The following is a 72,089-nucleotide window of genomic DNA, read 5'->3' on the forward strand; positions in this document are numbered from 1 at the left end:
TTCAAATAGTAGTGGGAATGAGCGGGTTACAATATGTTTTAACGTGATAAGAGTGTTAATGGAAACCAAGTACTTGTGGTGCTACCTTTCTGTTCACGGAAGAAACAAGATTGGTGAGTTCCGGGATGAACGAGTATGCTAGCCATGGTTGGAGACCGTAACCCGAGCAGGATGAACTGATAACTGTTTTTGAGGCCGTGGAGGAGTAAGAGAATGGGACCTTCCCTCCGATGTCGAGTTCATATGCGATAAGATGAGTATCTATTCAATTTATTTTTGGGAATTCGAAACATATCCATCTAAGGGAAGTTTAATAATAATGGTAATATTGAACCCTTGACTTACCATTCCATCGTTGGTCGGCCACAGCTTCTACAGTAGAGCAATATTGAACTCTTAAATGTTGGGGTCGTTGCGGGAATTATTCGGTCACGATCTTAACCAAACGATGGGGTAAACGGCTTAAGAAAAGTATCGCTTTAGGAAGTGTTTAAGAAAACACAAGCACACGCACTTCTTCAACGGTGTGTTTCAGATGTGTTTTTAGTTTAATTGTTAATTAAGTAATTTTATCTCAGATTCAATAATTTTACTCATCAAGTTGTTTTATGTGTGTTAAAGCAAATTATCGACCCACTCACCATTGTATAGGAATCATAGTAGTGGTTAATCCTCTAGGTGCGTAATCAAGCATGGTTAGGATCGCCCCATGATGTTATATGAAGATGGGATGGAATACGATATAACTTAGAATAATCATCAACTCGCCAGTTATCTGAATATTTTATCACTTGCACAATATTTATTAGAGTTCAGTGTACCTGCCTTAGACAAATAATTATTTTTGTGTTAAACGTGTCTGCCCGAGTTTATTTTTCACCTAGCTGTTTTCTCGTGCATTTTAATACATGTTCTCCAACTTAGCCAAGTCCATTCTACTTCTGAAGTGAACACGCCTGATTTCTGAGATAGACCAGAGCATTAGCAAGTTTTCGGGGACACAATATTAAGGTAATAATTCGACAGAAAGGTCCCCCCCCCTCATAATTACTGACTGCAGTGGGGGAAACTGCTACAGCAAGCTACTCCATTAGATAAGGTATATGTGACATAAGAGTTGACAAATGTGAAAACTACCAAACAGTTAATGTTTTGTATTTCGTATGTATAAAATTTTAACACAAATTATTTGGATAGGAATTGTAAGACAAGTGGAAGCCGAATTTTGAGATCAGTTAGGCTTTGGAAGAAAGGTAGGAAAACCCAATTTTCAAAAACAAAAAAAGAAGGACGTCCTATGTCTCTGGCAGTTATAGACCTGGAAAAGGCGTTTGACAGCGCCTTTTGGTCCAAGAACTTTGAGATTCGGGTGATCGGGATCAAGTACAGATAGAAAAGTGTTACCTGCAATGTGTCAAATAAAATAATATGAAGAACAGTCGAGGGATATAATAGAGGAGCACTTATATAGGAAGGTGTGAGGAGGGCTGCAGCTTTTCCCTCCTCCGTTTCAATGTTTATGTAGAACAGGCGGTAAAAAATATCAAGGAATGTTTGTAAATAACGAAACAGTTCTTGTATAGGAAACCAAAATTCCGAGATTTGGAGATGACTTTGTTACAGTCTGGTAATAACAATATTGTCAGCTCAGAAGATTTCTGGTATCGTATGTGACGTTAGACGGCACTACCTGCAACTGTCTGGCCGAGGGTTGGGTGGCCAATAACCAAACCTCACACACCATGAGAGAACCAACGGCTTCGGGCGGAGGAGTTCCTTCATGGGAGGCTTAATGAAGCCTTTGTGGAGGAAATGCCTCATAAATTCATTAAAAAGACCTCAGCAAAGGCGGAGAAGATGGACTTTGGTACGGTGGAGCTGGCGAAGGAGGCAATCTATTGCCCATGATTATAATGGGCAGAGGGCAGATGGTTACACATTTCAGTGACGGTACCCCGGCAGCGTCTTTTCCACATGTTAGTGGCGCCTGGTAAAATATACCTCAGAACTAAAAACTTTGAGAGTTAACCGTTACCCACTAGGATGACCCTACATACATACTCGTTGGACTCAACATTAAGAGAAATATCAACTAAAATATTACCCCAGGTGGTAACAACCCACTCCCAGTCATGATGGGCAAGCAGGTCATCGGATTCTGGGGAGCCTGCACCCTTATGTACTCTACCACTACTGCCCTCTCATAAACAGTAACAGAAAAAGGAAATGAACGTTACATACATAGGTGCAGTAAACACAAACTCAGTGTTAAAGGTAGGTAAACCCCAACACACCCTTGAAGTGTTGGACAATTATAACTTCAAGATAGCAGCATTACAAGAGACTTGGTTCACAGATGAATACGCAATGGATCCCAAGGATACCGGATCTAAAAAGGGAAACCGGGTAAGAGAGTGATTAAAACAATTCCACACCAGGGCACTAGCTTTGCTGTACACTATAGAATGGTCGACCATATATTTTAATTCATCTCCCAATGGCAGAACCTCCTCACCATTCTTTACGGACCACAACAGAGCGTACACCATAGTGAACTTACAAACGACACCAATAGGAAAGATCTGGAACCAGTACTATTGGAACACCATTAAAGAGAACTTAGACAAGCTCCAAAACCACCACACCACCATATGCATGGGCAACTTCATCGCAAAAGTCGGCAAGGAGAAGAAATGCCGCAGTTAGTAGGCAGTTACTCAGCTCACAGAAGGACCAAGAGAAATGGTGAGCTATTCATAGAATTTTGTGACAAATACAACCTGGTCCTAAAATCAAGCGCGTTCAAGTGATTGATTAGGAAGACCATGCCCAAATAAGATGCTGGGCGAATTTCAGACAGGCCATGTGGCTATTGACAGGAGATGCCACAGGGAAATACAGAACGTCAAGCTCTTGAGAGGAGCCAACCCAGACCCTGACCACTATTCCTCCCTGGTAAAGACAACCTACAACCCTTGAGGAGAGCATAAGAAACACCAGAGATCTCGAGGATACCCAGGGTCAACACCCAACGGGTGAGCGATGAGGATTGTGACTTCCAGACCACTCTTGTAAAGGATGCACAGAAACAAGGGTGGCCTACTCTACAAAAGGCTCTACTGGATGCCGCTCAAGAAACCATCCCTGCTTCATCCATTAAAAACAAGCACCCCTGGTGGACCACAGAGATCGATAAGGCTACAGAGGAAAGGCGCTGAGCCTATATCAAGTGTAATCAGCGTAAGGATGAACCCTAACATCAGACTTTCGTTGCTCAAAGGAAAACAACAGCAAGCATCATCCATAAAACTAAGAGGAACTGCAACAGGTCTCGAATACAACTGGCATAAGAAGACTTCAAGATAAACAATTCGACAGATCACCACAAGGGACTCAAGAAACAGTCTACCTCATACACAGCCCCCACTCTACATCTCCGAGGGCCAGATGAGAAGCTCCAAATGAACAACAAAGTCTGCACCAATACCTTTGCAGAGTACTTCCTGAAACTCCTCAAGGCATAAGAATCTAATGAGAGACTGACCTTCACCTAGCCCACTGTCAGGAACCAGTACTCTGTACCACCAAACAGGGAAGAAATAGAGAAGATTATCAATGGCCTCAAGAATAACAAGGCCCCAGGTGAATATGGTATAATTGCAGAGAAGCGGAAGCATGTAGATGACACTCCGTTCACATTATCACCCAGATCATCCAAGACATATGGAGAACAGAGGTCTTGCCTGAGGGATGGACATCAGCCGTGGTCCATCCACTACATAAGAACGGAAGTAAGACCAACCTCAACAATTACAGAGACATCTGTCCGTTGCTTGTAACCTACAATATCTTCTCTACAGCCCTGATAACTAGTCACCGAAGAGATGGACTCCCAACTACATGAATACCAGGCTTGTTTCCGCGTCAGTAGGTCCTGCACAGAGCAGATACAAAACCTCAAGATCATCCTCACATGCAGGAGCCGAGACGGACACCCCTGGTGGGCCATTACGGTGGATTTCCAAAAGGAATACGATTCAGTACACAGACAGAACGTCTTTTCTACCCCGACTAGAACAAGGCCTAGATGAGAAGACCATCAACCTGCTCCAAGCTACTTTGACGGACACCACGTCCAATATCCATTTCAGGGGCGAGCTCTCTGAGAGCTTTCCCATCCACACAAGATTCAGACAGGGAGGTGGTACCTCTTGCATCCTCTTTAACCGTGTACTAGAGAAAATAATATGGGAATGGACTGCCACATTGCCATCAGAAGCAGGACTGAAGCATGGGTACAAGAAAGACAACCTCGGTGTACCTGTCTAGCCTTTCCTGATGATCTCACCCTAATGGCCAACAGCGTGGAGGACGCTACTCACCAACTGCAGAGCCTCTACATTATTGCAATAAAAACCGGCTTGAGGGTTAACATACAGAATACGAAGTTTATCACTAATATAAATCAAGCTCCTTCAACAATCCCACTAGGAAATAACACCATAAGTAAAGTTCCTGCAGTCAAATACTTGGGAGACACCAGGTGCACCAGTTAGGAAGGACCTATCATTCCTGTAAAAGCATCTACACTTCCAAGTACCTCTCCAAGAAACTATAGCTGAAACACTACAACTCAGTGTAAAACCGTCTGTATTCTATTCCTCTGAATGCCTCTTAATGAATCGAAAGGGCCCATGCAGGAAACTAGAACTTAAGGAATGGGAGATCTTGAGGAGGATGTTAGGACCCATAAGAGAGGAGACTGGCACCTACAGGATCAGGCGAAAAACGAGCTCTATGAACATCAGGAAGACATAGAAACTACAGATACCATTAGAGACCATAGATAACCTGTCTCACTACCGACAGTCCTTCCTACAGGCAGTCTTCCCACTGTCCCTCACAAGCAAACAGAGTACAGGGACCACCAGACCAAAGTGGACGGCTGGAAGGAAGCAGACACACAGCCAGAAAAGGAAAGCGTACTTGGCCAAGGAAAAGTAGAAGACTATAGATGAGAGTTAAGAAGAGTCTTGTGGTCCCTAGTAGGCCAAAACGAACCAAATAATAATAATAATAATAATAATAATAATAATAATAATAATAATAATAATAATAATAATAATAATAATAATAACTGTCTTTAACACCTCTTCAATTACTTTGTGTTATATGAGACCTCAACTGCCTGAACATTGCTTTGCAAATAGTCTCTCTACTGACGCGCGATTATCGTAATTGAATATTCTAAAAGTGTTCATCTGCTGTTCAGGATTTGAACCTGTAACTCTAAGCACAATATTTGAGTCCACGTTGAACTGTTGAACAACAATAACAACTACTTCTACTACTACAACAAGTACTAAAACATCAGCATGACTTCTACCATCTCACTGATTACAACGAATTGCAATCTAACATTTCATATATAATTCCATCAAGTAGAATCCACACTCATAAAGATAGCCCTCAATTAGGCAACAGTGTGGGGAAAAGGTGGAGAAACATCTCGGCATTTCATTAGCTCCTGTCCAAATATTTATATGAAGGTATTACTTTTAGGCTGATAGCTCTCTAAGGATCAATTTAGATAATGTGTTTCACGTGTCTTTGAACAGATAACTACCGTACTTTTGTGATTTGTTGGCCGTAACATATATCTTTTTAGCGCAAATAAATTATACTGTCGGAACAAAAGAACAACATACCAAATTACATGGGGATAAAAATTATTTTTATTATTATTATTATTATTATGTATGTTGGATATTCAGCCCGAAAGCTGGTTTGATCCTGTGCAGCTCCGCCAACAGCTGTCATAAGTAACCTAGGTATCACTGAAGAGGCGAACTAGGGAAATGAGGAGAGGTAGTTTCCGTTGCTTTCCTCACCGAGACAGCCGTTGCTGTTACATATCAGTCTGCCAATCCCACTAAAATGCATGCACCAACCGACCCTATGAGCGATATTTTCACACCATTCATAACAGGGACTGGCTACATAAGCAATGGTATTACAGTACTAGCATCACTCATACCTCAGTCACTTTCACATTGTCAAAGCCAAGGATGAGACTGAGACAGGACAACGAAAGCAACAAATTTGATATAGCCCATACCAGAAGACATAGTGCACTGTAAACACTACATCTCGCCAAAATGCACTGTAAGAACTACGTCTCGCCAGCAAAAGCAGTATTATTATTAAAATTACACTGGACAGTAGGGGTGAATGAAATCAGATAGAAAATTTACTGGCATTATTTTGAGAGCTAAGATTTATCTATCTTAATTGGTTTACCCTCCAGGGATGGCTTTACCCTCGGACTCAGCGAGGGATCCCACCTCTACCGCCTCAAGGGCAATGTCCTGGAGCGTGAGACATTGGGTCGGGGATACAACTGGGGAGGATGACAAGTGCTCCGCCCAGGCGGTCTCACATGCTATGCTGAACAGGGGCCTTGATGGGGTATGGGAAGACTGGAAGGGATAGACAAGGAAGAGGGAAGGAAGCGGCCGTGTCATTAAGGTAGGTACCATCCCGGCATTTGCCTGGAGGAGAAGTGGGAAACCACGGAAAACCACTTCCAGGATGGCTGAGGTGGGAATCGAACCCACCTCTACTCAGTTGACCTCCATAGGCTGAGTGGACCCCGTTCCATACCTCATACCACTTTTCAAATTTCGTGGCAGAGCCGAGAATCGAACCCGGGCCTCCGGGGGTGGCATCTAATCACACTAACCACTACACCACTGAGGCGGACGAGAGCTAAGGTATGTAACAAAATAATCTCCAGTTGTAAATTTTTCGTGCAGATAGTCGGTCAATAATTGCGTGTACATACTGTGCACACAAATTCATACGTAGTCCATTTTGATTCACGACTGGTGAAAATATTACCCCACCACCAACCCCGAAGGCTGATGACGTATTTCTCAGGTCACATCAATAACATGAATAATTTGAAGTTCATGGTTCCGCCTTGTCGTACATTGATTATCCGCCAACCTCACCGGATATACACTGACTGACAGAGCAAATGCAACACCAAGAAGGAGTGGTTCGAAAGGGATGAAAGTTGGGGAAAAAACAGAGACGGCACGGACGAATAATTGATGTTTATTTCAAACCGATATGCAGGTTACACAATGCGCACGGCATCGACTCAGTAGGATGTAGGACCACCGCGAGCGGCGATGCACGCAGAAACACGTCGAGGTACAGAGTCAATAAGAGTGCGGATGGTGTCCTGAGGGATGGTTCTCCATTCTCTGCCAACCATTTGCCACAGTTGGTCGTCCGTACGAGGCTGGGGCAGAGTTTGCAAACGGCGTCCAATGAGATCCCACACGTGTTCCATTGGTGAGAGATCCGGAGAGTACGCTGGCCACGGAAGCATCTGTACACCTCGTAGAGCCTGTTGGGAGATGCGAGCAGTGTGTGGGCGGGCATTATCCTGCTGAAACAGAGCATTGGGCAGCCCCTGAAGGTACGGGAGTGCCACCGGCCGCAGCACATGCTGCACGTAGCGGTGGGCATTTAACGTGCCTTGAATACGCACTAGAGGTGACGTGGAATCATACGCTATAGCGCCCCAAACCATGATGCCGCGTTGTCTAGCGGTAGGGCGCTCCACAGTTACTGCCGGATTTGACCTTTCTCCACGCCGACGCCACACTCGTCTGCGGTGACTATCACTGACAGAACAGAAGCGTGACTCATCGGAGAACACGACGTTCCGCCATTCCCTCATCCAAGTCGCTCTAGCCCGGCACCATGCCAGGTGTGCACGTCTATGCTGTGGAGTCAATGGTAGTCTTCTGAGTGGACGCCGGGAGTGCAGACCTCCTTCAACCAATCGACAGGAAATTGTTCTGGTCGATATTGGAACAGCCAGGGTGTCTTGCACATGCTGAAGAATGGCGGTTGACGTGGCGTGCGGGGCTGCCACCGCTTGGCGGCGGATGCGCCGATCCTCGCGTGCTGACGTCACTCGGGCTGCGCCTGGACCCCTCGCACGTGCCACATGTCCCTGCGCCAACCATCTTCGCCACAGGCGCTGCACCGTGGACACATCCCTATGGGTATCGGCTGCGATTTGACGAAGCGACCAACCTGCCCTTCTCAGCCCGATCACCATACCCCTCGTAAAGTCGTCTGTCTGCTGGAAATGCCTCCGTTGACAGCGGCCTGGCATTCTTAGCTATACACGTGTCCTGTGGCACACGACAACACGTTCTACAATGACTGTCGGCTGAGAAATCACGGTACGAAGTGGGCCATTCGCCAACGCCGTGTCCCATTTATCGTTCGCTACGTGCGCAGCACAGCGGCGCATTTCACATCATGAGCATACCTCAGTGACGTCAGTCTACCCTGCAATTGGCATAAAGTTCTGACCACTCCTTCTTGGTATTGCATTTGCTCTGTCAGTCAGTGTATATATATATAGTTTTTGCTATTTGTTCGATCTTTTGCCCCTACTGGCACCATATTGTATGAACCTGCATGTAATTGCAACGGCGGTGGTATGGAGTGTTGTGTGTGAGGAAAGGAAAATTAGGGACGTCATAAACACCCAGTTCCCAGACCAGGGATATTAATCATTACAATTAAAAAACCCTGAACCGGCCGGGAATCGAAGCCGGGGCCGCCGGGAGACAGGCGGACGCGTTGGCCCCTACACCGCGGGGTTGGACTCCCCGGATATTAGTCTTATACGTGTGAGACGTTTACAAATGCATGACAAAATTCTAGAAACGAGTATATACCCCACTTCATATACGTATTAAATAATCAACATTTAAAGTTGATCATTTCAATATGGTTCACTTTTACGATTGGACTTACTAAAATACGTGTAATTACTAGCGTTACTCGCGGCTTCGCACGAGTGGAACTCTTTCGTCCGTTGGTTCGTTCGTTCGTTCGTAATCTGTTTACCCTCCAGGGTCGGGTTTCCCTCGGACTCAGCGAGGGATCCCGCCTCTACCGCCTCAAGGGTAGTGTCCACGAGCTTCAGACTGTGGGTGGGGGGATACAACTGGGGAGAATGACCAGTACCTCGCCCAGGCGGCCTCACCTGCTATGCTGATCAGGGGCCTTGTGGGGGGGATGGGAAGTTTGTAAGGGATAGACAAGGAAGAGGGAAGGAAGCGGCCGTGATCATAAGTTAGGTACCATCCCAGCATTTGCCTGGAGAAGTGGGGAAACAACGAAAACCACTTCCAGGATGGCTGAGGAGGGAATCGAACCCCCCTCTACTCATTTGACCTCCCGAGGCTGAGTGGACCCCGTTCCAGCCCTCATACCACTTTTTCAAATTTCGTGGCAGAGCCAGGAATCGAACCCAAGCCTCTGGGGGTGGCAGCTAATCACACTAACTACTACACTACAGAGGCGGACTGTGGAACTCTTTACAGTTTGATATGAATTTCATACAATCATAACTAGCACCTGCTTCCCCGTTGAGCTTAAGTTCGTCATGCGAATATTATTTGAAGCGTGTCAGGCGTAGCAGGCGGAAGCGGCACCTATGACAACCCCACGACCAGACTGAACGAAGTCAGGACCTTGTAGTAGCGGGTTATATTTCCTCGATCTCGGGCAAGTAAGAGACATCCCACCTCCCGATTCCCATCACCTGTGATCCGAATTTAGGACTGTCAGCCAGGTGGCAGATTCCCTATCAATTGTTTACCTATTCTATCCTATTCAAAGAGCTTGGAAATTCATCGACCGTTTCCCTTGATAAATTGCTCCATCCAATAATTCCTCCTCATAAAAGTGAATATCTTCCCCAATTTGTCCTCTTGAATTCCAACTTTATCTTCAAGCTTCAAGCTTATTCTTATACCGATGTTATTCCACGCCATCTCTCCACCAACAGCTCGGAACATCCCGTATAGTCGAGCAGCTCATCTTACTCACGAATCTCCCAGCCCCAAAAGTATGCAACATTTCCCTAACACCACTATTTTGTCGGAAATCACCCAAAAAATCGTCCTGCTTTCTTTTGGATCTTTTCCAGTTGTATCAAGTAATTCTGGTGTGGGTCCATTACACTGGAGCCATGCTCTAATTGGTGTCTTACCAGAGGCTTCGTCTCTACCGCACGCAGCCGAGCTGAATCTACCGTTGAAGGAGTGCGTGTGCTTGTGTTTTCTTAAACACTTCCTAAAGCGACACTTTTCTTAAGCCGTTTACCCTCCAGAGTTGGTTTTTCCCTCGGACCCATTGAGAGATCCCATCTCTACAACCTCAAAGGCAGTTTCCTCGAGCGTGAGACTTTTGGGTCGGTGATATACAGTACAACTGGGGAGAACGATCAGTACCTTGTTCAGGCGGCCTCACCTGCCATGCTGAAAAGGGGACTGTTGTAACCAAGGTTGAAATTTACAAAACACAACTTTTATTGCTTTACTTTATGATATTTACACAAATAACTGAAATTTATTTTGAAGCAAAAAGGAATATTGAATCTTGAGAAAAGTCTGTCTTTATACAATATGTACAGGTTTACAGTCTTTATATACACTTCTATCTTGAAAAGATAGTCTTTGTGAATTGACACGTTGATAGTCGAGAACTATCTGGCACACTAACATAAATGTCTTTGAGAGTCCTTGTTTGTTGAAGTGCCTGAATTTCTAAAAAGCAAGTTCAATTGATTGAAGAAATTCCACCTAGCGAAACTAAGGGAGCTTGCATAATTAGGGAATGAAAATGGCTTGTAAAAGAATTACGGAACATAGGCAGCGGAAACGGGTAAGGGAGCGGTGACCAGAGGTGAGACCTCGTACTGCCAGAAATTCAGTCCACCTGGTCGAAGCACATTTTCAAGAGGAGTAGCCTCCGTGCTCGACGTAGGGTGTATTCTGGAGCTGGACACCGGGGCGAGTGGGCGAGTAAGCAGGCAGGGAGCTCCTATTTATAGTACACTCGATGGTCAGGCACGCGCACTGAGGGCTGCGCGTCGAAGCTAGCAGAATGATACACAGGCGCGCGTGCAGCTGGCTGGAGGAGCGAGAAGGAAGCGCCGGACATACAACACCCTCCCCTCCTAAATACGCCGGTACGGCGTGAAACGGCGGCGGCACTGGCGGCGACTGCGATGCTGGGGCGGAGCTGCAGATGTCACTGTTGTATTGTCCGGAGCTGGAACTGGGCGGAGTGGCGCTGTCTCGTCCTGAAAGGAACCCATTGTTATTAAATGATCTAAAGCTCGTTCAGCAATAGATTTATCTGGTTTAGCAATAGCATCAATAGCTGGACAGGGGCGGTAGCGCAGACGTATCTGATCTTGATTGCGGCAGATACGTTTCTCCGTAGTCTGTATCTCGTATAGACGATGACCCAAAGATCTGCAGATGACTCCAGGTATCCAGAGTGGGTTGGATTTGAATGTCCTGGTGTAGACCTTGTCGTTGAGGGAGAACTTCGTTGGTGAGGTCTTATGCTGGGCCAGAAGAGGCTGTAACAGAGAAAGTAAAGTTCTGTGAGGTCGTCCATGGAGCTTCTGTGCAGGAGTGATATTATCAGCGCCGGGGAGAGTTCTGTAGTTGTTTAAGAGTTGGAGCAAGGCTTGGTCTTATTTAAGCCTGAAGAGACAGCTTTCTTCATACTTCTTTTAAATGTTTGTACGAAGCGTTCAGCTTCACCATTAGATTGAGGGTGAAAAGGTGGTGCAAGGATATGACGAATGCCATTATGTGTACAAAAGTTCTGAAAAGCAGTAGCTGTAAATTGAGGTCCGTTGTCCGAAATGAGTACTTGCGGTAAACCTTCTGTAGTAAAGATTTTCTGGAGAGCACGAATGGTAGCTTCGGTTGTAGTAGTCGAATGCATATCCACGACATATGGAAAGTTTGACAGTGAATCGATGACTATTAACCACATGGAATTGAGGAAAGGACCTGCGAAATCGATGTGAACTCGTTCCCATGGAGTAGTAGCAGGAGGCCATGAAGCAAGATCAGAAGACGGGGCGTTCTGATTCGTTTGACATTGCTCACAATGACGTATTAGCTTTTCGATGGCGGCATCAATACCGGGCCAGTAGCAGTGTTGACGGGCGAGTTGCTTTGTTCTGGAGATACCCCAATGGCTTTGGTGTAATAATCCGAGAACTTGTTTCTGTAGGCTAAGTGGGATAACCACTCGGAAGATGGTGCCTGCTTCTAGTAATACAACTCCGGCACGAGTCGTGAGACGATGCTGCATACGATGATAAGGTGCCAGGTGGGCAGGAAGTGTGCTCTGAAGAGGCCAACCGTTGCGGATGTAAGTACGTACAGTAGCAAGTGTACTGTCCTTATCCGTAGCTTTAGCTATGCAGGTAGCATCAATAGGAAAACTGGATACAGTATCTTCAAGTTCTATGTCCAACTGAAGACATTCAGATTCTTGAGAATCGAAGGCAGTATCAGGACCAACGGGTAAGCGGGAGAGGGCATCAGCATTACAATGCTGGGATGTGGCTCGATATACAATCTGATAGGAATAATCAGAAAGGAACATGGACCATCTTTGAAGCTTTCTGAGGGAATTCTCTGGGATCTTATTACCAGGATGGAATAAGTGTACGAGAGGCTTATGATCGGTAATGATCAGGAAATGGTTGCCATAGAGATATTCATTGAAACGGCGAATACCAAAGATGATGGCTAAAGCTTCTTTCTCTATCTGTGAGTATCGACGTTGATGGTCATTAAGTGTTTTCGAAGCGAAGGCGATGGGGCGTTCTTGTCCATGACGATCCTTCTGGGAGAGAACGGCACCGACACCGTAGTCTGAAGCGTCAGTAGCTAGCGTGATGATCTTGTCGGGCTGAAAATGAGTGAGTTGTATAGCTTGAATTAAGGCGTTGTTGATTGTTTTCCATGCCTGTTGGCATTGCGGAGTCCACTGAAACTTAACACCTTTTTTACGTAGAGCGTTTAATGGAGCTGCCACTGTAGCGAAGCGTGGAATGAACTTATTATAATAGTTCGCTTTGCCTATGAAGGACTGAAGCTGCTTGAGGTTCTGAGGTGCTGGCATGTTTACTATCGCTGAGACATTCTGTGTACTAGGACGAATTCCATTCTTATCAAGTATATGTCCTAGGTAGTGAACTTGAGGCTGAAAGAAGGTACATTTAGCGAGATTCGCTCGTAGGCCATTGTCTTTCAATTTCTGGAGGAGGAGGCGTAGATTGGTTAGATGTTCCTGATGATCTTTTCCAGTAACAATAATATCATCCAGGTAGGTAGCACAACCGGGAATGGAGGCGGTGAGTTGAGCCAAATAGCGCTGAAAAATAGCCGCTGAGGATGAAACACCGAATGGGAGCCGCTGGAGCTGGAGCAGTCCGAGAGGAGTGTTGAGTGTGAGAAATTTCGTAGATTCTTCGTCTAAAAGTAGCTGGAGATATGCTTCTTTAAGATCAACTCGAGAGAAGAATTGTCCACCAGAGAGACGACGGAATAAGTCTTCTGGACGTGGAATAGGAAAGATATCTGTGTCGAGTTGTGCGTTGACTGTAGATCGAAAATCGCCACAAAGTCGAACATTACCATCAGGTTTCTTGATTACCACGAGTGGAGTAGCCCATTGACTAGAAGTAACTGGTACAACAATTCCAGTTTGTATCCATCTTTCTAATTCTTTCGTGACCTGGTCTTGAAGTGCTATGGGTACTGGACGTGCCTTGAAGAAGCGAGGCTTAGCTCCGGATTTCAGCTGTATGTGAGCTGTATAGTTTTTGGCCGTTCCGAGCTGAGAGTCGAAGACTTCAGGAAACTGCGCTAGGAGAGCGGTAACGTCAGAAGTAGGATGCAATGTAGATACGACGTTAATGTTGTCATGTATCTGGAAACCAAATAAGTTAAATAGATCCATGCCCATAATGTTTGATGCAGTGTAGTTGTTAACTACGAGAAGAGGAATGGCCTTCTGAATTCCTTTATAACTAGCCTGAAGCTTGATTTGACCTTTGATGTCAATTTTCTTCTTGTTAAATGTCACGAGCTGGATGTCAGCTGGAGAGCATGAAGGTGAACCTAAGTCGTGGTAGGTAGTCAGGTTAATAATAGAGACAGGTGATCCAGTGTCTAATTGAAAATCGACAGATCGATCAGAGAATGAGAGAGGAATGATGATTTTGTGAGAATCCTTTGTGGGAAGAATAAGATTGATCTGATCAACTTCCATGTCTTGGCGGGGCTGTATATGCTTCCGGCGTGCTGCAGTAGTCTTAGCAGGGCGGAGCGAACTTTGACAGACAGTCTTAATGTGTCCAAGTTTATTACATCGTTCACAAGTAGCTTTGAAAAAACGACAGTCACGACGTTCATGATGCTTGAAACAACCTCGGCAGGAAGGCAGGAGTTTCGAGGTGCTTTTAGAATTGGGCTTCCGTGTAGCATTACGAGAGGGAACCGGGCGAGAATGCTTGGTGGAGAGTGCCTTATCCGTACGGTTCACCGTAGCAGAGGACTTGCGGGCCTGAGGCGAGACTTGTGCAATTTCGTGTGGAGAAGCTATGGCTGCGGCAGTCTTGGTAGTAAGCTCATAAACCGTAGCAATACGCTGGACGTCTTCTAAAGAAGGGTTACTCTGCTTGACAGCGTCAAAACGTATTTTGTCTTCAGGAGTATGTAAAATTATCATGTCCCGAATGAGAGAATCAGTGTAGGATGAACCACAACCGTCCTTGGAGCAGATGAACTGGCAGGGTTTAGCTAGACCACGCAATTCAGTTATCCATTCAGTATGTGTCTGATGGGGTTGCTTTCTGCTTTGAAAAAATTTATAGCGAGCAGCCACTATGTGAGGAGCCTTGGCATAGAGTTCCGTGAGACGGGCCAAGAGCTGCGTGAAGGGTACCTCAGATAAGTGTTCTTCCGGACTTAATTTACGTAGTAATTCACACGTAGCATTGCCAACCGAACTAAGAAATAGTGCACGGCGGCGTTGATCATCTGTGACAGAATGGCAGATGAAATGCTGTTGTAAACGGGCTAAATAAACTGACCATTCTTCCTTAGCTGGATCAAAAGCAGAGAACGGAGGAATAGCTGATGGCTGTGTAGAGACAGAAATAGCTTGAATAGCCTGAATTAATGCTGCCTGTTGTTGTTGCATAAACTGCTGTTGTTGCTGCTGTAAGGCTTGGAAGACAGTAGCGAGCTGTTCCGCAGTAGCCATTGCGAGATGCGTGCAAGAAAGAGTAAGGTAAGCTGTGTGTCAGAACTGGTTGGAGTGTCGTTGTTGTTTAGCACGTCGCCGTAGAGTTGACAACTGGGCCTGTTGAATTGTAGTGTCGTGTTTACCTCGTCGTTATAGAGTTGGCGATTGGGGCTGATGACGTGTAGTTTGTTGCGTTTTTATCTCGTCGCCATAGAGTTGGCAACTGGTGTCGAAGAATTGTAGGTTGTTGCTTGTTACCTCGTCGCCATAGAGTTGTGTTGTAACCAAGGTTGAAATTTACAAAACACAACTTTTATTGCTTTACTTTATGATATTTACACAAATAACTGAAATTTATTTTGAAGCAAAAAGGAATATTGAATCTTGAGAAAAGTCTGTCTTTATACAATATGTACAGGTTTACAGTCTTTATATACACTTCTATCTTGAAAAGATAGTCTTTGTGAATTGACACGTTGATAGTCGAGAACTATCTGGCACACTAACATAAATGTCTTTGAGAGTCCTTGTTTGTTGAAGTGCCTGAATTTCTAAAAAGCAAGTTCAATTGATTGAAGAAATTCCACCTAGCGAAACTAAGGGAGCTTGCATAATTAGGGAATGAAAATGGCTTGTAAAAGAATTACGGAACATAGGCAGCGGAAACGGGTAAGGGAGCGGTGACCAGAGGTGAGACCTCGTACTGCCAGAAATTCAGTCCACCTGGTCGAAGCACATTTTCAAGAGGAGTAGCCTCCGTGCTCGACGTAGGGTGTATTCTGGAGCTGGACACCGGGGCGAGTGGGCGAGTAAGCAGGCAGGGAGCTCCTATTTATAGTACACTCGATGGTCAGGCACGCGCACTGAGGGCTGCGCGTCGAAGCTAGCAGAATGATACACAGGCGCGCGTGCAGCTGGCTGGAGGAGCGAGAAGGAAGCGCCGGACATACAACAGGGACTTTGTGTGGGGAGGGGAAGATCGGAATGGATAGACAAGGAAGAGGGAAGGAAGTGGCCGTGGCCTTATGTTAGGTAACATCCCGGCATTTGGCTGGAGGAGAAGTGGGAAACCACGGAAAAACACTTCGAGGATGGCTGAGGTGGGAATCGAATCCCTCTTCTACACAGTTAACCCCCCGAGGCTAAATGGACCCCATTCTAGCCCTCGTGCCAATTTTCAAATTTCGTGGCAGAGACGGGAATCGAATCCCGGCGTCCGGGTGTGGAATCTAATATCACTAACAACCCTAAATAGATATTACTGAAATAAAATCCATAGTTCAGTCGGTAGAGCATCGACCCCGTAAGCCGAAAGCTACGTACTCGGTTCCCAACGGTGTCCGATGCACAATATTTCCACTGTACCTACATTCCTTTGGCATTATAGTTGGGGACAAATCATGACGACCTCGCCTCACACCACTACTTTCCAGCGGCAGCTCATTGTCTATTAGTGACTTACAGGATTTACTACCTCTACTGCAGCCAGAGTTGCCAAATCGGCTACTGCACTCTACACGAAGAAAGGGTAAATACTACAGGGAGTGAGGAAGAAAGTGGTTTGGTAGCCTCTCAAAAAACAAACAAGGATCACTTAGAACTCGTTAACTCAGCAGGGTGCAGTGTGTGATTGACTACTGGCTTCCAGCTCGCTTCTAGGAACTGAGGTCGTCATGTTTTGTCCTCAACTATAACTATAATAATAATAATAATAATAATAATAATAATAATAATAATAATAATAATAATAAGTAAAGTCGTGTCCTCGCCCTGAGATGGTGAAGCTGTTTTCAGGGGCGCCGTCACTGGAGGTGAGCTGCATGGACCGTTTCAACTACATGCCATCCCTTCTGCAATTTTCAAATACTTGGCAGTACCGGGAATCGAATCCGGGCCGCAGAATATGGCAACCAGTAGCGTTAACCATTACACTACAGAGGTACTACTACTACTACTACTACTACTACTACTAATGATGATGATGATGATGATGATGATAATAATAATAATAATAATAATAATAATAATAATAATAATAATAATAATAATAATAATAATAATAATAATACGTTTTAGTACTCTTAATACCCTACAGTATTGCTCATTTCGAATTTTCAGTCTACAGTATTTTGGTGACATGGTCCGGATACTTGGTTGAATATTCAGCGTAGTGGTTTTCGGTTCACGAAAACCTGGGTTCAATTCCAGGTTGGGTTAATATTCCTCTAGCTAGTGGGGTGGGCGTTTCTGTTCGTCTTAATACACATCGTTAATTATTTACCATACATGACACCAACAACCGCCATGGAAATATTACACAATACTGCACCCATAATCCTATGCAATGACAAGAGTACAATACTGAATATAACCCCCTACACATGATCGGCGTCAAGTAGGGTATTCGGCCGTAAAATTAAGCTATTTCCATATTAGTGCTGACTCCAGAAAAAAAAAGTATTTTACTGACATGCTACGTCATACGTTTAACAATTCATCAACGGAATTACTTTTTGGTCATCAGCTTTGTACGTCATCCACTACACTGAACACGCAGTCGACAATAAGAAAAAAGGAAAGCTGTCATCTACATGTTGGCAGCTCAGATGCCGAAAATAAAGTCGGTTGAAATACCACTTCACTTGTCCCTGGTAATGATCCATTGATCTACAAGTCATTAACCCGTTGTATACCTAACTAATTATGATGGTTTGCCGTGAATGATTAATTTAGAAGTAAGGATGAACTTTGACAGATTACACATCACTCTTTAATGCATTACCTGCTGTCGTTAGGGCTGGTCACATACTGATACTAATTAATACACACACCGTCACAGCGGTCAATGGGTGCCTCAGGCTACAATTGGGTTTGGTTACAAGTTGCCAATCTGAAGGTTAATTGGTAACCTTCAAAATATACAAAAAGTATTCTTGGAAAAGATATTCTAGTTCTTACATATTCAAGTTTATGACTACGTATGATAGAAAACAGGTTTCCAAACGAATGAAAGCACGCCAAATTTAATGTTTTGTTTTATAAGTATTTACATATTAAAAGTGAGATCCGCTGTTCAACAGAACTCCATGCGTTCGAATGCGTCCGGGATATCAGATGTTGTACACCAATAACTATAAATCAATGAGAGACTTTAACGCTCAAGCAAGATAATGAAATCCAATACGTTGTCAGGTCATGTTAAACCTGCATCATAGGCCGACGCGAATATCGTTAAAAAAGGACAGCCGGGCTGAGTGGCTCAGACGGTTAAGGCGCTGGCCTTCTGACCCCAACTTCGCAGGTTCGATCTTGGCTCAGTCCGGTGGTATCTGAAGGTGCTCAAATACCTCAGCCTCGTGTCGGTAGATTTACTGGCACGTAAAAGAACTCCTGCGGGACTAAATTCCAGCACCTCGGCGTCTCCGAAAACCTTAAAAGAGTAGTTAGTGGGACGTAAAACAAATAACATTATTAAAAAAGGACAAAATGTATCGCTAAGTTGATGCGTTGTGAAATTTAGCAGGAATTAGGAGGCTTGCCGATAGCATTTCTTTCTCTCAGTTATGCACTTGTTAATATTTTATTGTCAATAAATTTTCTGCGGTTGAAATAATAATAATAATAATAATAATAATAATAATAATAATAATAATAATAATAATAATAATAATAATCCGAACACCAAACCAAGGTCATGGCCTACAAAGCGACCACTGCACAGCCTGAAGGCCTACAGATTATCGGCTAATCATGCTATTCTTCACGTCCCAGTAACTACTTTTACGGTTTCCTGAGACACCGAGGTGCTGGAATTTTGTCACGTGGGTATTACTTTACGCGCCAATAAATATGCCCACGTATTTCTGCACCTTCAAATACTACAGGACTGATCCAGGATCAAACCTGTTAACTTGCTCTCAGGAAACTCGCGCCTTAACCGTGTGAGACATTCTGCCCGGCTACTACTACTACTACTACTACTACTAATTATAATAATCATAGGCTACCGATTGACATTTTTAGTGACCTTCACCAAATTCCAGAAGGAATATAACTTCTTCAACACCCTCCAGGAACTTGATCTTGTTAATAAAACTGCAAACATAATCAAAGGATGTCCGACTTGTTGGCTGAATGGTCAGCGTACTGGCCTTCGGTTCAGAGAGTCCCGGGTTCGATTCCCGACCGGGTCGGGGATTTTAACTTTCAATTGGTTAATTCCAATGGCCCGGGAACTGGGTGTTTGTGCTGCCCCCAACATCCCTACAGCTCACACACCACACATAACACTATTCTCCACCACAATGACACGCAGTTACCTACATCCCTACAACTCAACACACCACACATAACTCTATCCTCCACCACAATAACACGCAGTTACCTACTCAAGGCAGGTGCCATCCACCCTCATCGGAGGGTCTGCCTTGCAAGGGCTGCACTGGGCTAGAAATAGCCACACGAAATTATTGTTATTATCAAAGGATCAAAGCAACAGTAGCCTAATTAACTCAGCCTCTAAAATTGAATTCAGGAGTGAAATCTCACTGCCATAATGAAGGGAAATTTCACTTTGTGTGGTCACCTAGAAAGAATGGATCACAGAAGTCTAATATATCAAATCTTTAACAATCTTTAACATACACACGGCCAACTTATGACAAATTAAGTAAAAAGACCAAAAAAGACCTAGAGCAAACAAAAATCTGTCCGACTGAAATACCCAGTAGAGACTTACAGCTTGCCTCGATCCTCTAAGACTAACAACCTCCAGCAAGAACATGGACTCAAGAGAGGAGAGAACCCCATCTAGCTACAGCAAGGGTATACTGAGCCCGAAGAAAAGCTAAAACCACGTGGTCCATAGATGATCTAACTCTGGAAAGTGAATAGTGAACCATTTATTTTATTTTATACTAGCAAATGTATCCGTGATTCGCTACGGTATACTAAATTGTATATGGATATTGAAGTATGTTACTGTACACGCAGTGAATAAGATTCTTCTTTTTAATTGCATGACTCTTAGCGTTATCCGAGAAACAACGTGGCTAGGACAGCATACGATGTTTCCGAAGTAAAGTGCCAGTCGCGGAGTTGTGATGAGAACAGCAGGCTCACTTGCCTAATGCCATTCACAATCGAGTTGGGAGGATTTTATTATAATAGAATCCCCCCCCCCCCCTTGTCTATTGTGCGGTCACAATCGATTTGGGGAATTTTCGTTACAATGGTACTTTGGAAAAAAAATCGTTAGTCTCTTCAATTTGTTACCGTAAACCTTTCATCCCTTCACGTTCAAACTTCTCGTCAGTACCACGCAGCTGAGATTCGTAAATGGAGCAAATCGTCCGCGACTTGCACAGTTAATGTTGCACAAAATTCGAGTTACAGGTATTTTTTTGCTTCTTCGAGAAATTCTTCTACCCGAATTTCTAGTAAACGAGAGATCAATTCCCGGCTCTGCCATGAAATTTGAAAAGTGGTACGAGGGCAGGAACGGGGTTCACTTAGCCTTGGGAGGTCAACTGAGCAGAGGGAGGTATGTTTCTTGTTTCGCTGCTGTATGTACTGTACCCTGTCTTCTGAAAAGTTACTATATTACGGGTTATAATTAAAGTGATGCTGTAAAAAAATAGTTTGTATATTTAAAAATAAATAAATAAATAAATAAATAAATAAATAAATAAATAAATAAATAAATAAATAAATAAATAAATAAATAAATAAATAAATAAATAAATATTGCCAGCATAAGCCCGTAGATACATATGATTCAATTATGCGCTGTACATGCTCAAAAATGGTATTCTCTATATCTCGAGATTTTGATAACTCGATATAACATTTAGTGATTCGAGACATCGAGGTTCTACTGTATGTAGTGCAGCGTGCCACAGCAGTCGTGTTCACATGTCACCTAGTGGCACGCGTGTCATAGGATCGCCATCCCTGGTCTAGATCGTGTTCTTCTTCCGAATTTCTTCAGTATTTCTTGAGCCCATCAGCCAACGCCCTATTTTGCTTTTCAGGTACAGGTCCTCTGCGTTGTTGTTGTTGTCATTTTTTAAAAATTTGTATTCCGTCTTAAAATCTTGATACTTCTTTACGATCTCTCTAAATATAACTCTATTAATAAACTTGACCATATTCAATTTTATTTGATCCATATGGAATGGTATCCCTTAACGGAATTCTGATCTATGAATAGATCCGCTTTACAATATAATTACATATAAAAATATATAACTTATTACATACTGCACCGAATTTGTTTCAGAAACAGACCAGTTCTCTTCCTCAGCCATCTTCAAAAGAGTTCCAAAATCCATTAGACTTTATCCTAAAACACACCATTTACAATTAAATAAGCACTTAAACTAAAAATGTTGTACTATACTGTAAACAGTTCCCCTTTTTACAGTCGAAACCCGTTTTTATTTTTCCAGGAGAAAAATTATCCTGTTATCTTCCTTTAAGATCGTGCGTATCATTACTCGATATTATAAAACCTGTTCATATAACCTAGAGATAAATGTGTACCATGGACGGAATGTCAATTATTTTAATAGATTATTTATGGAGTAACAATATGTAAGATTTTAAAAAATAATAAGAATAGTTTTTCTTGGAAGAAGAAGAAGAAGATGATGATGAAGAAGAAGAAGAATAAGAAGAAGAAGAAGAATATTTTAAACCACAAAAGAAGGTGAAGATGTTTGCAATAGGCTATAGTAAAAAAAATTATTGTATGTGCTTAATTATGTGTAAATAGTGTGTTTTGGGATTAAGTCTTACGGGTTTTGGAACTCTTTTGAAAATCGCTGAAAAAGAAAATTGGTACGTTCTCGGAATATGTTCGATACAATATATAATAAATAAGTTATATATATATATTTGTGCATGTAGCCTCCGTGGCTCAGGTGGCAGCTCTCACCGCTGAGTTCCGTGGTTCAAATCCCGGTGGCTCCATATGAGATTTGTGCTGGAAAAAGCGGAGGCGGGACAGGTTTTTCTCCGGGTGCTCCGGTTTTCCCTGTCATCTTTCATTCCAGCAACACTCTCCAATATCATTTCATTTCATCTGTCATTCATTAATCATTGCCCCAGGGGAGTGCGACAGGCTTCGGCAGCCGGCACAATTCCTATCTTCGCCGCTAGATGGGGGCGTCATTCATTCCATTCCTGACCCGGTCGAATGACTGGAAACGGGCTGTGGATTTTCATATTTATATAATTTAATAGCACACAATTTGTGTATATAAAGCGATTACATGTCATTTGAGGACAAATGCAACATCTGCTCCAAAACAGTAACTAGTAAGGACGAAGCAATTGAATGTGAAAGTTGCCATCAGTGGCAGCACTTCCACTGTTCAGAACTAACTAAAGGAGAATACGATATCGCAAAACGGAAGAACTGTAAACTAACCAGGCTATGCATAGAATGTAAATCAAAGATCAGTATTGTGGACATAGAAAGGAGTGTGTTGAATAAGATATCAGAACATCTGCAAAAGTTGCTAAATGATCTGAAGATTAATATCACAAATGAAATAGGGAAGGAAATTCACAATGCGATCGGAAAAGAATTTGAAACACTTAGTAGATATACAGTTACAAATTACAAAGAACCAGCGCTGAAGGTGCCCAATAAGGTTAACCCGGTAGATACTGATATGATACCGGACACAAATTCAAAAGAGATGACGTCACGTAAAGAATCTGAAGAAATGAAACGACATAAAGCAACGCGCACGGCCGATCATAACCTTAAACCAAAGAGGGCCTTGGAATTAACAAATGTTTCTACCCAAAGGATCCAGGGAAATATAGGTGGTAAAGAAGAACTCCCTCATTGCAGTAAAGATACCGCACCATTAATAAGATCCGAACAACAGTCTTCTCATAACGCAGAATGGGTCGAAGCCGTCAAAAACAGACGGAGATCTTTTATAACATCAATAAAAACTCCAACCTTCATTGGAACAAAGCGGAATGATTTAGAAAATGAGAAAGATAAAAAGAACATGGAACTTCGTGCGGCCCCCCGAAGAGCATGGCTCTACATAGGCAGATTGGACCAAAATACTTCAGTAGAGATGATAAAGAATCACTTGAAGAACTTGAAAGTAGAGGAGGTAATAGAATGTAAACAACTCCAAACAAAAGGAAAACTTAAATCATACAAAGTGGTTATCCCTCTCAACGACCTTGGAAAGGTCACCGATCCGGAATTATGGCCAGAATACGCCGTAGTGAGAAGATATCGTCTTTTTCGACAACAGGGAAAAGAAGAAAAATATAACGCTCAATTTCCTCCTCTGGAATGTGGAAGGGCTTAAAAACACTATGACTTTAGCTACGGGAAACCTCATCGACAAGCAAGACATTATTATCATGACTGAAACATTCGCGACCACCGAAATCAACATACCTGGATTCTACTCAGAGCAAGTACTCGCCATACAAGGGCAGCGAGGCAGACCCGTGAGTGGTATTGCCTGCTTCTTTAAACCCGTTGTTGGAAAACTGTCATGCACTTATAGAGATAAGAACATTATAATAATGGAATCCAACAAATTATCGGTAATAGGATTATATATAGACCCCTCCTCAGCAATGGAAGATGTATTATATATCCTCATGACTGCTCTATCGAAGGTGAATCAAGAAAATAATACAATCATTGCTGGAGACTTAAATTGCAGGATAGACAACAATGAATATCGAGGTCATGAATTGCTTCAAACGTTGGAGGAAGAAGGATTCACCCTCGTCAACAGGAAATCTGACAAGACGTACTTTGCCCACAATGGAAGCAGTACAATTGATGTTCTATTCTTCAAAGGTGCTGGACTTAAACTAATTGATTATAAGGTATGCTACTCATCTCCAGAGTCAATATTAAAGAAGCACTGTCCAGTCTCAGCGATCTTTGATCTGAACGTTCTTTCCCACCCATGCAATGCACAAACCGCCATGAAGCCTGTAGCCCGAAAGCTTAATGAGAATGTCCTCCTGCAAAGCACCGATAAAATCATGGACTTAAACCACAGAATAATGGAACATGAATTGGATTTTCATATTTGTGCATGTAATTGTATTGACAAGGTGGACCTATTTATAGGCCTGTTTTACTGGCGTCCTTTAACTAAATTTGACCCTGCCATTAATTTTACGTACTGGGATACCGATATGTCTCAGATCCTTTTCACATTCCTGCAACTATCTTGGCCTTGTTGAGTTCGTTTTGATGACATGCCATTTCGTTTTTTTATTTCATTTTTTGTTATTAGGTCACCTGTCATCCTGAAAATGTAGCCATAAAACAGCAATCTTTTCTTCGTAATCGATGCTGTGGTTGGTTCTACCTCGCTGTACAACTCTTTATTACATCTCAATGGTACCTGCCCATCGACCCATCTGTTACCTAGGGTCTTCCTTAACATTCTGTGTTCCGTCTTTTTTTTCTAACCGAATGATTTGTATTTGTTTATTCATAGTCAAACCCTTCGTTTTAACAACTGTGTTGTTTTGCTTGAACTTGTCTCCTATACTCATTACCCTTTTGGTGTTCGCGTTCTTCATAAGATGCTATGCCGGGCCTAACTTGCATGTGGCGTTAATAGCTTCCTCTTCTAACTCTTTCTGTAGGATCACCTCACACAGATATCCGAAATTTTTGAATTGTCTATTTTCATACTTAGTGATCATCGAGTATTGTCCATCTCAAAGGAAATATACAATCTCGAGTATCTTTTGTGTAAGCCTATTCATCTTATTGATTGGTGAATCAGTGTCATTAACGAAAAAGACCAACTCATCCGCAAAGGCCAGGCAGTTTGGGACCAAGTTTGAACCGATCATCGTTTGCTTTTTCTTTGCTCAACATTTTCTTTAATACTACCGTATATTACCGGGCGAGTTGCTCGTGCGCATAGGGTAGCGCAGTTGTGATCTTGCATCCAGGAGATAGTGGGTTCGAACCCCAATGTCGGAAGCTCTGAAGAGGGTTTTTCGTGGTTTCCCATTTTCACACCAGGCAAATGCTGGAGCTGTACTTTATTTAAGGCCACGGTCGCTTCCTTCCCACTCCTAGCACTTTCCTTTCCCACTGTCGCCACTGCTTCTACTTGTGCCCGTACGACATGAAGCAAATAGAAAAAACCTACTTCACATAATAATAATAATAATAATAATAATAATAATAATAATAATAATAATAATAATAATAATAATAATATAGCCTTAAAAGACATTCGGCCTATTTTGGAATAAAATATTGTACGTTATTTTCTTCTTCTTCTTCCTTATCCGTTTACACTCCAGGGTTATTTTTTTTTCTTCGGACTCAGCGAGGGATCCCACCAATACCGCCTCAAGGGCAGTGTCCTAGAGCGTGGGACTTTGGATCGGGATACAACTGGGAAAGGAGGACCAGTACCTCAGCCAGGTGGCTTCACCTACTATGCTGAACAGGGGCGTTGTAGGTGATTGGAAGATTGAGTGGGATAAGCAAGAAAGGGGGAAGAAAGCGGCCGTGGCCTTAAGTTAGGTATCATTCCGGCATTTGCCTGGAGAAGAAGTGGAAACGACGGAAAACCACTTCGAGGATAGCTGAGGTGGGGATCGGACCCCCGTCTACTCAGCTGACCTCCCGAGGTTGAGTAGAACCCGTTACAATCCTCGTACAACTTTTCAAATTTCGTGCCAGAGCCGGGAATCGAACCCGGGCCTCCGGGTGTGGCAGCTAATCATACCAACCACTACAGCACAGAGGCGGACTATTGACGTTATGCGGGTGAAAATGTTTTACGAATTCGTTTCAAATTTCCGACCGAGCCGTCTTCAGCTTATTTACTTTCAACTCTGGTAAAGTGAATAAGTAGAGTATTACTCCAACTTATACAATACGTGAGTCGCGGTGAAACCGGCCTAGTATGACAATGAATCCGAGAAACGTTTGAATGCCGGAATAAATGGAAGGAAGGTGAGAAAGAGAATGTGAATGTATTGTAAATAAGGAAAATAATGAAACCGTGAGATTTGACCATGTTATTGTGACGGGACGTGAGAACTACTAGCCACCACTTGGTATGCACCCCTTGCCGAGTTCCCTCTGCTGTCCTTTGTCATGTTTCTGCTGTCCTTTTTGTTGCTTCCTTACCAAGCGGGCTGTATAATGTAGCGTAAGGGAACTGGAAAGCACAAGATATATGAATTACTCCTGCTCTTCATCGATATTCACCCAAACCGTGCTGCTCTCGCAAGTGCTTCCGTAATAAATCTAGGAAACATAAAATTGTATTTTATTTCAATTTCCGAATTGCCTAAACGAGATGGACCAAAATACAGAAAAGACAAAGAAAACACTTGCCATTAAGGTTTTTAATGTTGCCATTTAATGTTGCAATATATTGCAATTGGAGCTGGAGTCGGACAGATGCCTTCTTTCTTGGGTGTTCTAGTAAGAAAGAAACCGGACGACTCCATAGGACATGCCGCTATCGTAAGCCTACCCACAAAAAACGCTATCTTCATGCAGATTATCACCACCATCCAGCACAAAAGCAAAGCATTCTCACGACACTCACCAAGAGGGCGAGACGAATTTGTGAGCCATCACATATCCAGGTGGAGATGGACACGCTCAAAGTCACGTTCAAGGGTAATGGTTACAGCGATTTGCAGATTTATAAAGACCTGCTTCCCAGAGAAACGACCAAGCAAAGCTCACAGAAGGAAGAAGTGAAGGGAACTGCCTACTTGCGTTACATTCACAACACCACAGATAGAATTGCCAAGATCCTCGGCAAACACAATATTAAAAAACGTGTTTGGCACCGTCATTAAAATTGCTCAGTCTAGTTAAAACCAAGGACAGATTGTCCCCACATTTGCATCCTGGGGCATACGAAATTATCTGTACTTATTGGGGCAAATATTCGTTTATAGGAAGGGGAGTTAGGGAATGGAATAACTTACCAAGGGAAATGTTCAATAATTTTCCAATTTCTTTGCGATCATTTAAGAAAACGCCAGGAAAACAACAGATAGGGTATCTGCCACCTGGGCCACTGCCCTAAATGCAGATCAGTAGTGATTGATTGAAGGTATACATAGCCAAACATACCGGTCCATTGATATCCGTATCAAGGAACATGAATGTAATATTCGTCTCAAGCAGCCAGACAAATCAGCAATGGCTGAGCACGTTCTATCGTCGGGTCATGATGTCATGTTCCAAGATGCTCGAGCTCTTACCCACACTAGACACTACAGGACCAGGATTATACGGGAGGCTGTGGAAATACGAAGAAATCCTAACAATTTCAACAGGGACACTGGCTATCAGTTGAGTAATACCTGATTGCCAGCCATTAAGGATTAACGTAGGTAGTTCCCTTCCCTGTCCCTTCACCATTGTTATTTCGTTTCGGTGTTTTCCAAATTCGTACATTCCTCATCACCAGATATTTCATTGCGGGCTTGTGGCGATGTCATACACCTGTCAATGTCATATGTTGCGTACACCAGTTACATTATGTGACCCTTTCAGACTGATTCTGATGGTCTCGTCAGTTTCCCCTTCGAACGCTAGCGCTGTACCGTGTCCGGAGAGCCATCTGGTGACGAATGAACGTACCATTTGCTCTTCTATTATAACGCCTAAATTCAAAGCTCATTGTTTGAAAAGCCTTTATGGTGGACAGTTGAGATTTTCTTATGGCGCAGAGCAAAGTTCTCTGCGAAACGTAAAGAATTTCACCTTATTTTCTTGACACGGCATAAGTCCTAAAGCCTATAGCATGTCTAAAAGAAAACACTACCCACTTCTAGCGAGGCACGTCAGCCGGGGGTAAATTCAGTCTCCACTAGAAAATTGTTGTTGCTGTTGTTGCTGGATCTACCCTGATTTGATGCAGCCCTCCATGCCATCCTATCATGTGCTAACATTTTCATTTCTACATAAATGCTGCACCCTTCATCTGCTCCAATCTGCTTGTCATATTCATACCGTTCTTACCCTCTACTCTTCTCTCAAAAACCCACATTACATTTCTTTTTCTCTTCAAATTTAGCCAAAACGATCTCCGCTCACCAACTCGACTCAATATCTCTTCATTCGTCATGCGATCTATCCATCTCACATTCAGCATTCTTCTGTAACACTACATTTCAAAACCTTACCTTTCTTTCTGAGCTAATTATCGTCCATATTCACTTTCAAACAATGCCATGATCCAGATGAAAGTCTTCAAAAACATATTTCTAATTAAAATGTATTTTACTAGCATCAATATTTCAAAGCTGAATTCTAAAATTCTTATGATATCTGCAAAACAAGTTCTGCTCTATGCACATCGTTTTTCTTTCTTGCTAGAAATGAGTAGCGGAATATTTTTTTGAGAAGAGTGATGAAGAGAGCTGAGATTTCTTTGCAAATACATATTAGATTTTTCATTAGCTACAGCAAAAATGTTGTCGTATGTTTACGAATTAGGATATTTGAAGTGATTAAAACATTTCTTATCGCCCATATTTGTCCACGTTTCCGTGTTTAGTACATGATTCTATACATCTGAGGAAAGTGCATATATTTGCATATTTTAATTTTTTTGGTTCGTTTTGGCCTACTAGGGACGACGGGAATCGCCGTAACTCATAGCTAAGGTATTCTGCTTTTTTCTGGCACAGTATACTTTCATTTTCTGGCTGTGTGCCTACTTTCTTCTATCCGTCCCCTTTGGTCTGATGGCGTACTCTTTTTGCTTGTGAGTTACTCCCTGTAGGATGGCCTGTTGGTACTGAGATCGGTTCTCTGTGGTCTCTAAAGGGATCAGTAGTTGGTCTAGGTCTGATTTTACTGAGGCCATCCACTTGGCTTTGGAAGCCTTTCCCCTATTTGTCACTGTGAGGATTCTCTGGGTGAGCTTGCAGGGGTTTCAGGCGAGTCATGTCCAGTAGAAGGTCAGTCGCCTTTTCCTCATACACGTGACTATATCTTCCTGATGTTCGTAAAGCTCGTTGTTGCATTTGATACTGTAGGTACCATTCTCCTCTCTTATGGGTCCTAGTATCCTCCTCAAGATTTTCCTCTCTTTAAGTTATACTTTCCTCAGTGGGCCCTTTCGATTCACCAAGAGGCACTCAGAGGCGTAGAGTACAGAGGTTCTTACTACAGAGTTGTAGTGCTTCAGCGTTAGGTTCTTAGAGAGGTACTTGGAGTAGTAGATGCTTTTACAGGAATGATAGGCCCTATCTAACTTGGTGCACCTGGTGTCTATGGCCAAAGTTTCGCTCTCGCTTGCTGAGAACCATTCTCCTAAGTACTTGACTACAGGAAATTTATTTATGGTGTTGTTTCCTAGTGGAATTATAGAAGGAGCTTTCTCTATGTTAGTGATTAACTCCGTCTTCTGTTGGTTAACCCTCAAGCCGGTTTTCGCTGCAATGCTGTAGCCTCTTCCATGCTGTTGGCCATTAATGTGAGATCAGCAGCAAAGGCTAGACAGGGTACACTGAGGTTGTCTTTCTTGTGCCCAAGCTTCACTCCTGCTTCTGATGACAATGTGACAAACATTCCCTGATGATCGTCTGTAATACACAGTTAATGAGGATGCAAGAGGGACCATCTCACTGTCTGACTCCAGTCTGGATGGGAAACCTCTCAGAGAACTAGCTCCTGAACTAGACTTTGGAGGTGGTGTTCGTCAAGGTAGCTTGGACCCGTCTGGTGGTCTTCTCATCCAGGCTCATTTCCCGCAGGGAATCGTATGCCTTTTGGAAATCCACCATAACGGCTACCCAGGGGTGTCCCCTCGGCTCCTATATGTGAGGATGGTCTTCAGGTTTTTAATCTGCTCTGTGCAGGAACTACTGACGCGGAAACCAGCCTAGTATTTACCTAGTTTGGAGTCCTACTGTTCAGTAACTCTAGTTAGCAGGGATGTACAGAACATCTTGTAGGTTACAAGCAACAGGGAGATGCCTCTGTAGTTCTCTGCGAAACGTAAAGAATTTCACCTTATTTTATTAACACGGCATAAGCCAAAAGCCTATATCATGTCCATAAGTACGAGCCGTGAAATCATCAATGGCAGCCTCTGTAGTTGTTTAGGTCGACCTTCCTTCCCTTCTTGTGTAATGGATAAATAACGGCTGACGTCCATCCCTCTGGCAAGAACTCTTTTCCCCATGTGTCTTGCATGATCTGGGTGATACTCTGCATGGACTGTTCATCTACTTGATTCCACATCTCTCCAACCATACCATCTTCACCTGGGCCTTGTTGCTCTTGATGCATTTGATTATCTCCTCTATTTCTTCCCTGTTGGGTTGTATAGAGTCCTCGTCCAAATTTTATGGTTTCAGAGATGTTAGAAAATAACTTATAATTTATTATACTATTATCAGTATTTCAAAGCTGAATTTTGGAAATTCTGTGACATCTGGAAAAGAAGTTCAGTCCTATGCACATTGTTTTCCTTTCTTCCTCGCTTTGACCTTGGCATTCAACCCTCTGTGACCCACACCAAAAGAGTTGAACTCTTGTTCTTGGTCTTCCACATAAATTCTTATTTTGCGACTTTCATATTTTAACAATCAATCTTTAACTGTACTATTTTAAGTCTGAACATCTGATACAATACCGGACATCCTTTTTATTATTTTGCACCATTAACAAATGTTAGTATAATATATTTGCTCCATATTTTCATGTTTTAGCCCATATGTGCGATGTGATGTAGGTACATGTACACCTATGTCTACTCCTTAGTCCCGTTTTCTGATATGTGCTCGAGGATGTCGTGAGATAATTATATGGCATGTTCTTATGGTCGGATGTCCTTCATGCTAACGATCTCTGTTGAGGAGCTGATGAAGATGAATGCTGCTGTATGAATTTGGGTAAGCAGATGGAAGTAATCGGCTGTGACCTGTGAATAGGAACTGTTAAGAGGAACCACAGAAAACCATAGAAAACCTACTCACCTTCCGAATGCGAAATGCTTGGTTCCATAGCCATAGCGTGTTAACCCGAGCCACCAAGTCACATTTGTATGTACAGGTTTAACCACTTTTAATAACCATAAAACCACACTCTGGTGAAGACTAAGCATAGAACTGACGGCTCAAGCCTTCTCTCCGAGCTAGTGGCTGAGCGGTACGAGCCGTGGAACTGTAAGCTTGCATTTAGGAGATAATTCCATCACATAATGCCTCCGTGTGGTCGATATTGTTTTCCTAGGTCATACACGTTGATTTAAGTCGCACCGACACAATAGGTCTTATGGCGATGATGGGATATGGAAGGGCTTGAAGTGGGAAGGAAGGAGCCGTGGCCTTAATTAAGATACAGCCCCAGCATTTGCCTGGTGATCCTAGATCTCTGTCATGCACTTTTCTTTATATCTATGGAATACACGCATAGTTCTCCAGCTTCTTGGCTGAATGATTAGCGTCGTGGCCTTCGGTTCACAGGACATCGGGATCAGGGACTAGATGTTTGAGTTCATCTTAACACAGACCTCTTCATCTCAGGTTGTATCATAACTATACTGACAAAAAAGTCAGGGATACTCTTCGTGTTATGTATGATAAGAACGTTGGTGCAATCGGATTGGCGGAGACAATTTTCTTTTCCAGAAAACAAGGTTATGTTGTTACTTCCGGGCGCGCGATTCAAATGGACGAACTTGCTAGTCCAGAGAGCCAGCCGCTGCCTGTTGCTGTGCGTCAGAGAAGGAAACGGAGAGGAGGGGAAGTGGGAAGTGGGAGACAGAGGTAATGCGCGACAGCTCCATCGTCAGCTGTCATAGATGGTTTAGGCGTCACTTAAGTGGCATACTACTTCTTGTTGCTTTCCTTACAGTAGAAGATGTAGAGGTTGCAATTACAAATTCTACGCCCTGTGCATTTTACCTTACGATCTATGATAACGGAGATATTCACGAACTTAAATATTTAATAACTTTTTATAAAGCATTAGACACTTATCTCTTGTTCATTCTTCGATCAGAAATGCACCTGCAATTTGGTCATTTGACAAGCGCTTTCATGTCAACGGCAGTGGTATCTAATTATTGTCCACTGATATATCTATGATTATAAGTTATTCAGTAACTCAGCAAAGAATAGGACAACTAGTGTTTGTGTACAAGTTCAAGAGTTGCGAAGATTTGATTAATGCCGAGTGAATTGAGGCCGACCACATCCTGCACTAAGGTCACTCCAGCCAGCCATTATAGGTGTGTACATATCATTGGTCAGGAACTGAGTACCCTTGAATTAAAATTATCTGAATATGTTTAGTTAGCACGTGCCTGCCTGGCGCTTGCTACTCTTGTCACTTGAATTCTTTACGAGCGTAGCATTTCTTATTAGTGCTATAGTTTCTTCTCCATATAGAGTGTCTGAATGTGGCCTCTTTTATAGCAAGGCCACAGCAGCTGAAGAAGGTAATTCATAACGATAATGAAATGCGGAAGGACAACTTTCAAGTTTCCTACACTGAATGTTTCTCTCTATAATCGCTGAGGATTCCGAATATATCTTTATTATACCGAAGATTGAGTGTTAATTAGGATTCGTGGAGAGAACAAAAGCAAAAAAATATCGTCTGAAAACACAGTGTGGAGACTTAATCAGTGTTCATGTTAAACATATTCGTCTAATAATTATCTTTCTCTTATTTCTTCTTGTGTCGAAAAAGAACATGGATATATATATATTTAGTTTATTTCTTAGGTTAGAATAAAACTGCAGAGATCATAGAAGTTACCAAACTGGTATATAATGGAGCGAATAGACTGGCTGCTGCATACAAGAATTTTATTCCCTTGCTTCAAGACATCCAAATTTAAACCTGAGTTAAAGATAAAAAGGTGACTTTTAATCTTGATAATTGGGGTGTTTCTTCAAAAAATGTATTGGATATCGTCAGGAGACTCCAAATTTTTCTGGTCTGCCGTTGTCTACGAATGTAGATATCTATAAAAATAAAATAATTTTACCTCTACACTTCAATAGAAGCCCACAACAGATTCGGTTTAATTTTCATCTGTCTGTCTGTCTGTCTGTCTGTCTGTCTGTCTGTCTGTCTGTCTGTCTGTCTGTCTGTCTGTCTGTCTGTCTGTCTGTCTGTCTGTCTGTCTGTCTGTCTGTCTGTCTGTCTGTCTGTCTGTCTGTCTGTCTGTCTGTCTGTCTGTCTGTCTGTCTGTCTGTCTGTCTGTTACGACATCACGGGAAAATGGATGAACAGAATTTCTCGAAACCCAGACATATATGTTCAAGGATAGCTGACTTGTGCATTAGGCTATATCTATCCAACCAGGAAAAACGAATATACTGTAGTTCACATCCACATGCCCTCCAAGGTGGATAATAATGCGGCAGCAACAACAGGTGAAGAAGAAGTAGAAGAAAAATAAGAAAAAGGAGAATAAATTGATATAGACGATGAACTCCGTGGGTGAATGTTTGTATTCTTTGTTACCCTCTATAAGTTCTCTGTACGAAGAACGCACTGTACCACTTTCTCTCCGAATACCAAATGTTAAGGTCCAGAAGATTTGAACACTTTAGGCGATCAGCAGGAAAGAGTCATGGACCAAACCTACCTTCGAAATCTCGCATATATTACACATAATGGAGTTATGCTAGAAGCATTCGAAGAACGACTTGTCAGATTTCGTTAACCAGATATTTAGGGAGGACTGAAAAGTAATTGTTTGACGGCAATGACTTACTTGCCACAATCTGAATATTTTTTCTGTACAGTGTACGTAGACAAAGAATTTATTTTTAAAGTTGTAAATATATCAACTCCCTAAATATAAATGATATTAATTATAAAACTGGCAATATACTTCCATTGCGGTATGCAAATATGCCCATATCTTACATTTCTGGTCTATAATAAATATCACTAAATGTCACCTGTATAACTTTCAGACAAGCCCACATTTTTTCAAACAGGAGAATGAAGGTTGTTAAACTTGTTTGTGAATCTGTCCAATATTTGAAGTTCTCTCACTGAGCACTCCTGTGACGATCACAACAAAATGGCACGACTCGGTCACGAAATAGATCAGGACGTCTGGGCCTTATAACCACCTTCGGAAAGCGTCATCATTTAATAATAATAATAATAATAATAATAATAATAATAATAATAATAATAATAATAATAATAATAATAATAATCTATACTATTATTATAAAGAGCCTCCGTGGCTCAGACGGCAGCGCGTCGGCCTCTCACCGCTGGATACCGTGGTTCAAATCCCGGTCACTCCAAGTGAGATTTGTGCTGGACAAAGCGGAGGCGGGACAGGTTTTTCTCCGGGTACTCCGGTTTTCCCTGTCTTCTTTCATTCCAGCAACACTCTCCATTATCATTTCATAGCATTTATCACTCATTAATAAATCACCTTGGGAGTGGCGACCCCATTGTAATAACAGCCTATATATGCTTCATTCATTACATCCCTGACCCGGTCAATGACTGGAAAACAGGTTGTAGGTTTTCATTTTCACTAATATTATAAAGAGGAAGAATTTGTATATTTGTGTTTGTAACGGATAGACTCAAAAACTACTGAGCCGATTTTAAAAATTACTTAATGCAAAGAACAAAACTCGGTAGGCCCTACGGGCTCTAAAACTAACCGTTGTGGAGGTATTGTCACCACACTACCCCTGCTCTAGGAATCGGATAAAAGAAATGAACTGCCGTAACCATGGCAACGTCAGCTCCAGGATTTCTAGAGCAGCGAGATTATGCATGTAGGTATGGGCATAGCTGCCAAACAAATTGGTACACATATGAATTTCTATCTGGAAAAAATATACTGTTGTGTAAGACACTTATAGGACTCCTTTGGCCGGGGATGGAAAAGGGATGAGGTATAAAAATTATATATATAAATGTCATTGTTTGTTTGTTTGTATGTATTACATCTCATCCTATACCACTGGAGCGATTTCAACCAAATTTGGTACACTTATGACTTAGTATCAGGAGACAAACCGCGTGGGGGTAAGGCACCCCTAGCACCAGTACGGGCAGGGGGGCAAGGAGGGTAAGGTATAAAATAATCTGGAATAGTATCGAATATATAGTTTGCGTGGTCGCTGAAATGAATAGTGACACTCAGAATTTTTTTAAGTTCATGTTCAGTCTCCTTTGGGGTTGGTGTGATGGGGGGGGAGGGGTTAAGATATAAAAATAATCTAAAATAGTGTCGAATCTACAGTTTTGGAGTCACTGAGCTGAATGGTGACAACCCCGATTTTTTATCTCTTAGGGGTGGGGGGCGAGAGGGGGCAGTTTCATTGACAGTTGAAATCCTGTACATCGTATCTATAGTGCGACGGCTAAATACGTATAGTTATCACACTTATCACTTACTCATTTTTGACAGAATCCAATAGTTCCCAATCGTTTCAAGCTTCCATAAGGACAAAGTTTTAGTCGAAAATTAAATCATCTAAAACTTGAAATCAAACACATCTCAATAATTCTAAAACTACATAATAGATCGTAACATGTCAATCTGCAAGTCAAAATGGAATTCTATAAAAATTATATTCACACATAACTAACTGCTAATGCAAATCTTAAAGATAAACATTCAGAAACTACCCCGGCAACGCCGGGTACTACAGCTAGTACTACTACTACTACTACTACTACTACTACTACTACTACTACTACTACTACTAATAATAATAATAATAATAATAATAATAATTGGGCTTCAGCTCTTTCAACACAGGGTGCATCCCAAGTGGGGGATAGGGAGGCTCGCCTGACTTGTCCGGAGGGTCCAAGGGAAATAAAAATATCTCTAGCGGACCAAAACCAGGCACAGCCTGCTTCAGGCAATCTATAAGGCTTAAAACCTTGGTTGTAACACTGTTGTCGATATTAACAAAGCAGCTACCCCAGGCACTAGCAGATTTACAAGGTTATCTCGGTCATCGGATTCTGGGGGATCAAAAACATAAGGCGGGAATGTGTAGGCACTTCCAAAATCTCCTGGTCCAAAATGCAAATATTTGACTGACACTTCAAACACCAATACACTTCTCTAGACTAAGCTAAACCACCTAATGTACACATTAGACAAACTCAACATCCAAATTTTAGCACTCCAAGAGACAAGAAACGCGGATAAGAATCATTTGAATGAGGAAGATATAGAATATTTAAACACAAACCAGCAGTCCTCCCCCCCCCCCCCAACAAACCATTACAATTCGGCACTTTCAGTCAGGAGGAGTATCACAAATTCAGTATTAAACTTTCCATCTCCTTGTAAAAGAATTTCACTGTTAACAATCAGATCATTAAAAAAGCTTATACACTAATGAACGCGCATGTACCTACAAAAAATTGCAACCAAAGAGACCCGCATAAAGTAGAGAAGCAACAGTTTCAAAACACCATATCAAAATTCTGCTGGGGGAATGTAGTGCTCAATTTGGCAAGGGAAGGAAATTCTGGACCACTGTAGGTCTCTACCCCGCTCACAAAAGAAGCAATAAAAACGCAGCAAGAATTTGGATCTCAAATTATATTCAACCCATTTCCTGGCACTTCCACACAGGAAAAATGACAACTTAGTTCAGTTGAAGGTTTCAGAGTACTGTTATGAATGGTTCTTTGGTGAACTAGGTCGCTCTTAACATAATTAGGAAAATCTAATTGAATGATTTCTTTCGTACTTACCCTGTGAAGAACGATTTTGGGTAACATGACCCCTTCAGACGTCAACGCACAGTAAAACTACTTTGAAGGCTATTTCAAATACTCACTGCAATTTATAAATTGTTACTGGGAAAGAACAATTGTAGAAATGAGAAGATGCCTGTACAAATGATATGTGAAAAGCACTAGACACGTTTAATTCCGTAAGAGTGCAATGGCATTGAAATATTGAATAACCAGAATTGTCCACAAATTCTAGAGACCAGGAAAAATACCAAATACTCGCATTAGTTAGAGGTTTTTGAGATAATTGGTTTGTATATTAGAGATTCCTACATTTGTTAATAGTCGGCAATACTACCCATTCTTCTGGAAGTATAATTACAAAGTTGTGTTATGGAAATTGGATAAATTTGTATTCAAGCACTGAGGATGCAATATTACACAAAGAGTAGCAGCAAGCACTCACATCAATTTTTGTTGGTGTAGTTCAGAACAGACTAATATTCCTATGGCTTTCGAAAGAAGGAGACAAGAAATTTTCATCACACTCCTGGATGCTGCCACTTATATGCTAGTTGCCTTACGTCGCACCGACACAGATAGGTCATATGGCGACGATGGGACAGGAAAGGCCTGGGAATGGGAAGGACGCGGCCGAGGCCTTAATTAAGGTACAGCCCCAGCATTTGCCTGGAGTGAAAATGGTAAACCACGGAAAACCATCTTCAGGGCTGCCAACAGTGGGGTTCGAAACCACTATCTCTCGGATGCGAGCTCACAGCTGCGCACTCCTAACCGCACGGCCAACTCGCCCGGTGCCGCTTATATGATTAAGGCAATACTTTCATGAAAAATGCCTGATACTCGCATTATTTAATGGTTTTCGAGATAATTGGATTGTATATTAGAGATTCCTACATTTGTTAATAGTCGGTAATACTACCCATTCTTCTGGAAGGTAAGGGAAATTGGATAAAATTGGATTCAAGCACTGAAGATGCAATATTATACAAAGAGTAGTAGCAAGCACTCACATCAATTGTTGCTAGTATAGTTCAGAATAGACTAATATTCCTATGGCTTTCAAAAGAAGGAGACGAGAAATTTTCATCATACTACTGGATGATGCCACTTGTATGATTAAGGCAGGTGAAGCTTTGAAAGTGTCTCATACTAAGCTTGTGCCTGCTTTGCCTACGAACTGCGCAGACCAAGCGAGTTGGCTGTGCGGTTAGGGGGACACTGCTGTGAGCATACATTCGAGAGATAGTGGGTTGGAACCCTACTGTCGGCAGCCCTGAAGATGGCTGAATATGGTTTTTCGTGGTTTCTCATTTTCACACCAAGCAAATGCTGGGGCTGTACCTTAATTAAGGCCATGGCTGCTTCCTTCCCACTCATAGACATTTCCCATCCCATGGTCACCATAGGACCTATCTGTGTCGGTGCGACGTAAATCAACTTGTAAAAAAAGTAACTGCGCAGAATAGCAGAAGAAATACATCTCTAGTTTCTTCTACATTTGAGCATTATTTACATAATTTTCCTAAGAGAGAATATGTTGCTGCCGAGGCTTACAGCATGCTAAAAGAATGAAGACTAAAGACGGAACTTTCAGTTTTATATCAAAATATTAGACTTCAGAACTATTGAAGGAGTTGTACCACTCCTTCAATTCATCCGGCCAGCAATTTACAAGACACATTCTCAGAAATTGTTGAGAATATTCGTCGCAACACACATGACAACTGCTGAAGCCGAAAGTTGGTTTTCGCTGAGTCTGCTCCTTAATTAAGCCCACGGACACTTCCTTCCCAATTCTAATCCTTTAAAATACTTGTCTCACCGGAAACCTTCCATGGATTAATGCGACGTTATACCATTAGCAAATATACATGGTTTTCTTCTCGCAACAGAATGAAGAACTTTCTTAGGAACACCATTTCATACCAACGGTTTAGTGCCTTTGCTATGCTCTCAATTGAGAAGAACATGGTGGATTTCTGCTATAAAGTTATCGACAATTCATGCAGCAGGAAATATTTTTCGTCAATGAGTGAGTACTATGCTGAAGTTTACCCAGTTAAGTTTGGACGATTTTGACGTACCATTTGTTCTAGGCGATTCGTTTCCTCCAGACCCGGTTGTGCTCGATGTGATAGCCACGGGCACGTACTATTGCCTTACGTCTCAATTTACAATGTAGAAGACTTCAACGGAGTACAGGAAGACGAATATTTTCCTATTCCTCCTTGGGCACTTTCCAAAGACCCTCAATAATGGCGGAACGTCTCGAGAAAGCCCTCTTTACAGGACACAGAAACTCAGAAATCCACGAGCGAGGCATCCAGGGATTTGACAAGGATGTCACTAAATTGTATGACACAGACAGCCGTCTCTGCTTCTTTCCTGTCGTAGTAGATGACTGACGATCTGGCAGTATTACTGGATGCCTTATCCAAGTGAATCCAGACATCTGAAGCATCCTCACCGTACAGCCCAGGGATATCTTCGTCGAAATAGGGGTTAATGACATTCTTCTGGAAGTAGGTGGCATTGATCATCACATTTTTGGGTACTCTGAGGATTCTGAGTGTACTAGGGGTACAATATCCTCCCACTACCATGAACCTCGTAGCAAACTTTTCTTTGTTTTCCTTGACGAAGTTTGAGTGCCCCTTTTGGCCTTTTGAGCGAGAGCAAATTGCACGGAGCTTGCTGGTGTCATCTAAATAATCCAAATCTTCATCCAGGGTAGCAACCAACTGCCATTTAACCCCTGCTAGGTAGGTTTCGTATAATATTCTCGCAATAGTGAACTGTTCTTTAACGTGCGTTACTTTCAAAGCATGTCCACGAGCCATTTGCTGCTTTACCAGGTTCAGGTCTTCTTTAATTATTCGGTAGACTGTACCTTTAGATGTGCTTGCGTGGCTGGCAAGGTGTCTTTGAGGTGGTAGATTTTCCTTCAGGACAGCAGATTTACCTTCTTAATGATGTCCGAAGTCCTGGAGGGTCGAACTCTACTCCGCGGCAGTTTTTTCGAAGTTGTTTCTGATGGAAAACCATTTTCACGTTATTTTATCACATTGCCTACAGAGGACTTACTAGTGTTGAAACTTTCATTTTATAGTGTTGTACAATACTCGATAGCATCGGAGAGTTCAAAAATATAGCCTTGCCATATATCTGCAATTTTGTCAGGCCATGAGGCAACAATGGTAGGATATGACTCTACGCGGCACTTCTTTAAATCACACCGTCCAGACAGAACAACAAAAATGGCATGCAACTGCTTCTAGGAGCGACACGTGAGCTGAAGGTCGCGTCCTGTATTAACTCGGGCAAACGCAAAGCAAAGCAAAGTCTTTCCGTACAGGCCATGAAGGCCCTTGGAGTGGTGGAAGGTAAAGGCTTCTACTATCCGTAACCTCGGCACTTGATAGGGTAGAGTGGTTAGCTCTACGCCCGGCCGCCTTTGCCCCCAGGAATTAACCTGGTAATCATTTTTGGTGTAGGCTGAGTTAACCTCAGGGCCATGTGAACCTCCGGAAGTGCAAATCTCGTTTCTTAAATTTTACGACTTCCTGACGGGGATTCGAACCCATGTCCTTCCAGGCGAACCGAGCACGCCTTTACCGCCTCGGTCAGTCAGCCTTTATTAACTGGGACAACTCTCCGTATATTACATATAATTTTTTAAGTTTATTTAGTTTTTGTTCGGTTTTTCACTTGAAAATTGTAACATAAAGTTGAATTTAGCACAAGCCGCCATTGTATGGTATTCAGTTTTATCCCTTAAACGCATTAATTTATTACATAATGTTTCAAATATTGTATTTTTCATTCCACAAGGAACGTACTATCATCAGAAAAATATATTTAGAGATAATTGTTAGTTCACCAAGAGGAGTGGCTGCGAGTGTTAATGCGCTACAATTATGGAGTCAAACTCTGCATTCGAAAGGCAAGTGGGTTCGAACCCCACTGTCGGAAGTCCTGAGAATGGTTTTCTGCGATTTCCCACTTTCACTTCCAGGCAAATGCCGGGAGAGCTCATACGCGACAGCCGGTTCGTTTCACCTGCTTACCCAGTTTCATTCACTATCATTAATTTCATCGTCTTAAGCTTCCCGACTGATGTTTGTGGCAGGAAAGGCTCCGGACGTAAAAACATGTCTATCACTTTGTCTCACCTCACCCCTGACCCCGTATCAAGAAATGGGACTAAGTGTTAGACTGTACATACATTTGTTAGTTTAAAGTCAAAAGAAAGTTTGAAAGTTTTGCCTGTATGCAAAATTGCAATCAGCTACATAGGCTGCTGATACATTTCACTGTTCATGAATGCTCTGAGATAAACAGCATTTTAGAACTGATTTCACCTTCACAGTTTAACGTAGGCAATACAATTCACTCCATCTAATTAGCATGAAAAGCCTTGATTTTTTCCCTTGTTCACGTAGACAGAGGTTTTATTTACATTTCTCGCGCACGTGATGGTGAACCCATTACATAAGCCATACCTTTTTCATTACACATTGGGCAGTGGTGGTTAAAATCCTTCCTTACATCAGTCGGAGGTATGCATAATACTTAAAACTTCGTTCTTCTTTCCTCATTGTCCGGCTCCATGGTTGAATGGTTAGTGTGCTGGCCTTTGGCCACAGGGGTCCCGGGTTTGATTCCCGGCAGGGTCGGGAATTTTAACCTTAATTGGTTAATTTTGCCGGCACGGGGGCTGGGTGTATGTGTCGTCTTCATCATCATTTCATCCTCATCATGACGCGCAGGTCGCCTACGGGAGCCAAATCAAAAGACCTGCATCTGGTGAGCCGAACTTGTCCTCGGACACTCCCGGCACTAAAAGCCATACGCCATTTCATTTTATTTCCTCATTGATTTCCAAACTTGGTTTCCCACCCTTGAAATTCTGTTTGCCCAATCTGGCGCAGGGTCTGTACAAGATCAATGTGATTTTTTCTGGTCGACAGTCATTCCACTTGCTTGCTTAGACCCATTTATTTTTCTATACAAAATCCAAGCGTTGCAGCATTGTACAATATAAATTAGTGTCCTTGTCTCGAGATGGTGCAGTTCGTTCAAGGCATAACTCAAAAGGAAGTGCGTTGCATGTACCACCTCTAAACACATTCCAGTCCCCGTGCTAATCATACACTTTTAGCAATATCGGGGATTGACCCGGACATCCGAGGACGGCAGCTAATAGTGCTAACCGTTCCACTGTGGATTTTTACATCTAAATATTAATCTCTGGTATATCAACCAGATGTCCGCCTCTGCGGTGTAGTGGTTAGTGTGATTAGCTGCCAGCCCTGCAGGTACGGGATCATTTTCCAGGCTCTGCCACGAAATTTGAAATGTAGTACGAGGACTGGAACGGGGTACCCTCAGCCTCGGGAGGTCAACTGGGTAGAGGAGGTCGATTCCCACCTCAGCCATCCTCGAAGTGATTTCCCATGGTTTCCCACTTCTTCTCCAGGCAATAGCCGAGATGGTACCTTACTTAAGGCCACGACCACTTCCTTCCCTCTTTCTTGTCTTCCCTTCCAATCTTCCCACCCCCACAAGGCGACTGTTCAGGTGAGGCCACCTGGGTGAGGTACTGGTCCTTCTTCCCAGTTTTATCCTCAACCAAATGTCTCACGATCCAGAACGCTGCCCATGAGGCGGTAAAAGTCGGATCCGTCGCTGAATCCACGGGAAAGGCCAGACCTGGACGTTAAGCGGACGATGAAATGAAGTATAATATCAAACAAATAATAATAATAATAATAATAATAATAATAATAATAATAATAATAATAATAATAATAATGGCGTATGTGGCCTCCGAAAGGCCTGCGTGTGCATGAGGATGGGGCTTTACCTATGACGAGCCATCGGAATCAACCAGTGAAGATTAAATTACCCGACCCGGTCGGGAGTGAATCCCGTGACCCCTGGACCAAAAGGCAGCACGCTAACCATCTAGCCATGGAGCCGGCGACCAGATGGTAAAACGATCGAAAGGGCCATTTCCTGAATTTTATTTTCTTGTAACAATACTTAACTGTGTAAGAGAATGTATAGCAAGCGAGTAAGTTCTCCTTTGCACATATGCAATGTTAAGTTTGGATGCCCGGAGTCTCTCATTGATTCAGTATCTGTTATCAATTGTAAACCTATCGGGCTGAGTAGCTCAGGCGGAAGAGCGCTGGTCTCCTGTGCCCAACGTGCCAGGTTCGATCCTGGCTCAGCCCGGAGGTATTCGAAAGTGCTCAAGTACGTCAGAACTCCCACGGGGAAATATTCCGGCACCTCGCGTCTACAAAAATCTGTAATTTAGTGGGACGTACAACCAATTATATTATATTAATGTTATACCTGTTGGCCATGATCATTAAGGCGTCTAGTCTATAGTATGGCACCGTGGTTATCCGGTTCGAGTCCCGTTGATAGAAAAAATATTCATTATCACAATATTGGCCAGCAGGACAGGAGAGGTGGTGGTATAGAATTTCTGATCACTAGATTGAGTGTCAAAAGCTTGGATTAAATTCCAAACCTTTACGCAGTGCTCTTACTGAGTGAGGGCAAATAACGCTGTTGATGGTGATTCGTCCATCGGATGGGGACGTAAAGCCTTGAGTGGATCTCTTGGTGCTATACGACAGGAGTAGGGTATGTGCCGGAACCGGATTTCACCCTGACCCTTCCTGATATCATATACCACGTCATTCATCTCATATCATTAATTATTCCTCTGATGAGATTGACGTCAGGAAGGGCAACCTGTCGTAAAAACTCGCTACGAATCTCCATCTCACTTCATACTCGACCACGTAGAAAACCAGGACATCGTATGGACACACATTAATGTTATACTTGTATTTATACATCCTTACATTTTCCGTGGTTTCCCACTTCTCATCCAGGCAAATGCCGGGATGGTACCTAACTTAAGGCCACGGCTGCTTCCTTCCCTCTTCCTTTTTTTTTTTTTTTTTTTTTTTACAAGTTGCTTTACGTCGCACCGACACAGGTATGTCTTATGGTGACGATGGGATATGAAAGGGCTAGGCGTGGGAAGGAAGCGGCCATGGCCTTAATTAAGGTACAGCCCCAGGATTTGCCTGGTGTGAAAATGGGGAAACCTCGGAAAACCATCTTCAGTGCTGCGGACAGTTGGGTTCGAACCCACTATCTCCCGAATATTGGATACAGGACGCTCTTAAGCGGCTGCAGCTACCGCGCTCGGTAAACGGAAAATTAACGACTTTGAAAATATTCCATAACACAGTATGCGTCAATGTATATGAGAAGCACGCGCAGAAGAAGCTGTTTATGTGTATGTATGTAAATGAGAAACTTCATTTCGTAAACATGGCGGCAATATCAATATAATGTAATATCGTGGTATGTAAATAAATGGCAGCGACTTTGAATGTAATCCGCTGTTAACTGCCAGCGCTCCGACCTTAAGTCTCTCCATAAATCAGTGTCGTGTTGCACCTTGCCTTCCGTGTTCCCTGGTCGCGGATCTGATGACGTCGTGGTTGGCGCGCGACTGCTGTCGAGCACCTGCCTCTTCTGGCATGGGCCGCGCCACCTTGCTACGGCACACTCTCCTTTCACCTCCTGTCTTCATCGTATTACTGAGTCACACGCCTCCTAGGTGCAGACTGTGCTTCCGAGTGAGAGCTTAGATTAAGGCCCTCCAAATGAGCCAACGCAATGACAGATATGATAATAATGTTATTTATTTAGTCTATGGAGAAAGTGGAAGACTACATAAACGAACAAACGATAGGACAGGTGCACAGATAGAGGATTGGAAATCGGAAAATAAAATAAAAAAGAAACGATAGGACAGGTGCAAAGGTAGAGGATTGGAAATCTGAAAAGGAAATAAAAGGAAGGATAGGAATATCAATAATTATTTTACAAAAGACATAAGTACCCAAGAATCCTGAATTTTTACAATTGAGGCGATGATAACCGAAAATATTAAAATTATTGTACAGAAAGGAAGCACTAGACGATTCATCATTTAGGAGTAGTATAAGTGAAAGTAGTCCGCCTCTGTGGTGTAGTGGTTAGCGTGATTAGCTGCCACCCCCGGAGGTCCGGGTTCGATTCCCGGCTCTGCCACGAAATTTGAAAAGTAGTACGGGGGCTGGAACGGGATCCACTCAGCCTCGGGAGGTCAACTGAGTAGAGGTGGGTTCGATTGCCACCTCAGCCATCCTGGAAGTGGTTTTCCGTGGTTTCCCACTTCTCCTCTAGGCAAATGCCGGGATGGTACCTAACTTAAGGCCATGGCTGCTTCCTTCCCTCTTCCTTGCCTGTTCCATCCATCCTTCCCATCCCTCCACAAGGCCCCTGTTCAGCATAGCAGGCGAGGCCGCCTGGGCGAGATACTGGTGCTGTATCCCTGATCCAAAGTCTGAATCTCCAGGACACTGCCCTTGAGGCGGTCGAGGTGGGATTCCTCGCTGAGTCCGAGGGAAAAGCCGACCCTGGAGGGTAAACAGATTACGAACGAATAAGTGATAATTTAAAATTGTTAGCGAATCCTTTAAATTGTCCAACTATAATGTTTTCCAAAGTCATGTGCTGGTTCCCAAGCTTTTTCAATATTTCCCACGTATGCTTGGGTACACTGCCTCTGCTTCCAAATAGCGAGCCCATCACGGACCAGTTGTCTGGGTGAGTGTTACGTCTTTCACTCAGATATCGTCGCTCAAATGCCAAAAATACGAATGTGACAATGCTCTTACTCCCTTAAGATTGGTCACGCCTCCCAGCCGTACATTGATGAGCAGTCCATCAGAACACATTTCGTTAAGTTCATTTACCTATGCCAATGTATAAAGGAAAATGAACCTCACTGTCCCGTACTGTAGGAATGTATGTGTGCATGACATATTCACCCACTCCTAGAGTATGATGTATTTTAGGTTAATTTTCCCTTAAACGTACGCAAAGGAAAATGAGCTCAACGAAAATTGGTCTGATGGAATGTATATCGATATGTGGCTGGGAGGTGTGACCGGTCTTAAGGAAAATAATGGATAAGAAGAGCATTGTCACATTCGAAGTTTTGGCATAGGAGTGACGATATGAGATGCACGGTTCTTTTCCTGGTCAACTTCCTTGGCCAGAGATGTCTTTTTCGAACCGGATGGTTGGATCAAGAATAACAGCTGTTTGAGTCTGCTGATGGATGGCAACGATATCTGCTCTTCTACTAGATCCCGTGGAAGATATATTCTCCACTTCAAATCTCTTCGCGAAGAGGCTAAGGTTGCTCTCACTCTGTGATGACGGGTGTTCCTGAGCAGTTCTCTTTTGAGGCAGTATCCTAACACATGACCAAGAGTTTCATTCTCACCGCAGTCTGGAAGGAATGAAGCAAAGACTGCTGATTAACAGTAGAACGAGGAAATGGCCGGCTAATGTTATATTTGGAATGTGTTGAATAGAATAGAATAAAATACTCCCATTCCCAATTTTTGGATCACCTAAAACTGGGGAGGTAGTAATCATTCATTGTAATCCAAAATGTGTTTTGATACATGTCTGTTTATTCCTACATTAAACATTGCAATTCAACTTATTAATTATTTCCAATGCCTTTGCTGCCAGGATTTAAAGTTTACAATGCACTATGTCTTCTGGAATAGGCTAGAGCTATTTTATTAATTTCACAGATCAGTCCCTGTCATATCCTTGGCTTTGACAATATGAGGTATGAGTGATGCTAGTAATGCCATTCCTTGTGCAGCCAGTCCCTGCTATGAATGGTGCGAAAATGTTGCTCATTAGGTCGGTTAGTGCATGCATTTCAGTGGGCTTGGCAGACTGATATGTAATAACAAATCTAGCTCTGTAAGGAAAGCAACGGTAAAACTACCTCACTCCTCATTTCTCTAGTACGCCTCTTCAGTGATACCTGGGCCATCTATGACAGCTGATGGCGGAGCTGTTGAGGATTCAACCAGCATTAGGGCTGAGGACTGAACATACACACATACAACTCTTTCCACCCAATTTCTAAGTTGTGGTTTCTTTTGCTTATTTAGTTTCGTTCTAGATGTTAACAGCGCTGTATAGTCTAGGACAGGTATGGTAAACCTATGCCACTAGGTGACGCGCGAACACGTCACACAATATACCAAAATATTTTAATGTTTTCTCACGTGTAACAAATTGGTCGAAAATCTAGCAACATTTCATGTTTGATCATTACGCTTTAATAAATAAGACCGGGCGAGTTGAACGTGCGGTTAGGGGCGCGCAGCTGTGAGCTCGCATCTGGGAGATAATGGGTTCGAATTCCACTGTCGGCAGCCCCAAAGAAGGCTTTCCGTGGTTTCCCATTTTCACTCCAGGAAATTTTGGGGCTTACCTTACTCAAGGCCACGGCCGTTTCTTCCTATTCGCCAAAGGACCTACCTGTGTCGGTGCGACGTAAAGCAAATAGCAATAAAGGAGTATACGTCAATTCATTCTATGGCCATATTTTTACTAATTTTACTAGGTTCAAGCGAAAATTTACCTTCTTTATAAACATGTAATTTTCAATTATGTATGTGAAATGAAATGGCTTATGGCTTTTAGTGCCGGGAGTGTCCAAGGACATATTCGGCTGCCCAGGTGCAGGTCGTTTTGGATTTGACACTCGTAGGCGACCTGCCCGTCGTGATGAGGTTGAAATGATGATGAAGACGACAGATATACCCATCCCCCATGCCAACGAAATAAACCAATGATGGTTAAAATTCCCGACCCTGCCGGGAATCGAACCCGGGGCCCCTGTGACCAAAGGCCAGCATGCTAAACATTTATCCATGGAACCGGATGATGTTTGCAAAATAAAATAATGAAACTTTCAGTCGAACGGATATATACTGAACCCATGACCTTGGACCAAAGGGTTCAATACGTTCTGCAATCTAATACTGTGCCCTTTTTAAAGGCGACAACTGCGGTGATCTCTTCCTTTTCCTGTGCGCCGGCTGCTCCTGTAATAAATGACATGTATATCATACTCACCGCTGCATGTAGACTCTTGTTCCTCAGTCGTGCCCGTCCGTTATCCCCGGAGAGGCCACCCGCTGATCAAGGAGTGAGGGAATGAAAAGAAGGGGTAAACTAACTAAAATGACGGTACCCAAGACTGAATTAAAATTTAAAATAAAAGACTAATTTATTGAAATAAAATGCAAAAATGCTAAAAAATGAACGTAAACTGAACTAGTGAAAAATGTAAACAAATGAAATAAGTGATACTAATAAAATATTAAAGAGTAAGGATCTGACTTACAAAAATAATCATAATCTGCCTACATAAACTGAGTGAAGGTCAAACACCTTAATTAAAATATACCAGACTATCTTGACATTGTCTTCAAGTTAATAAAATGACTCAGTTTAAAACTCTGGTCAGAAAGACCACCTTCTTGAAATACAGAATTATAACGGAGAAAAAAATTATCTCTCAAATATTCAAGTTAATAACATGACTCAATTTAATACTCTGGTCAGAAAGACCACCTTCTTGAAATACAAAATTATATTACGGAGAAACTATCTCTCAAATATAAATTTAAAATATTTGACTCACAAAAAAGTAAATTAAATTTGTTATGTCATCAAACCACTGACTTATAGGAGTTATCAAATGTTTATCACATGTAGGTCATTTGGTAAAATACCCAAATTTACATCATGGACTGCACGAAGCAAGTGTATCACATAAGGAAATAATTCGAAGAAAACAGAACAGCCATGAACATCACACTTCCTTTCCGACATAACCATTGTCTTATTCAAAACCTCATGATTAAACAAATAAATTATTGAAACATCACTCTGAGTGTATCCAACCACTCATCTAAATTTTAAACTTCACCTTTATGTCTGTGATAGACTGGACTGCTTTAAAATAAACCAAAATTAGGCCAAGTGCCTGATGTTAACATTATCGAATGATAGCGATCCTTGTACATCAAAATTTCTATTGAATTTTGCCGCTGACTGCGTTTCATTATTAATTCATATTTGTGGTATCACCACTAGATGGAGGCAGATACCATCTTATTTACCATTCCTTGCGGCAGTTTTATACAATTGGTTTATTTAAAGATCGCTTCATTTCAAAATAAAAATGTAGTGGATTTTAAAAGAAAGTTTGGTAATTACTTAAATGCCTGGTATGAGCATACCACTACTATTGTTTCGACCGTGACATAGTCGATGATCCATAAACCTAACATCTGAAATCTTATTTACATCATTACCTTAATTAATCGGAGAAACACTGCTCCGATAAAGAAAATACAGAACTCAAAAAAAACTAGCCTAGCTACACTATTTATTTACAACAAATCAAATATAAATAATTCACATACGCTTGCGTCCTACAAATAAACGGTAAAAGGTACAAACAGAAAGGAAAACAAACAAGCACACTGGATCCCACCATCGCGGCCTACGAGAAATTAATAGGGATAGAAAGCGCAAAACAAACTCGGAGTCTCCAGAAAATATACCCCGCTGCGAGTAGCAAAATGAAATATTGTGAATTTGACGGCAATCTCAAATTTCAGACGATAAATGTCTGGACATGATACTATCTAACCTTGATGGACAAATTACTGTTATTTCACGTCATTCGTGACTCTACATAATTATTCAAAACACATTGACTCGTCGCTCTGTTCACATTGTACACTGGCTAGCATTTCTTGCCGAGCATTCACTTTCCCTGGAATTATTTAAACAAATACAGGCTCCTGCCTGTAGTATCGTAACCCATGTCGTACCACATTTAACACCCGTGGTTAAATTCTTCATTCCACACTTCTTATTAACTCATTAATTCGCGACGTCATTATTATTCATTATTCTCACAATACAGCCTCGCTCGTATCCGGCGGGCAAAAAAAAAATATCTGTCGTGCACTTTACGGCTTCTTACGACAATTCAAGACATGATCCAAATATCATATTTCCATCATCAACGTAGATCATCAGGGATATTAATCATATAGCTCGATCTCTCGATCATTCACTGTTAACACATCACAAAAATCACAGAGCTGACTCATCAATGGCGCTCACAATTTCCATATATAAAAAAAAAATGACGAGATTGCCTCTCAAAACACAGATGTTGAAACATGCGTAACCGCAACTACACAGAAATGAATACTCGCGTCTACCAAAAATCGTCGCAAATACGCGGGATCGGTACAATCAAAACCGGTCATCTGAAGGATGGTTTCCCCAACACAAAACAAACTGAAATGCGCAAAAATAGCAAAATAAACATTGAAATCATCGCGGTGGCGTCTACAAGACCAAAACTCAAACAAAAGTATGACTCTAGTCATCGATCTAAATAAACATGATGAATAAATAAAGATAAACTGGCATTACACTCGTAGATCAAATATCATAGCTTCCTAACTGTCAAAAATGACATACTACAGAAACAAACCATAAATACACGCAAACAACATCTACCTAACAAAATGCACAAATAAACCTATCTGAAAGTGCAACATTAACATCATCATTATTATTATTATTATTATTATTATTATTATTATTATATTATTATTATAATTATAATTAGCAGTATTATAAAACTGTGAATTATTTACAACCCTACCTAGTACTCTAAATTACATTGATCATCGATTTTGCCACGGTCCTACATATTTATTTACATTATTTAATGATGCTCATACCTGTGATGGTGGAGGCACGTTGGTTCACCCTGCGGTCCCGGTCATGGTGGAAATTAGAATTCCATCTTCAAGCTGATGTGGTATTCCAAATTTTTACACACGCAAATTTGACACATATTTGCCATGCCGTGACACACGTTTATATTAGCATAACACACTCGCATTTCTCTCACTCCAGTGAAAGTTAGAAGATGCCACTGCCGTTGTGTAGATGGACGATCACCTCGCTATCTACCTGGAAATCCTGCTGGCCTGCTCGCCGATCCCTCAGCTCTGTTTACACTACAGCTTACAGAACATTAACCCCACTGGGACATAACTGTTTCCTCAAGGTTTACTATTGCGGCCTTCATTGAAAAAAGTCAATCTCCTTCCTGTCTGTCTTTACTAGTTTCTGCCCGTAAATATCTCGCTTGCCAACAGTTTATTGAATGGTAGAAACAAGCTAAAATACAGTTTATATTGTGCCCTTTTCAAGGCAAGAACTGCGGTGATCTCTTCTTTCTTCTGTGCGCCGGCTGCTCCTGTAATAAATGACATGTAAACAATACTCACCGCTGCATGTAGACTCTTCTTTTTCGGTCGTGCCCGTCCGTTATCCCCGTAGAGGCCACCCGCTGATCAAGGAGTGAGGGAATGAAAAGAAGGGGTAAACTAACTAAAATGACGGTACCCAAGACTGAATTAAAATTTAAATAAAAGACTAATTTATTCAATAAAAAGCAAAATGCTAAAAATGAACGTAAACTGTACTAGTGAAAAATGTAAACAAATGAAATAAGTGATACTAATAAAATATTAAAGAGTAAGGATCTGCCTTACAAAAATAATCATAATCTGCCTAAATAACTGACTGAAGGTCAAACACCTTAATTAAGTATTCCATACTATCTTGACACTGTCTTCAAGTTAATAAAATGACTCAGTTTAAAACTCCGGTCAGAAAGACCACCTTCTTGAAATACAAAATTATTTACGGAGAAACTCTCAAAATAAATTTAAAATATTTGACTCACAAAAGTAAATTAAATTTGTTATGTCATCAAACCACTGACTTATAGGAGTTATCAAATGTTTATCACATGTAGGTCATTTGGTAAAATACCCAAATTTACATCATGGACTGCACGAAGCAAGTGTATCACTTAAGGAAATAATTCGAAGAAAACAGAACAGCCATGAACATCACGCTTCATTTCCGACATAACCGTTGTCTTATCCAAACACCTCATGGTTAAACAAATAAATTATTGAAACATCACTCTGAGTGTATCCAACCACTCATCTAAATTTTAAACTTCACCTTTATGTCTGTGATAGACTGGACTGCTTAAAAATAAACCAAAATTAGGCCAAGTGCCTGATGTTAACATTATCGAATGATAGCGATCCTTGTACATCAAAATTTCTATTGAATTTTGCCGCTGACTGCGTTTCATTATTAATTCATATTTGTGGTATCACCACTAGATGGAGGCAGATGCCATCTTATTTACCATTCATTGCGGCAGTTTTATACAATTGGTTTATTTAAAGATCGCTTCATTTCAAAATAAAAATGTAGTGGATTTTAAAAGAAAGTTTGGTAATTACTTAAATGCCTGGTATGAGCATACCACTACTATTGTTTCGACCGTGACATAGTCGATGATCCATAAACCTAACATCTGAAATCTTATTTACATCATTACCTTAATTAACGGAGAAACACTGCTCCGATAAAGAAATACAGAAATCAAAAAAACTAACCTATCTACCTATTTATTTACAACACATCAAATATAAATAATTCACATACGCTTGCGTCCTACAAATAAACGGTAAAAGTACAATCAGAAAGGAAAACAAATAAGCAAACTGTATCCCACCATCGCGGCCTACTAGAAATTAATAGGGATAGAAAGCGCAAAACAAACTCGGAGTCTCCAGAAAATATACCCCGCTGCGAGTAGCAAAATATAAATATTGTGAATTTGACGGCAATCTCACATCTCAGACGATAAATGTCTGGACATGATATTATTAAACTTTGATGGACAAATTACTGTTACTTCACGTCATCCGTGACTCTACATAAATATTCAAAACACATTGACTCGTCGCTCTGTTCACATTGTACACTGGCTAGCATTTCTTGCCGAGCATTCACTTTCCCTGGAATTATTTAAACAAATACAGGCTCCTGCCTGTAGTATCATAACCCACGTCGTACCACATTTAACACCCGTGGTTAAATTCTTCATTTCACAATTCTATTTACTCATTAATTCTCGACGTCATTATTATTCATTATTCTCACAATACAGCCTCGCTCGTATCCGGCGGGCAAAATAAAATATGTGTCGTGCACTTTACGGCTTCTTACGACAATTCAAGACATGATCCAAATATCATATTTCCATCATCAACGTAGATCATCAGGGATATTAATCATCTAGCTCGTTCTCTCGATCATTCACTGTTAACACATCACAAAAATCACAGAGCTGACTCATCAATGGCGCTCACAATTTCCATATATTAAAAAAAATGACGAGATTGCCTCTCAAAACACAGATGTTGAAACATGCGTAACCGCAACTACACAGAAATAAATACTCGCGTCTACCAAAAATCGTCGCAACAATGCGCGGGATCGGAACAGTCAAAACCGGTCATCTGAAGGATGATTCCCCAACACAAAACAAGCTGAAATGCGCAAAAATAGCAAAATAAACATTGAAATGTCGCGGTGGCGTCTACAAAGATCAAACTCCAACAAAAGTATGACTCTAGTCATCGATCTAAATAACATGATGAATAAATAAAGATAAACTGGCATTACACTCGTAGATCAAATATCATAGCTTCCTAACTGTCGAAATGACATACTACAGAAATCAACCATACAACACGCAAACAACATCTACCTAACAAAATGCACAAATAAACCTATCTGAAAGTGCAACATTAACATCATCATTATTATTATTATTATTATTATTGTTATTATTATTATTATTATTATTATTATTATTATGATTAGCAGTATTATAAAACTGTGAATTATTTACAACCCTACCTAGTACTCTAAATTACATTGATCATCGATTTTGCCACGGTCCTACATATTTATTTACATTATTTAATGATGCTCATACCTGTGATGGTGGAGGCAGGTTGGTTCACCCGGCGGTCCCGGTCATGGTGGAAGTTAGAATTCCATCTTCAAGCTGATGTGGTATTCCAGATTTTTACACACGCAAATTTGACACATTCTTGCCATGCCGTGACACACTATTATATTACCATAAAAAACTCGCACTTCTCTCACTCCAGTGAAAGTTAGAAGATGCCACTGCAGACTCCTGCCGTTGTGTAGATGGACAGTCACCTCGCTATCTACCTGGAAAATCACCTGCTGGCCTGCTCGCCGATCCCTCAGCTCTGTTTACACTACAGCTTACAGAACATTAACCCCACTGGGACATAACTGTTTCCTCAAGGTTTACTATTGCGGCCTTCATTGAAAAAAGTCAATCTCCTTCCTGTCTGTCTTTACTAGTTTCTGCCCGTAAATATCTCGCTTGCCAACAGTTTATTGAATGGTAGAAACAAGCTAAAATACAGTTTATGTTGTGGAGAAAATTTTATACTGATCTCACATGTAACACTCCCCGCTGGTTAGAAATGTCTTTATGTAAATATGCTGAAACATGGACTTGTTTCCCTCGACTAGTAATGTGAGTTCATTTAAGTTGAAAGTGTAGCTCTTGCCTACTCTCCCTGCATTTTACAGTAAAAGTCTGTGAAAATGTTCATTTCTCTGAAATGCTATTCTCCCAAGTAAATAATACAAGGCTTTGTAAAAAATGCCTACAAGTGTCTGATCGCTTTCTTTCCAGCCAAAATAAAGCTGTCTAGAAAAAACTTAGCTGACACACTCTGTCAAAACGTAAATTCACTGAGAATACTGAAGTAACACTAAAAGTACTCAAGACAATAACTGAGAACTGAGAACGACTGAGACTTACAGAAACACTGCCAAGACTCAACAAAACGACTGAGAACTCTGAAGACATTGAGACTTCGAAGACACTGAGAACTTGGAATGACTGAGACTTCGAAGACACTGAGAACTTGGAATGACTGAGACTTCGAAGACACTGAGACTTCGACCCTCTGGTTGCTGGTTTTTGTAAAGATTCCTCCCACCACCTGGAAAATAGTTCCGTGGAAGGGATGTGGCGTAATGATCTAGTCCTCGGGAGCGCTTTTTCGTATATCCGTAGGTTATGGTTTTCAAAATTCATATGCAAAACTTCCTAAATTTTGTCCGACTCACATGTGATATTGCGCCGCGGGAAATGATCACAGGATAATCCACACGACGGCGCGCGTCACTGGTGTTATTTTCTTCCGGTGGATGGCCTCATCCTGCCATGACAGCTCCTTCTTCTGGATCCTATTACTCCTCCGTGTGAAGTTGAATTTTATTAATTAGGCACTAATTTACCACAGATTCGCACTGATAATTCACCAAATATTATAAAGAAGTCAGGACACTGTTTTTCACTACCACACCGGGCTTCAGCTGGAGGAAAACTGACTGTAGATTTCCCGGTATGACAGCTCATTCAAATTTAGAATTTTCTGATTGGCTGAGACTTTCGCGCTCTTCCAAACATGGGTGCCTCCGCTTCCTCCCAAGGATTGGCGGTTATTGTCGTTGTCTTCTATTGTCCTAGCCAAGTAGGTCAGGCTTCAACGCGTGCTTTTCTCGTGAGAACGACCAGCAAGTCGCCGCTCCTATGCGGTGTCATAAAATTTATTGGAAGGAACACTAAGGATGGTTTACAAGTGGGTCGTGCTTAGAGAAGAGTTTCATGGATTCCATTTGCCGTCAGGCTGGCGCCAGAAAGTTCCTTTGTGACTGCTAGTTTCACAGCCTCACTGTGGTATCTCATATGCGAAATATTCAATTTGATTGTAAATTAATTTAGGCAAATTCGCTTATGGGTGCAATGCCCCCTTACGACGTTAGAAATCTTACGCGATAGTGGAAGATTTCTCAATTCAACCAATGATATTCTAGACATACTTGCAGCCATAAGCGAATGTATACTCCTGACTATGAAGTATACCTCTGCTTATGTTTGAGTTTTTCTCTGATTTCTCTCTCTAAAAGTTTGTTCTCTTTCTCGAGGTCATCTGCAATCTGCTTCATGACTGCTAGCATCTCGGCTGAGTTCTGTTTGCATTCCGGACAATTCTCTTCTGTCTGTTGACCTGTCTCACTCTCGAAGTGACTGTCGTCTCCTGGGTTCGTTGATAGGGTTTCCTGTTCATCTTCTTCTTCTGCTTCGGTACACGGGTCATCATCATCATCTTCTTCCGTGCCGGAACTTGTGTCTTCTCCTGCGTTTGAGCTCCTTGGTTTTTCCACGAGATTCACTTGAGCTGCGCCTGGTGCTATTCTGTACGTTTTAAGATTTGCTGCATTCATAACCATTTCATTTTCTCCATCTAAACTTCTAATTTTATATGCATTGTTTTGCATATCTTGAACAATGCGGTAAGGACCGATGTACAATGGTGCGAACTTTGCGTAATACTTCCTTTCAGGATCGGAGATGGCTGGTCTACGGATCAATACCATTTCACCTACCCTTAATGGCTTGTGATATTTTTTTCTTCGAACTCTTCTCAGCCTGCGGTCGGCTTGCTCTCTTAAGCGCTCTTGTTCCTGTTGTGTACATAGTTCCGGAGATAATAGGGGTTCAGGCGGACAATTAACGACTGGACTCCACGGCCTGGCCGGTTGTAAGCCATTATGCACTGTGGCCGGGATTTTCGCTGTTGCTTCATGGACAGTATTATTTATGCAGTCAGTGATCAATGGGAGAATATCGACCCATCGCCAATGCTGTTCCGGGATATAAATTCTGCTGAATTTTGCGATGACTTTCATTACTCTTTCTGCCGGGTTCGACTCTGGGTGACGTGTTGAACTCAGAACATGCTGTATTCCTAATTGCCTTAAACCTGTTTTGAACTCTGCGGAGGTGAACTGGGTTCCGTGATCTGTTAATAATTTCTCCGGTTTTCCCATGGCCGGAATTATTTCCCTATTAATGCATCTTAGAACTGACCTAGTATTGGCCTTTTGCATTGGAGAAAGGTTTATCAATTTAGAAAATACATCCATGGTGACTAATATGAACTGATTGCCTCTCCGTGATTTCGGGATTTTTCCAATGTGGCTGAGCTATTCGATGGAGTCCTTAATTCCAATTCGGAATATATTCTTTCTTCCCAGCACCTGTTTCCTTGCGTACGGGTGCTTCTGGGTTTAGTGGTCTGCTATTCTGGGTTTCTCTTCTGGCTGCCTGCTGGAATTCGAGGTTTCCGTCTCCCGTGATATCCGGATTCATGTCTTGGGATTCGATTGCCTGTTTCCACGGATCGCGCTGCTGATTGTTATTCAGGTCATTGATGTATCGGCGCCCCTCTTGATACCTCGGGTCCGAGTTCCTATCTCGCTGGTAATTCCTTCTCTCGTTCCACCTCCCTTCAGGGTCGCGATAATAAGGCCTATCTCTTCCTCGATCTTCCCATCGCCTTCTATCACGTGAGAGGTACCTCCTTTGGTATGGCTGCCTGTCTTGGTATCGCGGTCGCCTGTCTGGATAGTTAGGTCTTCTAAACCACGGACGTTGGGTTTCTTCCTCCTGGCGTCTCGTGTTCGTCTCTCGCCGCGGTACAGCGCCTGAATTCGGGCCGTTTACCTGCGCATTGCCTCGTACATTTTCACTGGTGGCATTAGCTAGGTAAGCCCTATGTTCCTGCGTTTGCCTGGTCACTCTCTGCGGTACATTATTAGTGGATGTAGCGTCTAGCTCCCTTAGAATAGCCTCAACTTGAGCTGGATCATCTACCCTCGCTGCAATGAGCATTCTCTGCACGTCCGACGGAAATTGCTTTATTATTGTCTGCACGATTTCTGCGTCAGACACCGGGGAGTCTAATTGTCTAAGTTTCACGAGCTGTGTTAAGAAGAAGTCTAGGTATCGTGTGGGCTGCGTCGACATGTATTTGCGAGTGTACAAGTCCATTCTGAGTGCTTGTTGTGTTGACAAGGACCAGTACCTTTCGAGGAAAGCCTTCTCGAAATCTTCGAACGTTTTAAAAGTATCTACGAAACCATAGTACCAGGTCTTTGCCTGTCCTTCGAGATATTTTTCTACTATGCGTAGTTTCTTGTCTTCTGGGGCTTTAATATCTTGGAAATATTGTTTCAATTCCCTAAGATATACTTTTGGGGTTATTTGTGACGTTCCACTAAATTTCTTCGGTTGGTCGTCACTCGTACGGACAATGTTTATGATCTGCGTGGAAGCTTCAGTTCTTTGTGTATTTTCCGGCATTGTCTTTTCCATGTTAAATATTTGTGTTATCGGCTCGCTCTCTGTTTGCTCACGCTGCGGCTGTATCCTAATGTCTTTTGCTACCTGGGACTCGGTTGCTTGCTTGTCGACTAGCATCTTGACTAAGGTCGACAGGTTTTCGCCCTGGGTCTTAATTGCCTGGATTTTTCCCTCTATGACCTCGTTAACTTCCTGTCTTACTGACTGCTCACTGAGTGTAATCGCACCCTCAGTTTCCGCTATCTTTTCTGACAGTTTGGTTAACCTCTTTGTAATATCCTGGGTCTCCGACTTTAAGGTCATGATTTCGTGGCTCGTTTTCTCCTGAGTCTCTCCAATCTGTACGCATACTTTATTCATTTCTTTCTTAGTCTCATCCTCAATTTTATCTATCCGTTCTTCCAGGAGTATCATACCTCGAGCTAAATCCTTGCCTTGATCTTGCACCATTACCCTGGTTTCCCTCATAGTTTCCTCAACAGTCGCGCTATGGCTGTCTAACTGCTCTTGTATTTGTGCTTGTGCATCGGCTAACTTCTTTATTTCTTCCATCGTCTCCTGCCTGTTTGCATTACACGCCTGCATGAGTTTATCCTGGTTTTCCCGTAACTCTTTCTTCAATTCAACCTGGCTCTTTATAAATTTCTCCTCGAGCTTTATCTCACACTGTTTGAATTCTTCCAAGACCTGTCCGTGTACTGCCTCTACTTTATTCGCAAGTTCGGCTTGGCTACTTTCAATCTTATTTGCAAGTTCAGCTTGACTAGATTTCAATTCACTTTGTGTGGCTTTTAACTCATTGGCTAACTCTATCTGGCTGGATTTTAATTCGCCTTGTGTGGTTTTTAATTCGTTAGCTAATTCGGCCTGGCTACTTTCTACTTTGTTTACAAGTTCAGCCTGACTGGCTTTCAGTTCGTCAGCTAATTCTGTTTGGCTACTTTCGATCTTATTCGATAGTTCGGCCTGACTCGATTTCAACTCACTAGTTGTTACACTTAAATCGTTAATGGTTTTAATCAACATGTCCCACTGCTCCTGGCTAATCGACATTTTTATATGCTGAGAGAATACGACTGAGACCATCAGGCTCCCCAACATACTTCCAACACATGCAAGACACAGTAATCACCAATACAAAACAATTTTATCCTAAACTTGGATAAAATCATACAAAACATATCATTTATAATTAATACCACTACTTGTCAAACAGTCCTATCACAGCATTCATATTTATCAACATTCAGTAAATCTATGTTCATGGCTGTTATTCTGGGTACAAAATAAATTAAATGTAAAGTGCAAAGTCCCGGGGATAAGCAAATCTGGCCCCAAAGGTGGGTGACACGCTTTTCACTCCTCACTCCGGCCCCTGTGCCCTTTTCAAGGCAAGAACTGCGGTGATCTCTTCTTTCTTCTGTGCGCCGGCTGCTCCTGTAATAAATGACATGTAAACAATACTCACCGCTGCATGTAGACTCTTCTTTCTCGGTCGTGCCCGTCCGTTATCCCCGTAGAGGCCACCCGCTGATCAAGGAGTGAGGGAATGAAAAGAAGGGGTAAACTAACTAAAATGACGGTACCCAAAACTGAATTAAAATTTAAATAAAAGACTAATTTATTCAATAAAAAGCAAAATGCTAAAAATGAACGTAAACTGTACTAGTGAAAAATGTAAACAAATGAAATAAGTGATACTAATAAAATATTAAAGAGTAAGGATCTGCCTTACAAAAATAATCATAATCTGCCTAAATAACTGACTGAAGGTCAAACACCTTAATTAAGTATTCCATACTATCTTGACACTGTCTTCAAGTTAATAAAATGACTCAGTTTAAAACTCCGGTCAGAAAGACCACCTTCTTGAAATACAAAATTATTTACGGAGAAACTCTCAAAATAAATTTAAAATATTTGACTCACAAAAGTAATTAAATTTGTTATGTCATCAAACCACTGACTTATAGGAGTTATCAAATGTTTATCACATGTAGGTCATTTGGTAAAATACCCAAATTTACATCATGGACTGCACGAAGCAAGTGTATCACTTAAGGAAATAATTCGAAGAAAACAGAACAGCCATGAACATCACGCTTCATTTCCGACATAACCGTTGTCTTATCCAAACACCTCATGGTTAAACAAATAAATTATTGAAACATCACTCTGAGTGTATCCAACCACTCATCTAAATTGTAAACTTCACCTTTATGTCTGTGATAGACTGGACTGCTTAAAAATAAACCAAAATTAGGCCAAGTGCCTGATGTTAACATTATCGAATGATAGCGATCCTTGTACATCAAAATTTCTATTGAATTTTGCCGCTGACTGCGTTTCATTATTAATTCATATTTGTGGTATCACCACTAGATGGAGGCAGATGCCATCTTATTTACCATTCATTGCGGCAGTTTTATACAATTGGTTTATTTAAAGATCGCTTCATTTCAAAATAAAAATGTAGTGGATTTTAAAAGAAAGTTTGGTAATTACTTAAATGCCTGGTATGAGCATACCACTACTATTGTTTCGACCGTGACATAGTCGATGATCCATAAACCTAACATCTGAAATCTTATTTACATCATTACCTTAATTAACGGAGAAACACTGCTCCGATAAAGAAATACAGAAATCAAAAAAACTAACCTATCTACCTATTTATTTACAACACATCAAATATAAATAATTCACATACGCTTGCGTCCTACAAATAAACGGTAAAAGTACAATCAGAAAGGAAAACAAATAAGCAAACTGGATCCCACCATCGCGGCCTACTAGAAATTAATAGGGATAGAAAGCGCAAAACAAACTCGGAGTCTCCAGAAAATATACCCCGCTGCGAGTAGCAAAATATAAATATTGTGAATTTGACGGCAATCTCACATCTCAGACGATAAATGTCTGGACATGATATTATTAAACTTTGATGGACAAATTACTGTTACTTCACGTCATCCGTGACTCTACATAAATATTCAAAACACATTGACTCGTCGCTCTGTTCACATTGTACACTGGCTAGCATTTCTTGCCGAGCATTCACTTTCCCTGGAATTATTTAAACAAATACAGGCTCCTGCCTGTAGTATCATAACCCATGTCGTACCACATTTAACACCCGTGGTTAAATTCTTCATTTCACAATTCTATTTACTCATTAATTCTCGACGTCATTATTATTCATTATTCTCACAATACAGCCTCGCTCGTATCCGGCGGGCAAAATAAAATATGTGTCGTGCACTTTACGGCTTCTTACGACAATTCAAGACATGATCCAAATATCATATTTCCATCATCAATGTAGATCATCAGGGATATTAATCATCTAGCTCGATCTCTCGATCATTCACTGTTAACACATCACAAAAAACACAGAGCTGACTCATCAATGGCGCTCACAATTTCCATATATAAAAAAAAAATGACGAGATTGCCTCTCAAAACACAGATGTTGAAACATGCGTAACCGCAACTACACAGAAATAAATACTCGCGTCTACCAAAAATCGTCGCAACAATGCGCGGGATCGGAACAGTCAAAACCGGTCATCTGAAGGATGATTCCCCAACACAAAACAAGCTGAAATGCGCAAAAATAGCAAAATAAACATTGAAATGTCGCGGTGGCGTCTACAAAGATCAAACTCCAACAAAAGTATGACTCTAGTCATCGATCTAAATAACATGATGAATAAATAAAGATAAACTGGCATTACACTCGTAGATCAAATATCATAGCTTCCTAACTGTCGAAATGACATACTACAGAAATCAACCATACAACACGCAAACAACATCTACCTAACAAAATGCACAAATAAACCTATCTGAAAGTGCAACATTAACATCATCATTATTATTATTATTATTATTATTATTATTATTATTGTTATTATTATTATTATTATTATTATAATTAGCAGTATTATAAAACTGTGAATTATTTACAACCCTACCTAGTACTCTAAATTACATTGATCATCGATTTTGCCACGGTCCTACATATTTATTTACATTATTTAATGATGCTCATACCTGTGATGGTGGAGGCAGGTTGGTTCACCCGGCGGTCCCGGTCATGGAGGAAGTTAGAATTCCATCTTCAAGCTGATGTGGTATTCCAGATTTTTACACACGCAAATTTGACACATTCTTGCCATGCCGTGACACACGATTATATTACCATAAAAAACTCGCACTTCTCTCACTCCAGTGAAAGTTAGAAGATGCCACTGCAGACTCCTGCCGTTGTGTAGATGGACAGTCACCTCGCTATCTACCTGGAAAATCACCTGCTGGCCTGCTCGCCGATCCCTCAGCTCTGTTTACACTACAGCTTACAGAACATTAACCCCACTGGGACATAACTGTTTCCTCAAGGTTTACTATTGCGGCCTTCATTGAAAAAAGTCAATCTCCTTCCTGTCTGTCTTTACTAGTTTCTGCCCGTAAATATCTCGCTTGCCAACAGTTTATTGAATGGTAGAAACAAGCTAAAATACAGTTTATGTTGTGGAGAAAATTTTATACTGATCTCACATGTAACACTTCCCGCTGGTTAGAAATGTCTTTATGTAAATATGCTGAAACATGGACTTGTTTCCCTCGACTAGTAATGTGAGTTCATTTAAGTTGAAAGTGTAGCTCTTGCCTACTCTCCCTGCATTTTACAGTAAAAGTCTGTGAAAATGTTCATTTCTCTGAAATGCTATTCTCCCAAGTAAATAATACAATGCTTTGTAAAAAAATGCCTACAAGTGTCTGATCGCTTTCTTACCAGCCAAAATAAAGCTGTCTAGAAAAAACTTAGCTGACACACTCTGTCAAAACGTAAATTCACTGAGAATACTGAAGTAACACTAAAAGTACTCAAGACAATAACTGAGAACTGAGAACGACTGAGACTTACAGAAACACTGCCAAGACTCAACAAAACGACTGAGAACTCTGAAGACACTGAGACTTCGAAGACACTGAGAACTTGGAATGACTGAGACTTCGAAGACACTGAGAACTTGGAATGACTGAGACTTCGAAGACACTGAGACTTCGACCCTCTGGTCGCTGGTTTTTGTAAAGATTCCTCCCACCACCTGGAAAATAGTTCCGTGGAAGGGATGTGGCGTAATGATCTAGTCCTCGGGAGCGCTTTTTCGTATATCCGTAGGTTATGGTTTTCAAAATTCATATGCAAAACTTCCTAAATTTTGTCCGACTCACATGTGATATTGCGCCGCGGGAAATGATCACAGGATAATCCACACGACGGCGCGCGTCACTGGTGTTATTTTCTTCCGGTGGATGGCCTCATCCTGCCATGACAGCTCCTTCTTCTGGATCCTATTACTCCTCCGTGTGAAGTTGAGTTTTATTAATTAGGCACTAATTTACCACAGATTCGCACTGATAATTCACCAAATATTATAAAGAAGTCAGGACACTGTTTTTCACTACCACACCGGGCTTCAGCTGGAGGAAAACTGACTGTAGATTTCCCGGTATGACAGCTCATTCAAATTTAGAATTTTCTGATTGGCTGAGACTTTCGCGCTCTTCCAAACATGGGTGCCTCCGCTTCCTCCCAAGGATTGGCGGTTATTGTCGTTGTCTTCTATTGTCCTAGCCAAGTAGGTCAGGCTTCAACGCGTGCTTTTCTCGTGAGAACGACCAGCAAGTCGCCGCTCCTATGCGGTGTCATAAAATTTATTGGAAGGAACACTAAGGATGGTTTACAAGTGGGTCGTGCTTGGAGAAGAGTTTCATGGATTCCATTTGCCGTCAGGCTGGCGCCAGAAAGTTCCTTTGTGACTGCTAGTTTCACAGCCTCACTGTGGTATCTCATATGCGAAATATTCAATTTGATTGTAAATTAATTTAGGCAAATTCGCTTATGGGTGCAATATTGTGGAGAAAATTTTATACTGATCTCACATGTAACACTCCCCGCTGGTTAGAAATGTCTTTATGTAAATATGCTGCAAACATAGACTTGTTTCCCTCGACTAGTAATGTGAGTTCATTTAAGTTGAAAGTGTAGCTCTTGCCTACTCTCCCTGCATTTTACAGTAAAAGTCTGTGAAAATGTTCATTTCTCTGAAATGCTATTCTCCCAAGTAAATAATACAAGGCTTTCTAAAATGCCTACAAGTGTCTAATCGCCTTCTTACCAGCCAAAATAAAGCTGACTAAATGCATTTGCTGACACACTCTGTCACTCTGTCAAAACGTAGATTCACTGAGAATACTGAAGTAACACTAAAAGTACTCACGACAATAACTGAGAACTGAGAACGACTGAGACTTACAGAAACACTGCCAAGACTCAACAAAACAACTGAGAACTCTGAAGACACTGAGACTTCGAAGACACTGAGACTTCGACCCTCTGGTCGCTGGTTTTTGTAAAGAGCTCTCCCACCACCTGGAAAATAGTTCCATGGAAGGGATGTGGCGTAATGATCTAGTCCTCGGGAGCGCTTTCTCGTACATCCGTAGGTTATGGTTTTCAAAATTCATATGCAAAACTTCCTAAATTTTGTCCGACTCACATGTGATATTGCGCCGCGGGAAATGATCACAGGATAATCCACACGACGGCGCGCGTCACTGGTGTTATTTTCTTCCGGTGGATGGCCTCATCCTGCCATGACAGCTCCTTCTTCTGGATCCTATTACTCCTCCGTGTGAAGTTGAATTTTATTAATTAGGCACTAATTACCCAGAGATTCGCACTGATAATTCACCAAATATTATAAAGAATTCAGGACACTGTTTTTCACTACCACACCGGGCTTCAAATGCCGAAATACTGACTGTAGATTTCCCGGTATGACAGCTCATTCAAATTTAGAATTTTCTGATTGGCTGAGACTTTCGCGCCCTTCGTAGCGTGGGTGCCTCCGCTTCCTCCCAAGGATTGGCGGTTATTGTCGTTGTCTTCTATTGTCCTAGCCAACTAGGTCAGGCTTCAACGCGTGCTTTTCTCGTGAGAACGAACAGCAAGTCGCCGCTCCTATGCGGTGTCATAAAATTTATTCGAAGGAACCCTAAGGATGGTTTACAAGTGGGTCGTGCTTAGAGAAGAGTTTCATGGATTCTATTTGCCGTCAGGCTGGCGCCAGAAAGTTCCTTTGTGACTGCTAGTTTCACAGCCTCACTGTGGTATCTCATATGCGAAATATTCAATTTGATTGTAAATTAATTTAGGCAAATTCGCTTATGGGTGCAATGCCCCCTTACGACGTTAGAAATCTTACGCGATAGTGGAAGATTTCTCAATTCAACCAATGATATTCTAGACATACTTGCAGCCATAAGCGAATGTATACTCCTGACTATGAAGTATACCTCTGCTTATGTTTGAGTTTTTCTCTGATTTCTCTCTCTAAAAGTTTGTTCTCTTTCTCGAGGTCGTCTGCAATCTGCTTCATGACTGCTAGCATCTCGGCTGAGTTCTGTTTGCATTCCGGACAATTCTCTTCTGTCTGTTGACCTGTCTCACTCTCGAAATGACTGTCGTCTCCTGGGTTCGTTGATAGGGTTTCCTGGTCATCTTCTTCTTCTGCTTCGGTACACGGGTCATCATTATCATCTTCTTCCGTGCCGGAACTTGCGTCTTCTCCTGCGTTTGAGCTCCTTGGTTTTTCCACGAGATTCACTTGAGCTGCGCCTGGTGCTATTCTGTACGTTTTAAGATTTGCTGCATTCATAACCATTTCATTTTCTCCATCTAAACTTCTAATTTCATATGCATTGTTTTGCATATCTTGAACAATGCGGTAAGGACCGATGTACAATGGTGCGAATTTTGCGTAATACTTCCTTTCAGGATCGGAGATGGCTGGTCTACGGATCAATACCATTTCACCTACCCTTAATGGCTTGTGATATTTTTTTCTCCGAACTCTTCTCAGCCTGCGGTCAGCTTGCTCTCTCAAGCGCTCTTGTACCTGTTGTGTACATAGTTCCGGAGATAATAGGGGTTCAGGCGGACAATTAACGACTGGACTCCACGGCCTGGCCGGTTGTAAGCCATTATGCACTGTGGCCGGGATTTTCGCTGTTGCTTCATGGACAGTATTATTTATGCAGTCAGTGATCAATGGGAGAATATCGACCCATCGCCAATGCTGTTCCGGGATATAAATTCTGCTGAATTTTGCGATGACTTTCATTACTCTTTCTGCCGGGTTCGACTCTGGGTGACGTGTTGAACTCAGAACATGCTGTATTCCTAATTGCCTTAAACCTGTTTTGAACTCTGCGGAGGTGAACTGGGTTCCGTGATCTGTTAATAATTTCTCCGGTTTTCCCATGGCCGGAATTATTTCCCTATTAATGCATCTTAAAACTGACCTAGTATTGGCCTTTTGCATTGGAGAAAAGTTTGTAAATTTGGAAAATACATCCATGGTGACTAATATGAACTGATTGCCTCTCCGTGATTTCGGGATTTTTCCAATGTGGCTGGTGTTCGATGGAGTCCTTAATTCCAATTCGGAATATATTCTTTCTTCCTAGCACCTGTTTCCTTGTGTGCGGGTGCTTCTGGGTCTAGTGGTCTGCTATTCTGGGTTTCTCTTCTGGCTGCCTGCTGGAATTCGAGGTTTCCGTCTCCCGTGATATCCGGATTCATGTCTTGGGACTCGATCGCCTGTTTCCACGGATCGCGCTGCTGTTTGTTACCCAGGTCACTGATGTATCGGCGCCCCTCTTGATACCTCGGGTCCGAGTTCCTATCTCGCTGGTAATTCCTTCTCTCGTTCCACCTCCCTTCAGGGTCGCGATAATAAGGCCTATCTCTTCCTCGATCTTCCCATCGCCTTCTATCACGTGAGAGGTACCTCCTTTGGTATGGCTGCCTGTCCTGGTAGCGCGGTCGCCTGTCTGGATAGTTTGGTTTCCTATACCACGGACGTTGGGTTTCTTCCTCCTGGCGTCTCGTGTTCGTATCTCGCCGCGGTACAACGCCTGAATTCGGGCCGTTTACCTGCGCATTGCCTCGTACATTTTCACTGGTGGCATTAGCTAGGTAAGCCCTATGTTCCTGCGTTTGCCTGGTCACTCTCTGCGGTACATTATTAGTGGATGTAGCGTCTAGCTCCCTTAGAATAGCCTCAACTTGAGCTGGATCATCTACCCTCGCTGTAATGAGCATTTTCTGCACGTCCGACGGAAATTGCTTTATTATTGTCTGCACGATTTCTGCGTCAGACACCGGGGAGTCTAATTGTCTAAGTTTCACGAGCTGTGTTAAGAAGAAGTCTAAGTATCGTGTGGGCTGTGTCGACATGTACTTGCGAGTGTACAAGTCTATTCTGAGTGCTTGTTGTGTTGACAAGGACCAGTACCTTTCGAGGAAAGCCTTCTCGAAATCTGCGAACGTCTTAAAAGTATCTACGAAACCATAGTACCAGGTCTTTGCCTGTCCTTCGAGATATTTTTCTACTATGCGTAGTTTCTTGTCTTCTGGGGCTTTAATATCTTGGAAATATTGTTTCAATTCCCTAAGATATACTTTTGGGGTTATTTGTGACGTTCCACTAAGTTTCTTCGGTTGGTCGTCACTCGTACGCACGATGTTTATGATCTGCGTGGAAGCTTCAGTTCTTTGTGTACTTTCCGGCATTGTCTTTTCCATGTTAAATATTTGTGTTATCGGCTCGCTCTCTGTTTGCTCACGCTGCGGCTGTATCCTAATGTCTTTTGCTACCTGGGACTCGGTTGCTTGCTTGTCGACTAGCATCTTGACTAAGGTCGACAGGTTTTCGCCCTGGGTCTTAATTGCCTGGATTTTTCCCTCTATGACCTCGTTAACTTCCTGTCTTACTGACTGCTCACTGAGTGTAATCGCACCCTCAGTTTCCGCTATCTTTTCTGACAGTTCGGTTAACCTCTTTGTAATATCCTGGGTCTCCGACTTTAAGGTCATGATTTCGTGGCTCGTTTTCTCCTGAGTCTCTCCAATCTGTACGCATACTTTATTCATTTCTTTCTTAGTCTCATCCTCAATTTTATCTATCCGTTCTTCCAGGAGTATCATACCTCGAGCTAAATCCTTGCCTTGATCTTGCACCATTACCCTGGTTTCCCTCATAGTTTCCTCAACAGTCGCGCTATGGCTGTCTAACTGCTCTTGTATTTGTGCTTGTGCATCGGCTAACTTCTTTATTTCTTCCATCGTCTCCTGCCTGTTTGCATTACACGCCTGCATGAGTTTATCCTGGTTTTCCCGTAACTCTTTCTTCAATTCAACCTGGCTCTTTATAAATTTCTCCTCGAGCTTTATCTCACACTGTTTGAATTCTTCCAAGACCTGTCCGTGTACTGCCTCTACTTTATTCGCAAGTTCGGCTTGGCTACTTTCAATCTTATTTGCAAGTTCAGCTTGACTAGATTTCAATTCACTTTGTGTGGCTTTTAACTCATTGGCTAACTCTATCTGGCTGGATTTTAATTCACCTTGTGTGGTTTTTAACTCGTTAGCTAACTCTACCTGGCTGGATTTTAATTCGCCTTGTGTGGTTTTTAATTCGTTAGCTAATTCGGCCTGGCTACTTTCTACTTTGTTTACAAGTTCAGCCTGACTGGCTTTTAATTCGTCAGCTAATTCTGTCTGGCTACTTTCGATCTTATTCGATAGTTCGGCCTGACTCGATTTCAACTCACTAGTTGTTACACTTAAATCGTTAATGGTTTTAATCAACATGTTCCACTGCTCCTGGCTAATCGACATTTTTATATGCTGAGAGAATACGACTGAGACCATCAGGCTCCCCAACATACTTCCAACACATGCAAGACACAGTAATCACCAATACAAAACAATTTTATCCTAAACTTGGATAAAATCATACAAAACATATCATTTATCATTAATACCACTACTTGTCAAACAGTACTATCACAGCATTTATATTTATCAACACTCAGTAAATCTATGTTCATGGCTGTTAGTCTGGGTACAAAATAAATTAAATGTAAAGTGCAAAGTCCCGGGGATAAGCAAATCTGGCCCCAAAGGTGGGCGACACGCTTTTCACTCCTCACTCCGGCCCCTGTGCCCTTTTTAAAGGCGACAACTGCGGTGATCTCTTCCTTTTCCTGTGCGCCGGCTGCTCCTGTAATAAATGACATGTATATCATACTCACCGCTGCATGTAGACTCTTGTTCCTCAGTCGTGCCCGTCCGTTATCCCCGGAGAGGCCACCCGCTGATCAAGGAGTGAGGGAATGAAAAGAAGGGGTAAACTAACTAAAATGACGGTACCCAAGACTGAATTAAAATTTAAAATAAAAGACTAATTTATTGAAATAAAATGCAAAAATGCTAAAAAATGAACGTAAACTGAACTAGTGAAAAATGTAAACAAATGAAATAAGTGATACTAATAAAATATTAAAGAGTAAGGATCTGACTTACAAAAATAATCATAATCTGCCTACATAAACTGAGTGAAGGTCAAACACCTTAATTAAAATATACCAGACTATCTTGACATTGTCTTCAAGTTAATAAAATGACTCAGTTTAAAACTCTGGTCAGAAAGACCACCTTCTTGAAATACAGAATTATAACGGAGAAAAAAATTATCTCTCAAATATTCAAGTTAATAACATGACTCAATTTAATACTCTGGTCAGAAAGACCACCTTCTTGAAATACAAAATTATATTACGGAGAAACTATCTCTCAAATATAAATTTAAAATATTTGACTCACAAAAAAGTAAATTAAATTTGTTATGTCATCAAACCACTGACTTATAGGAGTTATCAAATGTTTATCACATGTAGGTCATTTGGTAAAATACCCAAATTTACATCATGGACTGCACGAAGCAAGTGTATCACATAAGGAAATAATTCGAAGAAAACAGAACAGCCATGAACATCACACTTCCTTTCCGACATAACCATTGTCTTATTCAAAACCTCATGATTAAACAAATAAATTATTGAAACATCACTCTGAGTGTATCCAACCACTCATCTAAATTTTAAACTTCACCTTTATGTCTGTGATAGACTGGACTGCTTTAAAATAAACCAAAATTAGGCCAAGTGCCTGATGTTAACATTATCGAATGATAGCGATCCTTGTACATCAAAATTTTATTGAATTTTGCCGCTGACTGCGTTTCATTATTAATTCATATTTGTGGTATCACCACTAGATGGAGGCAGATACCATCTTATTTACCATTCCTTGCGGCAGTTTTATACAATTGGTTTATTTAAAGATCGCTTCATTTCAAAATAAAAATGTAGTGGATTTTAAAAGAAAGTTTGGTAATTACTTAAATGCCTGGTATGAGCATACCACTACTATTGTTTCGACCGTGACATAGTCGATGATCCATAAACCTAACATCTGAAATCTTATTTACATCATTACCTTAATTAATCGGAGAAACACTGCTCCGATAAAGAAAATACAGAACTCAAAAAAAACTAGCCTAGCTACACTATTTATTTACAACAAATCAAATATAAATAATTCACATACGCTTGCGTCCTACAAATAAACGGTAAAAGGTACAAACAGAAAGGAAAACAAACAAGCACACTGGATCCCACCATCGCGGCCTACGAGAAATTAATAGGGATAGAAAGCGCAAAACAAACTCGGAGTCTCCAGAAAATATACCCCGCTGCGAGTAGCAAAATGAAATATTGTGAATTTGACGGCAATCTCAAATTTCAGACGATAAATGTCTGGACATGATACTATCTAACCTTGATGGACAAATTACTGTTATTTCACGTCATTCGTGACTCTACATAATTATTCAAAACACATTGACTCGTCGCTCTGTTCACATTGTACACTGGCTAGCATTTCTTGCCGAGCATTCACTTTCCCTGGAATTATTTAAACAAATACAGGCTCCTGCCTGTAGTATCGTAACCCATGTCGTACCACATTTAACACCCGTGGTTAAATTCTTCATTCCACACTTCTTATTAACTCATTAATTCGCGACGTCATTATTATTCATTATTCTCACAATACAGCCTCGCTCGTATCCGGCGGGCAAAAAAAAATATCTGTCGTGCACTTTACGGCTTCTTACGACAATTCAAGACATGATCCAAATATCATATTTCCATCATCAACGTAGATCATCAGGGATATTAATCATCTAGCTCGATCTCTCGATCATTCACTGTTAACACATCACAAAAATCACAGAGCTGACTCATCAATGGCGCTCACAATTTCCATATATAAAAAAATGACGAGATTGCCTCTCAAAACAGATGTTGAAACATGCGTAACCGCAACTACACAGAAATGAATACTCGCGTCTACCAAAAATCGTCGCAAATACGCGGGATCGGTACAATCAAAACCGGTCATCTGAAGGATGGTTTCCCCAACACAAAACAAACTGAAATGCGCAAAAATAGCAAAATAAACATTGAAATCATCGCGGTGGCGTCTACAAGACCAAAACTCAAACAAAAGTATGACTCTAGTCATCGATCTAAATAAACATGATGAATAAATAAAGATAAACTGGCATTACACTCGTAGATCAAATATCATAGCTTCCTAACTGTCAAAAATGACATACTACAGAAACAAACCATAAATACACGCAAACAACATCTACCTAACAAAATGCACAAATAAACCTATCTGAAAGTGCAACATTAACATCATCATTATTATTATTATTATTATTATTATTATTATATTATTATAATTATAATTAGCAGTATTATAAAACTGTGAATTATTTACAACCCTACCTAGTACTCTAAATTACATTGATCATCGATTTTGCCACGGTCCTACATATTTATTTACATTATTTAATGATGCTCATACCTGTGATGGTGGAGGCAGGTTGGTTCACCCTGCGGTCCCGGTCATGGTGGAAATTAGAATTCCATCTTCAAGCTGATGTGGTATTCCAAATTTTTACACACGCAAATTTGACACATATTTGCCATGCCGTGACACACGTTTATATTAGCATAACACACTCGCATTTC

Source organism: Anabrus simplex, chromosome 1 (genome assembly GCF_040414725.1).
Source record: "Anabrus simplex isolate iqAnaSimp1 chromosome 1, ASM4041472v1, whole genome shotgun sequence".
In the NCBI taxonomy this organism is placed as follows: Eukaryota; Metazoa; Arthropoda; class Insecta; order Orthoptera; family Tettigoniidae; genus Anabrus; species Anabrus simplex.